The sequence below is a fragment of the Ischnura elegans genome, chromosome 6 (assembly GCF_921293095.1).
Source record: "Ischnura elegans chromosome 6, ioIscEleg1.1, whole genome shotgun sequence".
Taxonomy (NCBI): domain Eukaryota; kingdom Metazoa; phylum Arthropoda; class Insecta; order Odonata; family Coenagrionidae; genus Ischnura; species Ischnura elegans.
In genome coordinates, this window is record NC_060251.1 from 38630944 (window position 1) to 38703032 (window position 72089).

Sequence of the window (72089 nt, forward strand, 5' to 3'; positions counted from 1 at the left end):
TTTATTTTACAAGTGTTTATGCTGGTGATTTGGCAGGACTTTCATATTTTTAATAGGTTGATACATTTACTGCAGTTACCTAGGGACTTTTACTCATACCAAATAATTTTTCAAATACTTTAGCGCCTGATATGGGTAAGTTTTAGTAGCTGAGACTGAACTATACGTTAATTTTTGCTTGCATTTTGATGAATTCGATCATACTAATAGCAGATGTGTCAGCAATCCTGTTTCATCGGCAATTTTTATTTAAAAATCTTATTTCGTCAGGCTTTAGGGTAAGCTTTTTAATGCTCGTGGGCTATGTGATGTCTTATTTAGTGTCAAAATTAATAAGAATTTACTCTCATTAACATCTCAAGGTTTCCAAGTAAGTACGAGCCACTTAACAATGCTGGATGCTGGTGGTGCGTGAATTAGCCGTGAGAATCTCATTTTTCGCAGAGTTATTTAAGTGGCCGAGTAAGTTTTGTAAGTTCTCAATGGGTAAATAATACTATATCATGAATTCTAATTACCATGAAAAACTCACAACCGACAAAAACTTTGTCGGTCGTGAGTCTTTCATGGTAATTAGAATTCATGATATGGTGTTATTTACCTATTGAGAACTTACAATTCATTCGTATCAAGGTTCTCGCTACGGTCGGTAGTTATCGATTGTGTTGCGTTCGATACATTTTTCGATCGTGCGAGTTACGATATAACTAATTTCGACCTAATCGATTGAGATTAGCCTGAGTGCCGTGTTCCTGCGCGCTATGTATCCAATCGTACGTGCTTAGTAGCGGACATTCACATGCTGCGTACGCGCTTCGTCGACAGGCCGCGAATGGTATGTATCCATTGACGAAAAGCGACGGAGCGGCACAGTATCCCCTTAGTCAATGGGTACTATGTACATACGAATTAGATACGGAGGGTTCTGTGCCGTCTGGGAAAGCTTTGAATTATGATGGTTTGATTATAAATATGTATAAAAAATGATTGCCCCTTATCAATTCTTTTACCACTTCAAACTTACTTAATTATTGTAATATAAACTCGGAATTAGAACTATTCCCTCAAAAAAAATATTTTGTCTAATTTTACAATTTTCTATAAGTTTATTTGTTCCTATTGAGGAGAGCTCATTCCTTGGAATTGGACAATGTAGCAGGAATAGCAGCGCCACAAATCACCGATGACTTTAAAGAGTGATTCACCTCGGTGATCGCAATCACAGTTAAGAATCACCGTTACTGATGAGTAGCAGTCACAGGTCACTCGGTGATCCGAAAATCACAGTTCCGCTCATCACTACCTAGCACCCACAGTGTTGCCGTTTTTCCCAACACCGCGTAGCAGACGACACAATTTGTTGTCTGTTCGGCCCGCGCGCGCTCTTCTCCATACGCGCGGGTCTTTAAACTGGCATCGCAGTTGGACCGCTGGCCGCCCGTCGCCCAAGTTACTCCGCCGTGGTCAGCCGCGGAAGTAAAGTGGCGATCTTCCTTAAGACTGCCCTCAGAGAGGACCAATCTCTTCGCTGCAGTCCTGCGGCATGCCTGTAAACTTCCAATTTATCTCCCTCTCCTCTCAACATTCATGCTCCACAAACACATAAAAGAAAACAAAGAAAACACATTAACACACATCACACACGTAACGTAAGTGGCTATCTGGCCTCAATGCTCCCCCCTTTTGGGACACGCGAGACGATACCGAAGAACAAAAGAAACAAGTGTAATGATTAATTACATAATGAAAGTAAAGTGGATTGAAGTCCCAAAAAGAACATACATATTCATAGTTTCAATTAATAAATATATATATATATATTTACATTAACTTCTCCCACCTGCTCTTCGACCTCCAACCTTCCCGGACGCACTTTACGCATTACAAATCCCCCCCTTACTTAACAAAAAAAAATTATGTGTTAGGGCTCAGGTATGGCTTCAAATCTTTCACATGCCATTTTCCAATACTTCGACGTTGATCTGTCTCCAATTCATACACATTGCGAGAGATTGATCGTAAAATGCGATAGGGTCCCACAAACTTAGGCGACAATTTAGACGAAAAGTTTTGTGCGGCTGAAGACAAAACGAAGTTTCGCTTCAGTACTAAATCACCAGGGAAATATTCGCGATCTCTACGGCGTAAATTATAATATTTACCCTGCCGACAGTAGGCCTCCGTTAGATTACACTGCACCAAATCGTGCAACTCCTTTAAATTCCTTAAACGCCCAACCCACTCTTTAACTGGACGTACTACAACAGCATCCGTTACTTCTCGGGTACTCCTTTCCGACCTGCAAATGTGCAATTCTCGCCCAAAATTTAATAATGCGGGGGAATATCCTGTGGAAGAATGAACCGCCGAATTCATTGCATAACAAAAATCATTCAAATGTATATCCCACTTCTTGTGATTTTCTTTAACAAAAGACGATATCATCGTTTTTAAAACTCTATTAACCCGCTCAACGGGGTTGGCTTGCGGGTGATATGGGGGAGTAAATGATAATAAAATGCCATGATCTTCCGCCAGCTGCGACATAATACGATTAACATATTGCGGACCATTGTCCGAAACTAAAAATTTGGGTGCTCCCCAACGCAAAATCACTAACTCTCGAAACGCAGCCTTGACTGTTTCAGCCGTAGCATGCCTAACTGCCCTTAACTCCACCCACTTAGTAAATAAATCCTGAAAAACGATAATATACTGATTTCCCTTTGACGAACGAACTAAAGGCCCCATAATATCTGTAGCTACCACTAGCCAAGGTTCCTGAACCTCTCTGGTTCCCATCTTACCCGCGGGTCTTCGTTGTTCCACCTTGCATCTTTGACATATGTCACACCTACGGACATAACGAGCAACATCCAACACCAACCCGGGCCAGTAATAAAGTTGTTTAATCCGTGAACAAGTCTTTTCTACCCCTTGATGACCTGCTTGCGTTGTATCGTGATTTTCTTTCAATACTCCTCCGACTCTCTCTTTTGGAATACACAATTTCCACGGACAACTACTTCCCTCTAACAAATGATCTATAGCCTGTGCACGGTGGACATATAACTCCCCGTTTTCAATTTTCCAGTCGGGATAATTGGCTGGATTATTCTGCACTTGCCTAAAACGCTTATTATACCATGGGTCCGCACTAAGTGACTCCACAGCCCCTGAATTAACTAAATCGATACACTCCGGTATGCGCGATAACGCATCCGGTACCACATGCTCAGATCCTTTTCTATGTCGGACCTCAAAGTCATACCCCTGAAGAGATAATGACCAGCGCGCAAGACGGCCATTGGGATTATTCAACTTATGTAGCCACCTTAAGCTACTATGATCCGTTATAACCACAAAATGATAGCCTTCCAGATACACACGAAATTTTTCTATGCTCCATAGAACGCTTAAACATTCTTTCTCTGTCACCGAATATTTCTGCTCTTGCGCTGACAATGAGCGACTCGCGTATGCGATAACCCGCTCGGCTCCATCTAAAAATTGGGTTAACACAGCCCCTAAACCAACAGAGCTGGCATCTGTTTGCAAATAAAAGGTTTCTTTAAAGTCTGGACTCGCCAAAACAGGCGTGGTAGTCAGGTACTCTTTTATTTTCTCAAATGAACGCTGCTGTTCCTGACCCCACCTCCACTTCACTCCCTTCTTCAGTAATTGACGCAATGGCGCGATTATCGAAGAAAAGTTACCCACAAAGCGCCGATACCATGAAGCCATTCCTAAAAATCTGCGCAACTGTTTTATATTTCGCGGGACGGGATAATTTACCACCGGACCCACCTTTTCCGGATCAACGGACAAACCATGTTCATTGATGATGAAGCCTAAATATCTAATTTGTGGACAGCACCATTCGCATTTGTCCCTATTTATCTGCAATCCCGCGCTCCTCAATTTCTGAAAAACTTCGCTTAACAACCTAAGGTGATGTTCGAAAGTTTCCGTGACTAATATTATGTCATCTAAATATGCAAAACAATGGGGTTCCATCTCCGGACCTATTAGTCTGTCTAATAATCTTTGAAAGGTTGCCGGTGCACCCGTAAGACCAAAAGGCATCCGTTTAAATTGGAACAACCCTCTTCCCGGAACGGTAAACGCTGTAATCTCTTTACTTGCCTCATCCAAGGGAATTTGAAAGTAAGCCTGATGCAAATCAATTTTCGTGAGATATTTCGCACTTCGCAATTTATCTAGAATAGCTGACATATAAGGTAAGGGATAGGCATCTTTTTTTGAAACCGCATTCACTTTTCTAAAACCAAGGCAAAAACGATACTTCCCGTCTCCCTTGCGTACTACTACTACGGGACTAGACCAAGAACTTTGCGAAGGCTCAATAATGTCTTCCCTCAACAATCGGTCAACCTCCTGATTTATTACTTCCTGCATTCGGGGATTAACGGGATAATACCTTTGCTTTATCGGAATATTAGTGCCAACATCAATATGATGTGATACCAAATTAGTGCAACCCGAAATTGGATCAAACGACTTGAATTCCTTATCCAAAAATTGTTTTAACATTTCCTTTTCCCATTCATTCAATGCAAATACCCCCTGAATTCGCTCCGTCATTTTACTCTCCCTTTCAAAGGTATAACGCACGCCAGGATCTGAACTAAAACTCCACGCGTTATCTCTCGTATCTATCAGAAGAGCAAATCGCGTAAGAAAATCCTTGCCAGCTATGCACGGCACCGATAAACATGGCAAAATATAGACTTTCATCACCTTCGTCTTTCCTTTTAAATTAATAGCCAAGTCCACTGACCCTAGAACACTCGCTGTAGTGCCATTCGCTACCGTTACCTTCGTATCATGCACCAAGTTGATTGATAACCCCAAATTTTTCACTAGGCTCAAACCTCCAAGACCCAAATACGTTTTTCCGGAACCCGTATCTACCAAGGCCCTTAACCTATTGGATCCAATAACTAAATCCAGATACCATCTACCATCACTCGAAACAGACGAATTGGAAAATTGACGAGCCTTGCGAAAGTCGGTATTAATTATTTTTTTTCTTTGTGATGACGCGAAGGGACACCACGGGTTGGAGCTCCTAATTCCCTTCCTATCGAAACTCCTTTCCCGTTTCCCGACTGACAATCTCTACAAGAAGCTTTCGTCACGTCGCGACGACCGCAACCAAAACAGAAACGATTGAGAGGTAAAGAACACCGAGAAAATCTATGACCAACTCGACCGTAGTTCCAACATAGCAGCCGGTTAGACTCTAATGTGGCCGAAGACGTCGAGCCTCCCAACCCCTCCGTGGAGTTAGCCCTCACTAGCGATCGCTGCCTGGTCAAATCCTGATTCACGGCCGGACTTGCCCTATTCAAAGCGACTGCCTCAATAGCATGGTTATCATGCTTACTCTGAAAGGTTTTCTCGACCTCTCGCACCGACGAAGCACTTTTTCTCACAGTGGGAGGTTTATAAGCGGCCTCCGGAACCACAGACTGAGAAGCATTCGGTGGGGAACGAAAAGTGCTTTTCAACTCCTGAATGTATTCATATTCCTTCCCCAAACAAGATAGCTCCTCTAGTGTATTGAAGTCACCCCGCCTTATGAATAGCTTATACTCGGGTGTCATACAGGGTGTGTCCTGAAAGTAGTAGGACTGAGTCGAGAACAAAAAATGTATTTCTCATATAGGTACATCGCTTCAAAAATCTTCAAAGTAGCCCCCTTGTGCATCGATACAACGCTGCCAGCGAGTTTTCCACGCAGCATACGCTTCCTGGAAGGATGACTTCGGGATGTTCTTTACAGCACGCGTCACGGCCTTTTGGAGAGCTTCCACCGACCCGTGGTGACGCCCTTTCAGAGGGGTCTTGAGCTTGGGGAAGAGAAAGAAGTCCGGGGGGGCGATATCCGGGCTGTAGGGTGGGCTGCCACTCCATGTTTCGCCAGGTAGTCAATGACAATGAACGTGGTGTGGGCCGGCGCATTGTCATGATGAAGGATCCACGAAGCGGCGATGGCTGGTCGGACGCGGAAGATGCGTTTTCGCAGTCTTTCCAGTACTTGCACGTAAAAAGCTGCATTAACGGTTTGCCCTGGTGGCACAAACTCACTGTGGATGACACCTTTCGAATCGAAGAAGCACATGAGCATGGATTTTTGCTTCGATTTGGACATGCGAGCTTTTTTGGGTTTCGGCGATGTCGCTGTGTGCCATTCTGCACTTTGCCTCTTCGTTTCTGGGTCGTATTCAAACGTTGAGCGATTGATCTGCTCATGGCACTATCCCCGTAAGCTGCCTTGATGAGTTCATGGGTCTCCTTGCAGCTTTTCTCGAGTTTAACGCAGAATTTCACTGCGTAACGCTGCTCCACTAAACGTTCCATGACACACCGTGACGAGGTCACTTGACAGAGGTCTGGAAGAAATGCGATTCACACTCCGCAAGAGCTCAGAGCCGACTGCCGAATGTTCGCAGGGCTTTATTAGAGTCCCTTCCACCACCTGCAACCCAGAAAACTCCCGTCCGACCGTCCGCGTGTGTGGGAAAAAATCAGTCCTACTACTTTCAGGACACACCCTGTATTACGATACGCCCACCTCAACTGCTCCGCCTCGCTGGGCGTGTGCTCCAACCTATTTAACAGTGTACAAAGCCCTGTCAAATAATCTGCTAATGCTTCACTTGGCCCCTGAGTCCTTTCCCTTATCTCGCGTTCTAACTGCTCTTGGAAATCATAATCGGTAAACCGATCTTTCAACGCGAACTCAAATTCGGACCAGGAAGTGAATTTGGATCTATTCAAACGAAACCAATAAAGAGCCGTATCTTTCAAAAGTTCTGGTAAACCCCTCAATAACTGATCCTGCGATACTCCATAACCTTCCCGCAATTCTTGCACTCTGATAAGAAAGTTTCCAACACTATCCCCTTTTACCCCAGAAAACTTCACATTCCAGCGCCTAACAATATCCATAACGTGTCGGTTCTGACTCACGATTTCATTTGAGGGACTATTTGCTCCATACGATCTTACTTCACCCTCAGTCTCACCCAACTCTCCCCTCACATGAGCAATAAGACAAGCCCTCAATTCTGGCACATTTCCGGTTGTAACTAAATTCCTTTCCAACAATTCCGCTACTAACCCACTTTTACGCAGGTGATATACCCAACTAACTTGAGGAATTGGGCCTACTTGGGCCGACGCACACCCTTCTAAATCAATCAACTCCTCAACGCCACCCTCCGACATTACGCCAACAATTCGTAGCACGCAGAAATATAACAACTCCAAACGACGAAACAATAGCAAAGCTCCACTCTACAAAAAAAAAATCAAATTCGAGACCCTCGGGCCCCTAAGGACCCCTGAGGCTCCACACGTTGGGCGCCATATGTAACGCCATAATGTAACCCTCTTACAACTACCAATGCTAAATCTCAGAACCCAAAAGACGAGGGTAGTACCGCGTTGCATAAATTTGCTCGCGACTAGCTAACAGTGGAGAAATCGTTTAATTAAAACTAAAAGAACCACGAGGATTCGTCCGGACAACCTCACGCAAGGGATCAATAAACCAAAAGAAAAGAGAATCACTTCTATAAAACAAATCGTACCACAACTTGGGCATTTATTTAACAATTGCACCTTTTGAGTTTTCTACAAAATGACAGTTCCATTAAACAAAATAAGATTTTCCCTGATCCACACTAACGACTCCAATCCACTGACATATCCTCTTTGGGATTTTGGGAGACTTCTATTTTCACCCACTCATCATTGCACTTCCTCATTACTTAGGCTCGTTTCATGCCTATATGGTTCCATGTGGCAAACTGCATTTTTTATTCTGCATTTTCAGTGGTTGTCAAAAACTATTTAATATTTCCATATGTAAATGGTTAATATCATGTTTATAGTGACTATGACTGGGTTGTTAACTTAAAGTGTTAATTCTTATTATTTATTTAAAAATACAGTGATGGCTTGAAAGGAATTATGCGCTAAAATACCATGCTGGTCAGCATTTTAATTCCATATTCTTATACGTATTTCAATAGCCATGGCTGTCGAATAACTATCCATTGTGACTGAGACAAATTAAAAATATGATGCAGTAGTATAAAATTTCGTTTGATCAAAACATGATTGTTCATTTATAATAATGTTTTGATTGATCAAAGTATTGTGGCTTATTTGTCATTAGAATGTGAGAAAGTGATGTTTATCAAAAGTCCTCAATTGTATTTTTTTTAGGTGTTTACTGCCATTTACCTAATGTGGATGTGAATATCCTTTCAAACTCAATAGTGATAGTCACAATTGAAGAAATTTCAATTTATTACTTACTATAACTTACTGTGTGGATGGTGGAATGGCACTTCATAATAGGCTGGTTTCCTATTATTTTTTTATTGCCTAAATCGAAAGATTATTACTCCTGGAGTACGTATTTCATGCTTTTAGATTTTTAAATGACGATATCTTTTGTTTTGAAAACGCAACGGCTAAGTATGAATGCTGGGAAAACTCTGTGTACTGTCGTTCTGGTTCCGGCTGCTGCAAGTGGGGTGACCTTGGTACGAGGCTTTGAGCACTGATATGACGCAGGATGCTAGCAGGTAGCAGCTAGTACCCTGCTAGCTGGTAGCACTTGGCGTAATCAAGGATTATTAATATCTTATCAAACGAGGAAAACTTTCCGACCTTAGCCAGTTTTAATAAGTGATTATTAAGACATGTTTCCCTGAGCTCTGTGCTTCATGCATGCAGTGGTAATCTCAGACGATGTAAAGCTCCTATCTACTCGTATAGAAACTAGGTCCCTGTGACATCACGTGGAGTGGCATCGCATGGGCGCCAATCTGGCCTTTTTCAAATGAGGATAAAAATTGACCATTGTCATTCGTCTAAACCGGTATTTCTAAAACAAAATAATTTGTATATTATGAATACACTAATGGTGGATAACGAATCGCAATCAATGCCTTTTGTTTTCTTTGATGAAGGAAACTACCCTATTGGTGATAACATTCAAAGGGATGAATGAATACTAATTTTTTATTTGGTTGTAAGGGATGGATGCTGGGATAAATTAATCAGTCAAATGCTGAACAAGATGTTCATATCATACTGCCTCTGGTTTATTGTAAATACTTCACAACAATCCATGATATAAATTACAGATGATGTGTTGTGTAGCTGGATTGCTCCCATGATTCTGGATACACCACAGCCTCTCAGCCTTCAGTTGCTTGTTTTTTAACAATATTATTCACATTTTTAAGTTTTTCCTACTAAGGATGTGCAAAGAAGATCCTCTGTCGACAAGTTTTAGGTACATTTTCTATGTATTCAGAACCATTGTACATAGTTAGTTCCTTTGTAAGTGGTTTGTTCAATATTCAAGGCTCTTCATTGGATGAGAGTATTAAATAAGAGCTTTTGTGCAGACTTATGTCCAAACTTAAATTTAAGTAATAACTGGCTATATTGATGGTTTAAAATAATATATTGATGCAAAAAAGTCAACTAGTGATAAATGCTTTGCAATATTTTTATTTAGGTACCACTTGTTGCCTGTCATTAGGCAGAGTATGTACCTAGTGAGTCATTTGTCTGAACATAGTCACTTTTTTCATATGGAATTCGCCTGTATAGTGAAGTTATCACCAAAGAACTGTGAAAGTAGTTTTTTATGGTGCAGTTTAGTCTTTCATGCATCACATATACATAAAGAAGTCGAACTATCACATGTAATTGTGCTTGCATTTAGACAAATCTCATTCTTTTTAATATCGTAATGTATTAATAATGCAGTTAAGAGTAAATGGAAGGATACTTGTTAACACTGAACTTTGAATAAAAAGACTGAAATTAATTAATGTATATATGTACGTATTTATGTGAAAATTTCAGGGAAGGTGATTGGCTAAAGAATTCAGCTTACAGATTATTGCTCCAAATATTTCACTAGATATGTGTTTGAAATGCGATATGGGTTCTTTCAAATACAAGTTCTCACAATTTGCATATGAAAAAATTGTAGAAAATACCTTAATTGAGCTTGATATGATTGCATACTTGATATATAGTAAAGATAAAGCTCCACCCTCACCTATCTCCAGCTGGCAGTAGAAGATAAAAATAATATTGCATCACCTGCCGTACACCTTAGAATGTCATTTTGCTCTTTTGCTACTCTGTGATTTTGCTTTTCTGTCTTCTATGGGTGAATATATCATTCCTCTTAGTTTAGACTGGGTAATATACCTTTGAGACGATCTCTTGAGCTAAACTCAATGTTCCTCAAAGAATTCTTTCATTTTCAATATTTAACAAGTGGCTAATTTTTCTTGACATTATCCACACAGCGTTTAAAGATTCATCTCTCAGAGATCACTTGGGGATGTTAAGCCTGCTGGATCAAATGTCAATAGCTGGTAGGAGATGTACCACCACCAAAAAGGGTGCCTACCAATTTTTTTCCTTATTATTTTATTTTACTAGCTAAATACCATGAGCAGTCTTGTCTTCTCTCGACCTTGAATGCCACAATGATACCTGGTGCGAAGATGATGGCAATTATAATATTTGGAATATAATCCTTAAACTGCCATTATGGCAATTAACATAGTGTTATTTGTACTTTAAGGCTTTCTCAATTGTGGTTTCTGTTTCACTGATGGCCACTTTGCAGAAAATTGAAGGTGTTCCTCGCTGTGAAGAAGTATGGAGCATTTCTTGTTGGGCAGTGAAATGTGCTCAGCAGATTATGCTCCAGTGGCGTCGACTTGTTTCCAATTGGCTCCAGCATGTTGTTCCAGAGTGCGTTAGCCACTGAAAGAATGAACACATTTCCAATGAGAGGTACCTACTGTTATGCTTATTTTATTGGTTTGTTTTCCAACCCTCTGGTGTACATATTCTTGTTTGAGTTTGTGGAAGTATTGCATTAGGAAATAAATTATTGAGTCATTGCTTTTAATTTACCTAAGTGGTAATTGCATTTCATCATACTTATAAGTTAGTGAAGTACTTTACCTAATAATAAAAATAATTTATTTATTTTTCTGATTAATAAATCTGCACCTAAAAGGTAAGGGTCACTATGTTCATTTTTCTAATTTATCAGGAGAGCATGCAGTGTTTAAATTTAAAAAAAGCTGGAGAGAATTTTTTTTATTTAAACAGTAATTACTAGAAGGTTAGGTTATTATACAAATGACATTGTGGTATAAAAATGTTGTAAACTTGTTACCTTACCTTCTAGTAATCACTGGTTAAATTATTTAAAAAAATCTTAAAACTGCTCTCCTGAGGAAAACAGTCATACTGTCCTGTAACTATAAGATACAGAAGTATTAATAGAAAGGAATTGGTTGTAATTAGTGATACTCATCAAAACCACAAACAAAATTTTCAAAATATAAATGAGTGTATTGAATTACATTATGAATGATAATATAAATTTAATGTTCATTGGAATTCATGCACAGAGTGTATGACATATGTTGGCCTACATGGTTTTTAGGGGATTATTCTTCATTTTAACGATTACTCCTGATTTTTAGATCTTTAATCAAATCTTAACCATAAGTTTAAGTATAACTAATTTAGACTACAACCAGGCCACGGTGTTTCCTAAAACTTTGTGTGTGGCAGCTTGCTTTTTCAACTGAATCTGAGTTGAAGAGATGGTAGATTTCTGTTGTCTATGTATATCATGAATTCAATTTTGCTTTAAATGCCTTTGCTCAAGTAGGTAGGTAGATATATTCATGTAATATCAGCCTGTTGTTTTCTGGATTCTATCTTTCTCTTGTATTGTTTTTTCTAGCATTTAGGATGTAGGTTTTTGTAACTAATTTGTATTCCTTTTAGTACATAGTGTGTTGGTCACCACCACCCTCTTTATCTCATCTCTCCTTGGAATAAATTTCTTTTCATGATCGATTGCCTCTCTGTCTACTCTCTTCCTCATAATATGTGCTGTATGTTATCATTATGCCTTTTTAATTGAAGAACTCATTCCCATCTGTAGGTGCTGGTCTCTATTTAGGTATTTATTATTTTTTATTTTAATTAATATTTAAGTGTTTGTTGCTCAGTTATTATTCCATTTTTTTTGGGCTTCTTTGATCAATATTGCATCTAATAATGCCTTTGAAATAGAACAGCCTTTAACCTTAACTTATTCAGCCAGCGTTGGTACTTATGCTTTGCGTAAACTGTGCAGTCAATATGCATTAGTTGTTTTTAATATTCAAATGCCTATTTTTCCTCTATGCAGGAATGTTAGATTATCTTAAGATGCATTTTGGAGCATTGTCCATTTAATGATAGCTGCATGCTGAAATGAAGGATTTTGTCCTGCCTATTTTATTGTAAGTACAAGCATGTTTCCTTTACATTACTTTACTAATGTATGCTAAGTGTTCCTTTTTTGGCTAGCTTGTGGTGCTGGTACTATACAGTGAAAATTGACAGCATGTTGCATAATCATTAGGTGACATTTTTTATGCTTGACGGCAGAGCTACATGGGATAGTGAGGCATGAGCTGTAAATGTTGTTTCTGATGCATGGACTTTGCTTCATGAATGCTTTTAAATATTGATCATTTAATTTGAGCATCTGTTTGAGCATCAGGCATGAATTTTATCATTTTATTGCATTGCATTCCGAAATTTCAGTTTTTTTGCATGAAAATCTGGGAGGAGTTACTTTTCAATGCAATTACATTTTTTTAAAATATTTTAAAATCATTTCAATGTTTCAAAATTTTATCAAAAAAAATTTCAAAATTTGATGTTAAATTTATCCTGACCACTTTTAAAAATCGATATTTAAAATATTTTGATTATCATTAAAGTTTTACTTATTGTTTCACCTATTTTATTGACATCATCCAAACTTGGTAATTTTTTTCTGGTTAAGTTTATTTTAGTTAAACTGCTTTCTGGTCACACGTTAACCTGGCACTTAACTTTGTATAGTTTCATTTATACGGGTATATGAAATATTTCTTACATTCCAATAAGATTTTTCCGATAAGAAGTAACATTTATTTGGTGAATTGGTTAGGGTAATTGGTACAGCCATCGGGTGAAAATAAAATTTTCCTGATAAATGGCTTTTTTGTAGGTACGTTGGTATATTAAATGACTCACACGTATAAGCTAGCATTTGATCATCCTAATCTATGTCGGAATGAAAATCCAATCTATTTTCCCAAATTTTGACACTTTTCAGCTGCATCATCAGAGCCAAGGATACTTAGTACTAATTAGAGGCTCCAGTCCTCACGTAGAAGGTTGATTTATATGGTCACTTTGGGTGCATTTAAATCGGCTTTCAAAAATGTCTGCAGTGTGGGGATTGATGCATTGCAGATCGATTCATTTATTCACAATATTTAGAATAGATTATTATTTAAATAAGTAGCAAAGAACAGTGTTGAAAAGTTATAAATTTGATAGATCATATCATAATGGATATTAATGTCGGTTAACAACCTAAATTCAGTTTACTTTATTTCCCTAAAAAAAATTGGAATTGTTAGCAACGCGAGTGGCAAGTGGAAACCACATTTAAAAGCACAATGGGTGGCAACAAGAAAGAAAGTAGTTTAAAAAAGAGAAGAAATGTTAAAGATTTCATGTACTTATTATAGCCATTATAAATATTGGTGAATGCCAGTTTTGTTTTAGAATATGTATTTTTATGCTTCAAATGTTCATTTGTGACCCAAGTCTTTATTGTATTTAAACTATGTAAAACAGAATTATGCCAAAAAGTCGCGACTACTTAGAATGCGTGAGAAATATAATAAATATTGTGGTGACCTTGATCTATTTAAAGAAAGAAACAAATTTTTCAAAGCTCTGATGTAATTGATGGATTATAATGACTAAATCAGATGCAATTGATACATTATGATAACTGGGGCTGTATATTCACGTGTTCCTATGATCAAGGGCGAATCCAGGATTTTTTCTGGGGGGTAGGGGGAAGAAGGGTCTGATATGCAGACGGTCTTCTCTCATATTTGAGAATAAAAACAATATACAAAAATTACTTTATGAAATATTCTCCTTATTATAATATGGAAGTTAATTATATGAGATTAAATGATTGAGGCTCCATAATTATCGAATAAATATGTAATAATTCATACACAGAATAAACCTGACATAATGATACCCATATTAAAAATCTTCTCTAAATTTTAAAACGCCTTGGGGCACGTGCCCCCTTAATCCGCGTCTGCCTATATTTTAATAATGTACATTTATGCATATATTGTATGAGTTGAAGTTTCCCTTTAATAATGTTGTTGGGAAAACTATAAAATAAATAAATAAAACATATCAAGTGAGCGACTGATGAATCCTCTATTGTATCATTCGTGGTCGGAGGATTGCGCGATCTTTTCAAATTCCGTGCGCTATCCATCGCCCGTCGAGTAGTCATCACTTTCTCGCTTGGAGTGGGAAATCTGAGATGATGAGAGGGAGAAATCTTTTGGAGCGTGCAGTGAGTGTGTAGTAGTAGGTAGGTAAGTACTCACTGTGAGCGTTCCCCTTCTGACTGAAGTGGAAGCAGTCGGGGGCGAAGTAGGAGAGGTCCGGGGAGATGCCGAAGCGCGTCTCTACGAGAGGGGGCGGTCGGAGGCCGTCGAAGAACGGCTGCAGCACCACCGCGAACTCGTCCGTCTCGTACTTGGGCAGCGAAGCCTGGGGCGAATCGCCGTCGGTAGGGCAGGGAGAGAAATGGAAGGGAAGACGTGTGAGATCACTTAAGAGAACTGCTTCCGCGATCTTAACCTTGAGGTGGAAATGCCAGTTTTGGGAAGCGAGGAAGAAGGTTAGGTTCTATTCAAGGGGACTGTTTAGAGGAGGCCCAATTCCATCCCATATAAGACCTAATTCTGTTGCCACTTCGGTCCCATTTTAATCTTTTTAAAAAAATGTCCGCGGCGCGGTGATGAATGAAATGCGATCCACTTTTTCCCAATATTTTGTATTGTAATGTTTGTAATTGCGAGGATTAGCATTGAAAAGTTATGAATTTGATAGATCAAATCATCATGTATATACATTTCTGTTAACACTCCTAATTATATTTTATTTCCCCGTGATACTCGGATCACTTAGTCCGTCAGCGACGCGAGTGGCGACTTTTGTAAACCCATTTAAATTCGCGGTGAGTGACAACACATTTAGAGGCCGACTTGAGGATCTTCTCTTGTAATATTCGTGGTTCTATTCTTCTTATTCCAGAAAAACTCCTCTCGTAAGGTTTTATATTCAGGCGGTTGCGAAGCCAAAATATTGTGAGTGGGTATTGTAGTCTATTGACCCCTCAAGAACTATACGTGCCTACACTTGATGAGGAGGTGTATGAAATAATTCGCGTATAATTACGTAAATGCGCTAATTACCTATTCTATAAAACCATTGCACCATCAGCGATTCTTTCTCGCATTTTTGAATTGGCCTCTATTAATTTCCACGTCCTGTGTCGCCCTACCTGAGCGATAATTACTTTATCTCGTATTTATAAATAGCTCATAAATTTCCTTAAAAATACTTTACATCGCAATCATTTAAAACATATTTTTATGCTATAGGTAAAAAGAAAGTTTGATTTTTGAGTGAAATATTGAGTGCTTTCCTATATGTGGATTCAAATTCTTCTCAATTCCGTCATAATATGCTAAAGTTAGTCGGGTGCTTTTTTGTGTGATTTTTATCTCGCTCTCACTCGCTCGGCTTATTTGTAATTCGCTCTTCTAGAATGAGTATATTTTTCAGGAATTCGTAACTTTTAACTTTCTGATACTTGGATCGGCCACGTTTTATAGTATAAGCATGTAATCTAGCGTGGTATAGCCATTCTGTGGGTTAGCAATTATTCTTCATTATTATTATTATATTGTACAAGTTACAAGTTGGCTATTTGCCAGGTGGTAACAGTTTATACAAAATAAAAAGAAAAACAAAAATATTGCAAATGAGAAATACATTACCAAAATGAAACTAGAAATTGAATATTTAAAATTCAGTGACATTATTTTCCAATATTAATCCTCTACACCTCTTCTTGAAAATCCTTACGTTGTTAGGGTAGGTCTTAAACAGTTCTGCAGGGAGTCTATTCCATTCCGTAATCGTCCTGTTGAGGTACGAGAATTTCTTTACGTTAGTCCTTTGCGGCCGGCATTTCATCTTGTATTGGTGATCATGCCTACCAATATATCTTCTTCCGTAGTTCCCCCCATGCCTTTTCCCCTTTCAGTGTGCGGAAGAGTGCGCAAAGCCTATTTATTTTTCTTCTCCGTTCTAGTGTGTCCCATCCCAGTACTTTCAGCATTTTACCGACACTTTCGGTCTTTTTGTGTTTCCCCATGACATTCCTTTATATATGATAACATGAATTTGTAATCCGGAAAGTTTGTGTTGCTTTGAATAGCGATGCTTGTAAATTACGCATAAATTATTCTGTTCAAACCGAAAAGCTTTAATATTCCATGTTTGGGCTTAAAATTGTAAAAGTCGTGGATTTTGGTTTTGAAGTTGCCATCCCGTAGCGATTCATACAAGTTTCACAAAAAGAGCATGAGCACTATGTAATCTCGAAAAGATAGTTGATAATCAGCGTCCTTCGAAGACCACGTCCTTTTAATTATCTCCTCCTGGTAATTAAAACTTCTAGCATATTTAAAAGAAGGAATCAATATTCTACGCCTCTGATAAGGTGTTGGCTATCATATGAGAACTCTTTCAAATCCATATTTTTAATCCATTCCTAAAATATCCCGTATTTTTATGTTTTATCATGCTCAGAAATTTAAATATGCTCATTTATCTGTTTCGTTCGTCTTTCTTTTGACAGTGAATCACCCATCCTGTCCCCAGAAAACGCTAATAAATAGTCATCTTTTCTGTAAAAAAGGATGATTAAGGAACTCAGCTCCATTCTGCTAAGTAATTTGATATCACGACAATTTTTTAGTACCCCGTATGAAATCTATAATTATTACGTTACCTGGATATTCTAGATGCTTCGCGAAACCGAGGTTGGAAGAATAGAGATTAGTCAAAACCTTACATTAGTTCATTAGTTTCTATCATAAGTATGAGTTTACCTGTGGTTAGTTTTAATAATTTACCACTTTTCTCTCTGTTTCCCAGTAGCCTTCCGTCATCTTTTCCACAGAATCTGCTTTTCCTTTGTCAGATCCTCCGAATAGGCAGGAACAGAATATCATTCTCCTAATGTGGCATCGCAAAGGAATATTTTTCATGAACCGAAGATGAACGATATCTGAAAAAATTACAATATAAAAGTGATAGATGTTTTAATTCATTCTTTCGTTACCGGGGTAAATTAATTTTCATTTACTGAGATTCTCAGTGAGTAAATGCCTTCTAAATCATATTCGTAGGACTTAGAAGGCGTTTACACAATACCTTTTGAAAATTTGATTGTTATTAATGCTTATTATTATTGTGAATTCCATTAAACATCATGTGCAGCAAATAAGGTAGTATTTTCCTAATTGAGTAACGCCAATAGTGGGATTTACGGGTTAAATTTCCATTTATACATAGCGATTATTGTAGAATTATAAGTCATGATGTAATAAAAACATTAAAATTTTGAATTCATTAAAATAAACTTAAAAATAAATGTCTTACAATTAAAGCAACTTTTTCTGTTCTTATTGCGGAATGAGGCTGGCCTGAATTACCGTAACCACTGCTTCTCGCTTCTGGCGAATTTACCTCAAAGGAAACGACCAGCTGGGGTCACAAAAAGCTCAACCTGATATCGCGGTATGACCAGAAAAGATCGCCTTTATCACAACTATGGCACAGCGAAGAATTAAGACTGTGTGACAGTGTAAACTCAGGTCGGGAAAATTAAAATCCTGTCGATGTTACTTTGTGAATTCATGGACTTATATGAGTTTCGCGATGTTATGCCTATCACCAGTCTATAAAAATTATCTTTGGAGTTGGTACGTACATGATCCCATTTGACGACCGTGCCTTGCTTGATAAGATGTGATATCGATCCAACGCCGTTTGAAACAAGACCGAAACCACGATATGCAGATTGAAGAAATGCGCTTTCTCGCGAATTGGAAGTCATCTTCGGGGCTAACCGACCATTAAGGGGCCAATCGAAGATCAAACGAGTATTTTAAATATCCCTGTAATAAATTACGATAATTCAAAGTTTTAAAACACAGAAATTGGTTTTTGAAAGGCTTATTTAGCGGGGTATATTTATTAATTTTATGCCCACAGTTTTAATTATGATTCCCATTTAAAAATTTAACAAATTCGCTGTTCTTTCAAGTTCAGAGATATAAATAAATTAAGAAATATGTGCCAATGTGTCGTTATGCACGCTGAGTTTATTAAGAGTTTTTGGAGCGGTAGAGCAAGGAAGTAAAAATGAGAAACTAGTTGTCCGTAAGAAAGAAAACCAGCTATTTTCGTCGAAGTTAAGTACCCCCGCGTAAAAAGAGTCGGAAATGCTATTGCCTCGTGTAAATGGAAGAAACAGTCTATATCACCTACCGCTAAATGTCTAATGAGCCATAAATAGTGCTGAATTTCTGTGAGCTAAAGAAACAAAGGACATTATGCTAGAGGTAGTTCTCTCGTGGTAGGATCCAGTGATGTCTTATTATGCCGGACATTGTCGTCGCAGGACTTGTAAATCGCTGTAGTTTCCATTAAGAGCGTGGGTTCATTTACCTCGAACTTTGGATGATGAATAGTGCCGTTCTCAAAGCTACTTTTTGGGGCTTATACTGGTTTACATAATTTTTCTCTAAAAATAATTAAATCCCATAGTGAGCGCGAGTCTTACTTAAGCATGCGATATACTAAATAAATTAAATGGCAGTATTCGAGCCCATATTCATGTAGCTTAGGCAGTTTTAGTGAATATTAGGCTCCAAGGTACGTGGGCCGCATGGGTCCAATTTCAATGTGTCCCGCGAGCATGAAAATTTGCCTTAGAATGTAATATTCGCGCCGTATTAAAAGCAGATATTTAAAAAAAATGAAGATGTAAAAATGGGATTTCGTAATTTTCTACCAAATGCATCGTACTCAACTAGGCACGTGGATTAGGTTTATGAACGTCCTTGGGAGGTTAGCCTTGAGGAAGTCAAGCGTCGTCTCCAGCTGTCGCCTGTGTCCTTCTGGTGAATCCTTGTCGCTGTCCACGAAGCAGTACTCGTTGCAGATGTCGTTTCCACCAATGAGGATGTTCACTAACTGCAATGCAAGCACAATGGATCAGGTATTTCGTGGCAACTACATGAAAATGTTGATCTCTGACAACACGATGTTGAATGTACTTCTTAAATATTTCTGCATTGATTAATCGATATTATTGAAGTATACCATTGAAAATTATGTAATGAATGAGAGAGAGCCATTGAGGGGGTGAGAAGATAAGGGATACAAGTGATAATTTTCCAAACAGGGTTTGGTAAGAAATTGGGTAATGAAAACAAACAAATTCAACTAGATATTTCGTGGTGCATTTGATTTTTCACTCGATTCAGCACAGAACAGAGACTCACTCGTATCCCTTGGCTACCGAATTTATTTTATACTTCTTCTATTAATTAAATAACTCCGTTTTAAAAAAATGTACGCCTTGACATCTCACCCCCTCAATGATTATGTGGATTTAATTGGCAATGGCTTCTTTCGTCAATCAAAGTCCTTTGTAGTAGGCGCGATTCTTGTCGGTAATTGTTGTTTTAGACTTCAAAGTCTTAAGGCAATTAAAAAAATCATTTGAAATTTATCGTAATTGAGCTTCACTTTTTTCTTTTGAGTTATTTTTCTAGTCGAATCACTTGAAAATTCTACTTCTAATTCTTTGGGGGCTAATGTGTGACACCTGGAATTAATCTTGAAATTTCCGTGACTCACCGAATTTTCCTCCTATGTTATTACTGAAATCCAGGGAAGATCCCATTTCACCATATATTTGATTTTGTATTCCCCTTTAAACATTTTTTTGTTTGATCGAGATGGTGAAAACTTGATAGGGTGGGCCAAGTTATCTCAAAATTAAATCTGCGAGTGAGTCCTCTTTAGCCTGTTGCGTCATTAGTCTCACTTGGGGACCGCGAGGTCCTTTGGCTGAAAGCAGACGTGCAAACCGAATTCGTGCGATGCTTCCGCGTCGTTGCCATGTCTCTGTGGATATGATTTCCTAAAATAAAATGTATGAACGACATAGGTGTCTATTCCATCTTTTACTATGTGAATCGAATCCTTTTATGAATCGCGCTATCACCTACAAACATGCACAATCGTTTTCGTTTACCAGCATTTTAATATTAGACTTTGATAAAGTATCCATTAATAATACTGCTGAAAAATCATAAAAAAACAGATCGTGATTCAAGTAGCTGCCTTAGTTTTATCCGCTAATTTTTCTGTCACAAGCGGGAAGAGATAGAGCGGCAAAATTATGGCAACATAGCGATCGGTTTTAGTCACTTTGTCTTTTCGTGATTTTACGTGCAGGTTTTAGGGAAAGACCTTTGAAAACTCCTTAATGGCGTGGTTTGATCGTTCCTACCAGTTTTTTTTGTGTAAAAAGTTTTGGCTTGATGTGGGATAGCATTCTTTCCGTACCTTTTTTTCATGTAACTCGTATTCCTCGTGAAATATGACCTAAGGCTCTGATTAGTAAAGTGCGACTGTGGCGAGTATAAATTTGCCTTTCTTAAACGATTAGCTATGTATATCTCACCGCACAATGAGTATTAAATAATGTAAGTATTAGAAGGGTAAAATTTTAATGGTCAAATGTTAAAATCTCAAGTGAATCATTAATGATACAGTGCAATTTTCAGAGTTGACCTTCCGTTGGAGGGTTTCATTGACACTCCTAAATTTACCTTTTAGACTGTTGGAAACACCATCAAATTACTAGATATGCGAAATTAGTGTTAACATGCCGTCATTTTATAGTAGAACATACTTTTTAATCTGGCGATTGATATCACATAGATTCTTAGAAATTCATTGGATTATTGAGGAAGACATATATCTAAATTCAAGGTTTTTCAATCGATTGAGTCAGTTTTGGTGATATCGGATGTGCCGCCATCTGTATATTTCGTCTGACTGCTTTTCTGGCACGCGTTCTACTCATGCCCCGATAAATGCCCTCGCTTTTCCTGAGGACGGATTACTTCTCTCCCATGCTTTCCCATCGTCCTTGCTTCATCACAATTTCCATCACTTCCAGGCGCTTTCCCTCGAATAAACTTCTCCACCCACATACCTAATTTTACCTCTGGTAGTTCTAGAGACATACCCCGCGGTTCAATTAACATGGTAATTTTTTCTTGTGTACATTAATGTGAATTTTATCGCTATTCACGCGGAAGGTTGCGATTGTACCGTCTATCTACGAGGTGTGTTCAAAAAATATCGCGACTTTTGTTTTTTTTTTCAAAAATTATTTATTTATTCATGAATATCTATGAGTTCTTGCCACAGGGTAGAACGGTCAATAAGGAATATTACCTGCAAGTTATGCGCAATTTGCGCGAAGCAATCCGCCAGAAACGCCCGGATTTGTGGAAGAACAAAAATTGGCTTTTGCACCACGATAACGCCCCTGCTCACACATCGTTGCTTGTGCGCGACTTTTTGGCCAAAAACAACAAACTAATGATGCCGCAGCCACCGTATTCCCCAGATCTGGCCCCCTGTGACTTTTTCTTGTTCCCTAAACTGAAGAGACCCATGAAAGGACGACGTTACGCTACGATTGACGAGATAAAAACGGCATCGAAGGAGGAGCTGAACAAGATAAAATGATTTTTTGAAGTGCTTCGAAGATTGGAAAAACCGTTGGCACAAGTGTATAATATCTCATGGGGATTACTTTGAAGGGGACAAAATAGATATTCATGAATAAATAAATAATTTTTGAAAAAACACAAAAGTCGCGATATTTTTTGAACACACCTCGTATCTACATTAGTCTGCCATCGTCGTTCTGACTATCGATTCTTGTACTTTCCTCCTTCATTAATTTGAAGATTTGAGGGAAATGTGTCGCTATGCCGTGTTGGCAATATGAGATCAAATGTAGGTATACATGAGCGCTCGAAGAGTTTGCTCACTACACAAAATCTGAGACCATCTTTGAAACCTCCAACTTCGGTATCATATAGAGAAATGTTAGCCAATGAAATACTTTTGAATAAATCCTGTGAAAATCCAAATACTTGTCACTCTAACTGAAGAAATTCTTCTCGGGTTCTTCTCCTGGTCTTATTTTATCCAAGGTCGAAGTTTCGATACTCGACCCGTTCATAGTCGTCAAGGCGTATGGGTCGAGAATTCAGATGTAGATTTGAGTCGAGCATTCAGGTGAATGATTTGGTGTTTGCTCTGTTGCCGGATACTTCGGACGACTCATTACTTTAAATGCTTTACCTACATTTCCCGTTACCTTTGTTTGAAGCAAGGTTTTTCAACTCGCGGCCCCAGGGCTGCATGCGACCCGCCAGCTAATATTTTGCGGCCCCTTGAGGCTAAAGGAAATATTTTATCGCGCCACACAATATAAAATATATATCGACTCACTTTTCAAAAATTAACAATGCCAGAAATAGCACTGATTGATTGAAATTTTGAACCATTAAAAATTATTGATCTTTGAAGTGATTTTTTTTTTAATTTAATTGATGTGGTGACGTGGGTAACGTGAAGTGGATTATTTTGGCCCTCCGGACGATGTGAAATCTAGTTTTTGCCCTTGCATGAAAAAATGTTGAAGCCTCTGGTCTAAAGCATCCGACTACAGGGCAAACTCGAGACCAATCGGAGCGCTTGGCACAATCTTTCTGTGGTTAAAAAATGGTGCGTTTTCAGCCTAAACATCATTATTAATTTTGATTCTTATTGGCATCGGGATTAAAATTTCTCGTCACAATTTTCTCTACCCTATATTTACCCTGGGTTATAAGCGCTGGGAATATATAAAAAGATCTACCTTCCAGTCTTTCCTGAAGTCGACGCTGGGGTCTGACTTAATCTTCCGCACGAGCAGCTTGGCTTGGAGAAACAAATCCTCGTCCAAAGCTCCGTTCTGAGCAAGGTTGAGGTTAGCACCTGGATCCAAAGCGGTCTTGACGGTTTTCGTGGCGTATCCTGTGAGCTGCGGGTTGAAAACTTTGAGGATGTTCGGAAGGGTCAGGAATTGCCGCCATGTACCCTGACCGCCTGGAAGGAGACAAATGAAAGCTTATGCAGGGTTTACATTGGTACGAAAATCATTTGACAGTGTTCTTGTGATATTAGTTATGTTTTGTAGTTAGAATGAAGTGAAAATACGGGAACAAATTTTTATCGGCCGATCTTTAACTATTAAGATCGTTGAGAGATGTTTGCGATCCATAGGCCCATCCTGAATATGTGGTATCATAGGTCTGTGACTTAGTCTGGGGTGAGCTCAAACTTACATATCCAAACCAACATTATGGTTTGGTCACCGAGTGAGTGGAATGCAAATTTTGGTCCGAATATGTGCTGTGTATTTATTGATGGCCTCAAGTCGTCCGTGATATTTCATCTACGAGTACCATCTCGTATTAATTTTGAGCTTGTCTTCAAGGAGTATAGATGCATATTTCTGGATCAGGGAATAGTTTAAATAGGTACATGAATCTAGTGAATGTCAAAATAAAAATTGGGATGTAATACAGGTATTTTTGTAGGATATTACTTCGTTTGGAGTGATGACATATGGTTTGGTTATTTGCTATCTATCTTCTATATTATTTCTACTGTATAGATGCCTTTTTCTCAACTTATACGCAACCAAACTCTACAAACGAGGTACCAAAATGCATAGAATTTATCAGAGAACATGCGACGGCATATCTTCCTAATTTTGCTATTGTTTCCTAAAATTGGTTTTTAAATAATAATTAAAAAAAACAAAAAAAACGGTAAATATTCCTGACGTTAACGGCGCACAAACTGATGCATTTGTCAATTTGCAACAATATCTCTAATTCTTTAAATAACTTTTATCAAAATGCAGCTGATTCCACATTCAAGTCTCCTGTTATGTAACTTAAGTATGAGTCATCATGTGCGTTTAACAGAGGATAAAGTAATTACTTCCAATGTTGTGTTTAAAGAGGTCCTCTGACCTCAATTTGTACATGAACATTCCAATTAAATTTGTGCATAAAACCCTGCCTTTTTTTCTACATTTTAAAATTAGAAACGCGCCTATCCCTCTGTGGACCTGCATTAAAAAGGCGGGGGAAGCCCGCTGGGAGCGGGCGCAGCACGCTCGTTTTATGAAATTCCTAGGATTTTGTGGTGTTAGAGAATCTTATGATAGGAGAAAATTGTTAGAAACGCAATTATCTTCTTTCACCTGGATTTGAAATAGGACTTTGCGCTGAGTATTTTAAGAAATTAAGATGCCAACTCGTCAGTTAAAACAACGTTCTGACATATTTCTCTTTTATCCCCTTCTCGAAAATACTATGTTTTTATGTAAATATGATGTATTTCTACGTTTGGGGAATCTAATTGTATTTCAAATGAATACAATGTATTCTTAGTCAGTTATGGTACTCGTACTTATGGTGGCTACTCAAGACGTAGGTATTGGGTATTATGTGGGTTAATGATTCCGTCATTAGAGAGTGCTTCTCGTTCACATTATTCCAATTCACGATACCTTAGCTTTTGTTTATTCATTGCCGTTTGTGTACCTTTATTTGTGCTATTAATTATCGCCTTGGGCCGCTTTCTGTCGAACACGGATTATTACGCTGCTGCATTGTGAAAACGATGATCACGCAGCCTTTTCTTGTTTAATCGAACAAAGGGAAGCTGTGAAAGTGTGACGAAGGGAAACCATCACGTATTCTCAATTCCAGCTGCAGCTCCGCAGCTGTGCTATCGTATTCATTGGGTTAATCCATATCGAAAATGAGATCTTGCGTTATTGTTTCTTATGGTGGGAACTTAAATTTAACTATTTACGTTCTTTGTGCTATGAGATACGGGATGTACTTATTTTTAAAGGTTAATTGGTGAAACAAGTATAGTAAAACAAACTTGGAATAAGTAGTTACTGAGTAGTTTGAGTGGCGAGTATTGTGATGGGTAATGCGATTCTCACGTTATTACCGGGGAATATGTAATCGCTCAAATTTATCGTAGTTACTTGTACCATAATGGTACAATCATGTACCATATTAATATTCATACAATGACTTTTTGAATGAATGAATTTTTTTCAAGCCCGCCGGTATCCATATCAACAAGTGAACGTCATCTTAGTGGTAGAATGATTGTTGCCAAGGTTTGAATGAATATGTGTTTAATGTATAACTTTTATAGAAAATTTAAATAATTCAGTGATAATTGAGATATTTTATGCCGTTTCTTGAATTTTTTCTCTGTGATTCATGCGATTATCAGTTCGGGATGGCTCACCAAAAAGTTGATTAAAAAATACTTCGTACCTTCAGAAGGTAAATTCAGAGGATGGAAGCCGTTGGTGCGTGTAAATAAATAAATATTTATTAGGAATATAATATTATTACAAGAAGGTATCCTGATATTTAAAAGTGAAATTACTGTGTAAAAGCTTCTTCGGTAGTCATTTAGTATAGAATCGATGAAGTTCAAAAGTGGTTTATACTTATTATTATGTCGTTTACCAGTAAAAAATTACTTATTTGGATTCATTGGCAATATTGCCAAAAGTGGGACTCTTTTCTCTCACTAATTTGTGTGAATTATGAGGCACTAAATAAGCATTCAAGATTTGGGCAAACCATCAGATATATTTTATGCGGATCGTTTTATGTCCCTCATTTTCCACCTTCAACTACCTGAACAGTTGTAGTTAAAGTAGTTAAAGTTTATCTCCATAAATTGTAATGTCATTCATTTGCAAATAAAAAATAGAATGTGCCGTAAAAATTTTGGACGCCCTTCTAAAACTGTAAATTTTTTCCCCTGCTATTACGTGTATATGTTTTCTTATGAGGTTTTGAGGTTTTTTCCCAATACCACCGAATACTGCACATATTGGTCATTTTACACCGGAGCGTTCAACTACTACACATGTACGAATAACCATGCTCTGGATAGGGGAAATCTACTTAGGCGGACTCAAACCCGCGACCTCTTGCAGGCGAAGACCTCACCCTGTCACCACCGGATGACAAGGAAAGCAGCAGTTTTCACTTCGGTCGATATGTTACTTTCCAATACTGTGTAGTACTTAATAATTTGACAATAGGGGGATATGTAGTTAACCCTATCGCCGAAATACCTTTCGTCAAAATCAAGGTCTTTGTTCTGTCGAGTTTTAAGTATTTGTTAATTATCCGCTTCATATATTTTTGCGAAGGTAGTTTCGTATTCATTTGAATCGTGCTCTAAGATCGTGACCCATCACAAACAATGCAGTTACGTAATTCTTTTATCCGAAGTGCGTGGTTTGAGAGACGCTGGCAAGACTTGAAAAAAAATTTATCTTTTTTTTTTTAATAGATGCTGCTCAACAGACCGGAAACAATCTGTGTGTCGGAAAAAGTGTGTTTAGCTTGGATTATGTCATTGGTAGCGCGCGAATTTCTAATTTTTGTGGTCTGGATTGTTCAGCTTAGCTGCTGGTGCATGGCTTGGTTCTTATTGATAGTTTGTGGTATCTTCATTATTATGGGCTTTATTGATTTCCCCTGTGTTCATTTGAAAATCTAATGGATCGCCTGAGTCAAACGTGTGGAATGAATGACCGGAAACTTTTAAGTAAAATATGAGATTCATTATTTCACTAAGCATTTTATAGCATTCCTTTTTGCCTCTCTGGCGGGAACTCAATATGGATTATATTTCTATGCTTTCATTAATTGATTAAGTTTATTTTGAAACTCAAGGCTCTACTTTTCATAACTTCGTTTTAATAAGGCATTAGGAAATGCTGTCATCTAGCCATAAAACCAAGGTACGATGCTAATAATTCTTAATTTGTAGCTCTGTGATGTGAGTGGTAGCATTACATCTTCTCTGCATTATGGTATATGTTTTTCAAATATGTGTACGAATTACTTTCCAAGCACTGATTGGAACTGGTAGCAGATGGTATGTTTTCCCTCTTTTTTCCTAAGTTTTAACTCCAGGAAATTTCACTTGCTGATTTCAATATACGAGCCTAATTTGCAATTACTCAATGAATTTGAATTATGTACCTCATTATAAAACGTTTTATTTTAATGTTGTCCAATAAATATTACCTTTTCCTCGGAAAGTTGGTGTATACGCTGGTATTTTAAATGCTGTATAATTCAATTAATTATTTTACTATGAACTATTCTGTATCTGCTGTATGTATAACTTCTTTGTTATTTTACTCTTATTATACTACTTTTGCAATTTCTTGCGTATTGTCTACTTGTTAGATTTGTACATAAATATTAATGATGCGAAAATTAATCAATTTAGATCGGTGGACCCCTCAGTGACCCTGGGGATAATTAAGTCTTCTTGTCGCAATTCATGGACAGCTTCTGTGATTGATATATTATTCCTGATTTTATATAATTATTTCAGTGGAATACTTTGTCAAGGCCGAGGTTTTGTAATAATTATGTCCAGAAATTGATTTTTTGTGCGTGAGGATTATGTGGTTAATATCGGTGAAGTAGACTGCTATTTCATACATTGCCTTGTTGTCATTCACCTTAATCATCTACGCACCCATTTACTTCAATGTTGGTAAAATTGCCTTAGTTCTTGATTTTGATACATAGCTTGGAGAAATATTGCATACTGGCTTAATCCGTCACTTATGAATGTATGAAAACAACACATTTTTAATGCATTTCATTTAAATTTCTCGTGTTCATTATTGCATATATGTTTTACTTTTTGTATTAAAGTCATTGCTGTAATACAAATAATACTTTTTCTGCAAGTAAAACAGCATTTGTTCACACATCTGCTCATTTTTAGAGGTAACTTGTCTCTGTTCAGTGTATTTTTTGCCGATGACTTTCCTTTATTTCACCTTGATCTATCCGTGAAAAGACTAGGTAATGGAATTTGTTGATATCTTGATCCTCTAGTTGGCACGAGTTTACCCTCATTTGCTGGCTAGCGGATGGTCCGTGGTACGTCTGGTGGACACTCCCGTGTAAAAAAGGCTATAAAATAATATATAGCGGATTCGATTGGCAAATGGAATACGTGTTGCCGCGTTTACTTCTAGGAGCTTGTTAACTTTTTTCTTTCGTATGCATCGAGTCCATCTTATTTTTAAATAAGTGCATCAAAATCGATTACCCACGGTAATTTTGCTTGCTGAGGAATGCGTAATAGGCTGATTATCTCGGGTCCCTATTGACATATTACTAATCAACCTCCTTTTTGGTTTGAAGTGACTGAGAAGTTCATTGTTACTCGTGTAGGATAATTGAATAGGGGAAAATGTTTGTTTTGTAAATTATAATTTAATTGTACCATTCACTCTATTACGGGCGGGTAGTTGAGGGTGGTATTCCACCTTGACTAGGGCGCAGGTCTGTGTATTTCACTCATTCAGGGCAATTGGATCTTCACCTGAGCCACGTAGCACCGTGAGAATGTTTTGTAATGAATGTCCAAGTTCAACCGGAATGGGAACCCTGTACCCTTCTGTCAATAGACAGTCGCTGTACCCACTCGGACCCGTATGCATCTATATTTGTTTCGCAACTTTTATGGGATGATATTTGTGACATTATTATATATTTAGCCGCCAGTCATATAAGGAATAAAAAATCCCGTGAATATGTAGTATTTTTATGAATCGATTCGCAGTTTTTGCGAGATTAATCTAACTTTTCACTCAACAATTCACTTATTCATATTTTTAAAAATCTTAATTAATTTTTTATACAAGGTATTCATCGCGTTAAAAACATAGTTCCTCCATCAGTGTTTTTCACTTATCAATCTCAATTACCTGAGTGAGGTTTTTAAATGAAGTCTTATTTGATGTGAGTTACTGATGAAGAAACTTATTTCATTTCGTCCTCCTACACAGTTGATAGATTTTTGGACCTTTTCGGAAAAATTATAATTTTTCAAAAGTTCGTCAAACATGCTTAGATCTCAAGGGCGCGAGTTCCGCAATTCTGGTTTCATCTACATCTACATAATACCCCGCAAGCCGCCTAAAAGATGTTTGGCAGGGGGTGTTAAGACACCAGCCGTTTTTACTTATGGTTTATGGAAGTCTTTTTTTTATTGTTAGATAGAAAGATAGATGTCTTTATTCGGGTGAGGTTGAAGTCCGCCCTTCCACCTAATCTTAATCGTTAGCGTAATTTCTTTCATGTATGTAAAGCTAATTTATCAATTACAATAGAAAAATGTACAATTATAATAGTAACTATTAGTGAAATTTCAAGCCAGGTAAACGAGGTATTATTTACGGATAGTAAACCAGATAAACAAGATTGTATGTGCCTTTGGAAAGTGTCCATTTATTTTGCCCGCGTCTTTTCTTCCCACACTTACCTCCGGTCGCGGAGACTCCCCTGAAGTTGACGCCGAGGCCGTCCTCGGAGGTGGCCATGGCGCCGTTGGCCGTCGAGATGCTGTCCCCGATGGCTGCGATCACTCGGATGTCCCCGGGCCGCAGCCGGTGCACGCTCGTCGGGTTCGTGGGCGACTTCGCTCCCGATTCCAGCGGGCACGGGAATCGCCTGGACGCTGGGATCTCCTCCTGCGTCCTCTATCATCGATAAGGGAAAAGATGACGTTAATTTTTAAGCCTCATGCGTAAGTTCTATCGTGTCAGGCGTAACATGATGGAATCCTTCATAATGTATCTGAAAGGAAAGACAATGGCAGGTTCCACAATTTATTAAATACTGCGACAGGTTTCAATGCATAGTATCATCATCAGGCACTTGTAATAGAATTATTTCCACATATATAGTAGTGAAGAGGAATGAAGGGGTGGAAGAAAGGAAATAATTCTATTATAAGTGGCTGATGATGATTATGCATTGAAATCGGTCGCAGTATTTAATAAATTGCGGAACCTGCCATTGTCTTTCCTTTCTGACATTTATGCGTAAGGACCAGTCATTGCATGGCGATCTAAATAAACGATTAATCAAATTGGATCTAAGGTTTCCGCGAAGTTTCACCGCATTGTTTATGGCTTTCGGGCGTACCTCTGCGTAGTGTTGACTCGAGTCGTCGACAGTTTCTTTAGCCATCCTGCTGGCAGCTTTGACCTCAACACGCCAGCAGGATGGCTGCAGAAACCGTCACCTGTATGCAACACTGCGCGGAGGAACGCCCGAAAGACGTTGCTAATGTGAAACCATTGATCAATTTGAATGGAGGCATGCAATATTTGCTTCCACGGAATTTCCATCAGGATCTATGATTCGAACTGCCACGAGGATTTGAAATGGAGGTTACGCAACTTCACAGGGCACAGAAATTATAGGAAAAGGTTACCGCTATATTCTCAGTAGTTTAAGTGTTAACGCAAAGTGATGGTAGAAGGTACCTATGGTAAATGTATTTTCTGCTGGTCGCTACATTCGAGTGCATTGTGATTATATATTCTCTTGTACTATGTGACTGAACGCAGGTGAAGCCATTGGACGCGGATTGTCCTCTCTGTGCTGGGCGGTCCGGGAAAAGGACACACGGACCCATCCCACCACCCTGAATTGGTGGAATACACTGGCGTGGGACTTAGTCTGGCGTGAGCTCTACCCTCACATATACAAACAGTCCCATAAATTGTGTGTTATTTTTTATCTCTAATTTTAGTCACTCCCCTCAAATTCTATTCATCAAAATTCAAAACCACTCACGTGTACCTTGTCGGCAGTGGCGGATCTACGGGGGGGGGGGGGGGGGGGGGGTGTGGGGGGTTTAAGCCCCCCTTGGGTATCCAATTTATCCAATTATCTGGATAGAAAGGTTATTTTTTCCGACCCCCTCTACTGCTGGTATTTTAAACCCCACTTAGCCCCCCCATGTCCCTGTCCTGGATCCGCCACTGCCTGTCGGTAGACCTTTAAATATCATTGGCCTCCGAGGCCGGCTGTATGATTTCATTGCGATAATTCTACGCTTTTCAGTTCCCTAGGCTTTTTAGAGTTGTCAAGATTTGCAGAAGCCTTCGCCTGATATTCTGAAGGTCCTAAACGAACCTTTTTCTCTCTCGTATTTTATCGCATTTTGTGCGAACCAGAAACATGATCGCTAAGACAGTGTCAACGTCGTTGATGACGTTTCTTAGCTTCTCTTCTGATAAGCTAACTACATCACTTCGACGTAACCTCTCCGTAAGGCGAACCCTTAACTGTCGGTTGGAAATGTCACTGGTTACACACCATAAAGCTACTATTCGGTCATAGCGAATTCCGGTTAAGGGATTTTTTTTTCAGGGCGGATTTCATCCTTTGAATGCTAGACTTGCCCTGGCCCAGTGACCTTTTCCTATCCCATTTCTATGCCCAGCCAGGATTAAGCTTAACCCCAGTTTATGGCTACAGTCCGTTTCGGCGCATTTTTCGCCATTTCGAGGTAGTACGTGTTTATTCATAGGTGCATTTCGGAAAGTGATCGAATCGTGCATCTGCAGCTCGTTTATAACCGTAATTGTATTCTGCGTAGATCTTTTGATCTCAGTAGTGCTGTCACGAGATTGCAATTACGTCTAGGGCGAAGGAAAGTATGCGCGGAGCGTAGAGAAATTGGAGAAATTAACCTATTCCTACAATTTCTGTGCCCTATGAAATTACGTAACCGCCATTCCTAATCCACGCGTTAGTTTGAATCGTAGATCCCGATGGAAATTTCGTGGAAGCAAATAGTGCATTTTTCCATAAACGTGTTTCAGGCGATTAATAGTTTATTTAGGTCACCGTGCAACGACCTGGTACTTTCTCACGTTCAGCGAGTATCGCTGATGTGTTCACAACTTGAATAGTTGATGCTCGTTTAAGGTTTTGGTGTAGCTAATGTATTTTCTTCCTAGGTCATAGCATTTAAGGTAATTTTAGTGAAGTTTATATTTATTCGCTAAACTCGCCTTTTCATCATTTACAAACCTGTTTTTGCCGTTCTCGAAGATTGTTGTCGACGTCATAAAGCTCTTTGTTGTTTTTCTTCAGATGTATCTGTCTATGGTTTGTATTACTGCAGTCAAACAATAGGGTGGTTTCTTATTATTTTTTTATTGCCTAAATCGAAAGATTATTACTCCTGGAGTACGCATTTAATGCTTTCAGATTTTTAAATGACGATCTCTATTTTTCGTGATTAAATGAAAAGTGAAAATTTTCAAGCCCCCGGAAACACGACGGCTAATTGCTGGTATGAATTCTGGGAAAAGCCTATGTGATGTCATTCTGGCTCCGGCTGCCACCATGTGAGGTCACCTTGATGCAAGGCTATGAGCGCCGATACGATGCAGGCTGATAGCATGTAGCGCTTGGCTTAGATAAGGATTATTAATACCTGATCAAACGAAGAAAACTTTCCGACCTTACCCAGTTTTAATAGGTGATTATTAACACATGTCTCCCTGAGATTTGTGCCTCATGCATGAATTGGTAACCTCAGACGATGTAAAACTCCTATCTACTCGTATAGAAACTAGGTCCCTATGACGTCACGTGGAGTGGCATCGCATGGGCGCCAATCTGGCCTTTTTCAAATGCGGTTAAAATTGACCATTACCATTCGTCTGAACTGGGATTTCTAACAAGAATTGCCATGAGAAAAAATTTGGAGAGAGAATGGGATTGAATGGGAATGAGAGAGAAATGGGATTTCTAAAACCAAATAATTTGTATATTTTGAAAACACTAATGGTGGGTAACGAATCGCAATCAATGCCTTTCGTTTTCTTTGATGAAGGAATCTACCCTATTGGTAATATTGTAGCGGAATCATCCCTTTTGACTTTTAGCTGGATCTCGAGTCTTAGAGTTTATTGGTCTTTTGCACTGTCCTTTACGCTGCCAAGACTTCTTCCTCACTATGTTCTTAATATAAGTATTCGTTATAAATTGATATAAAATTATCTGTGGCTATATAATCACTACGGGACTTCATTTTAGGGAAGCGGATGTACTCTTTTACTACAAGCACAGCCATTGACCTTTCATTCGATTCCAATATTTTTTTCCTCATAACATATTCTGCTCCTGACTGGCCGTTATTTTCAAGCCAATTTTAGGTAAGTATGTTTCGTTCATGTAAATACTCGTCTTATGCATGAAATTACCAAGGATATGATTAAGAATACATTATGATCGTAGAGTTACTCTAACATTGGTGGAATATCTTTCACTACTCGCTCAAGTCCAGATCTCGCGCCGTATTTTTTTCTCAAGCACATCGTTCAGGTGGAAGAGAAGAACGGAAGAGGAAGATCTCGGATTGGACACATAAAGCATGTGATGAAGAATCTAAAGGCCTGGTTACACGGTACATTAACACGTACAAGTTAATGTACGTTAGCGTGAATGATTTTGGTTGACCGGAACGGAACGAATGTACGAATGCATGAACCGAATTACAGAACAGGTTCTTTTTTCAGTACATACATTCGCACAAGCTGGGTGGTTGCACGGTGCATTTTGGCGTTCATTCTCGCATTCATAGATTTAGACATTAACCCGTACGTGTTAATCTATCGTGTAACCTGGCCTTAAAACAGAAGAATGATATTATTGTTATTTAAAAGGTTAACTGATTGGAGAGATTAATGGAGAGACGCATCCAACAATTCTTCGGATTCCTTACTGATGATGGTGATGTTATTCGGAAGAAGGTTTCTGGCAATTGCTTCTGGCTGACGTATCTGCTTATGAGCAATTAAATCAGTGATGAACATTTAGGAATTTTTCCTTGACATATTTAATTAGCCACAAAGGTGCTTGTAAAAAGATCAGCCATTGTATTTTTTTCGAGACATGTAAACCGATAAAATCGCAGGTCGATACCGGCCGCTGAAGTGTAAAAGTGGGTGGATGAAGTTGGAAAAATTTTATGAATTATATCTGAATGCATTTTATTCAAGCAGCTTGCTTACATAAAATTCTATAGGAATGGGTATTCACGTCTTTTCCGTGTAACACTCGTTTAAAATTCTCGTCGTGTTCCTTAACATTACCAAAAATCTTTTTTTGCGTGTTTAGCGGCGCACAACGAAATTTCGTTGCGTTTCAATATTTCGCCATCCGCGTATCTCTCCATAAGTTCAAGGAGGTGGAAAAATCAGAAAGCAAGACACGTCCTTTGAGAGATGAAGCAGCAGGAGTGTCTTGATTTGTCTCCAGAGTATTTGTGTCGGGCGATAATACGTGCTTCCTTCCCAGATGTCACTCACAGTGCCCTAAAAGGATAATTCTTTTGTAGCGTAGGCTACGCGGAATGAAAAATTTCCTCGTTGAGGGTGGACGCTTTTTTGTGTATTCTTTTTATAGACTGCCGTGAATGGCAAAAGAAGTCGCTTTTATACATGCGTGGAATCGTCGAAATATCCCCGCCAGAACTCCAGCTATTATTATATAGGGTGTCCCATTTATCTTGGCCACACAAAATAACTATTTGTCCAGATGCAAATTCAAAAATGTGTCAAGCAAATGTTCATTAGCCGTCAGGGGGACATTAATCAGCGTAATTGCCTTCCTTGTAGCTTTGTTATTTACAAAGATATGACCAGCGGTATGTCTTTTTTAAATGGCATCCTACATTTTTTATTCGGCAATTCATTTCATCTCCTAAAGACTTATTAAAAAATGTAGCACAGTGGACCAATGACATAAACACAACGTTATGAAAACATAAGAAACTCGTCCACTTCCCGGAGTTAGCTGTAAACAAATGACAAGCAAGTCAATGTAGAACACAAAAGTCACTTTCAGCCCGGGACCACAACCGCGTCCACTTACTGGAGTTAGCAGTAAACAAATGACAACCAAGTCAAAACATGGTCCACTGTGAAAAATTTTGAATGAGTCTTTTAGAGATGACATGAATTGCCGAATAAAAAATGTAGGATGCCATTTGAAAAAGACATACCGCTGTTCATATCTTTGTAAATAATAAACGTACAAGGAAGGCAATCATGCTGATTAATGTCTCCCTGACGGCTAATGAACATTTGCTTGACACATTTTTGAATTAACATCTGGACAAAAAGTTATTTCAGGTGGTCAAGATAAATGGAACACCCTGTATATGCTGCAGAAAATTATCTTGCTAGAAAATTATTCCTTAGGCTCGAGCACGGGTTGCCAAAAAAGCGCGGATCCGATGGACCAACGCCGCAGGTGTGGTGGTGTATTTCTACGTAACTAAGGATGAGTCCATTTGCTAAAAGGTTTACCAAAACTGTCTGGTTTGTACTGGAATGACTTATCCGGGTGGTCCTTAGTATTTTTTTTCGTATCGTTACATTTTGTGGGTTGTTTTCTCCAAAGATAATCGTCGTTGTGAATAGAGAATGACGTATCAACGCAGAATGCCAAGACTGAGTAGTTGATAAAATTTGTTCATCAGTTTTCTTCAACGTTTATGCAATTTATTAGATTATATTTATCTCGATTTGCAACTGTATTTGATTCGACTAATGTAATGGATCCTTGAATATTGACGCGATGTAATGCAAGTAGGTGGAGAGGCATGGAAGAGGCCCCTAGAACATTGACTCATTCACTCGAACTCTCTGTTAAAGTGTTTACACTAATTGTAAGTAATGGTAGAAGTTGAGTGTCTGTGGGTGCATAAAGTAAATGTAATACATTTACTTCTGGTAGCTGCATTAGAATGCATTGCAGTTCAATATTGTACAGTATACCTGATTTTGACGATTCAACTGGCGGAGGTCTTATTTTTCGGAACGTCGTGTACGGTGATTATTTTAGTGGGATCGTCAGTGATAGCAATTTATTTCTGTAAGCAACGACTATATACGAATTTAGAAATAAGTGTTCGTGTTATGGATGTGCGATCCTCGAAATTTAGGCAAAAAAAGTAATCACGCTTAATCTTCCGTAGTATTAATATAGGAAATTGGAATAAACGTAAGAATTTGAATGCTCGTGTCCTAGCGAAGTAATTGGTCATTTATGGTTTCATACTTACTTACGTGATAGAAAATGTATCTATTGCCATTCTCGGTGTTTGATAAAATTTCCGTCGTACGTTTTCTTACTCCTCGCTGGGATCATCTCAACCTCTCGTTGGCTATAACCTCGTCCTTGATCAATAAATTTATATTTCAGGGTACTCGCTGCATGTAAAGAATAGTCTCGGCAAAGGAATGAGAATGCGTTTGCGTCCCACGTACCATACAGGAAAGTTAACCTCGTTAAATTTTGAGAGGCATATTATTTTGGTTTAATATTGAGTGCCTCTCTCGAGCTTAAGCACAGTGTATGTGGTTATCTAGTCGATGGGGTTGAATTTTTTTCCGATATCCACTCAGTAGATGAAATGGAATATTCATTAAATGCAGTCTTTGATTGATCGCGAATATTTGGGAAATTCGCGCATGGGTGACGCGGTCACGAGCATTTGTTTGCAGAGTTACGCTATCCTTGGGGTATGACGTTTTCCTGACCGCGTGAAGTGAAGCAAATATTTGTCGTTCCGTAGAAATTTTTTTAGTCGTGTTTTTTTCCTCAAGGCAAAATGCTCTTTGGTTAGGAGCCGTTGTTCTCTTCTTTTTTTGGGGGGCATTTTCCTTCCGCAGTCCAATGTTCGAGGTAAAGTGAGGAAGCCCTTTTCTACGAACAACCGCTTGTCCCGGTGACAGTCAATTGTTTGGTCAGATATTTTATACGTTGGGTTCCCTTTTGAGGATTTTATGAGTCCGCAATTTGGGACAAGGATGAAAATATTTAGAAACTTGGACGTCTTGACTTCTCTAGTACGCGTCATCCTCATTCAATTTCAGTCGAATTCCACGTATTTCCAAGGTCGAGAGGCGGTGACTACACCTCGTATGTACTTGGAGCGGAATTCCTTAAATTGAATCTTCGAGTTTTTGCTCGCATTTGTAGAATAAGAGTTGCCGCCAACCCACGAGGAGTGATTATTATTATTAATATTATATTGTACAAGTTACAAGTTGGCTATTTGCCAGGTGGTAACAGTTTATACAAAAATTAAAAAGAAAAACAAAAATATTGCAAATGAGAAATACATTACAAAAATGAAACTAGAAAGTGAATATTTAAAATTCAGTGATATTAATTTTCCAATATTAATCCTCTACACCTCTTCTTGAAAATCCTTACGTTGTTAGGGTAGGGCTTAAACAGTTCTGCAGGGAGTCTATTCCATTCCGTAATCGTCCTGTTGAGGTACGAGAATTTCTTTACGTCAGTCCTTTGCGGCCGGCATTTCATCTTGTATTGGTGATCATGCCTACCAATATAGCTGGGGTATTCAATCTTCTTCCGTAGTTCCCCCCATGCCTTTTCCCCTTTCAGTATGCGGAAGAGTGCGCAAAGCCTATTTATTTTTCTTCTCCGTTCTAGAAAGAGGTGTTTTGAAGTGTTTTAATATTATTTTCATTTCTTTCTTTGTATAATTTCCATTTTTAAACACATTTTATCTATTTTGTATGTGTCTGCTTTGTATATTTTGTTTTCTTACTCTTGGAGTTGAGTGAAAGTTAAAAAAAAAGTTTGCGGCACGAGCCGAATTAAAATATGATATTTTGGATTTATTTGTAAATGTTTTATTCGTTGACCCTTAGGGAGGCGAAAATCTCAAAGGGTGTCAAACACCAAATATTTTTTCATACATATTTCATGTATTTTTTGTATTATGAGGGATTGAAATTATTATTTATTTCTCTACTATTGCGTTGAAGGAATATGATGTTGGGGAACGATGCATAAATAGCAATACCTATTATCAGCGTCGGGGGTCGGTAAATCGACGACCCTATGCGACCCCCTATACAATTTGATACGACTCTTTAATCTAATTGCTTTTAATTAGTTTGGCTGTAAAAATAGTGGGAGTACTTGTGGAGAGAAAATATTTTGCTTACATTGAGAGTAGAACTACATTTAAACCTCGTTTATCCGGATTTATTGGGACTGGACAATAACCGGATAAACCGGAAGCAATAGTAATAAAAAAAATAAGCACTGTAGTGAAATATAAAAAGTAAGCATATATTTATTGTGCGATATTGACCATAAGCACACCTCTCTACACAATAAACTACGTACAAAGAAATCGTCTGTCTTCCATTGTTTTCATTTTGTGTGACGTTTAACCACTGTCTGATCACATAATCGCTTGATTACGTAAAGGTCACCCCGTGCCGTGTCAGGTCTAATCAGGGCCGGATTAAGATGAAAGGAGGCCGTGGGCTATTCAACTTATGTGGCACTTTTACCTCCTATTTTTAAATTTATAAAATACATGAGAGGTAATATAATACATCAATACGTTGGTGTATATAAATATGTTAAATGAAACATGTTGTGATAGATATTCAACTTTGCAAAAAAATTGTGTTCACTGCCTTAAGAATAGTGAAATTGTAATATTTCTAACAATATGAATGTAGGCTTCTCTTGATCTTAAGGCTCTAGGCTGAATCCTAGTTAGCCTAAAGCAGTACCTACTTAATTTCAGCCGGAACGTACCGGAATGACGTTCCGGCACCTCTTAGGTGAAAATTGGATTAATCAAAAATGGCCAGATGTTTTTACATTTGGTAAAACATGATTCCTATTATTACATTTATTAAAAGTTTATAAAATCGGAAGTTGTATGGGGAGGGGATTTTTTTAGTAATTAAACACTGGCCAATAGAAAAATCCGGCCTTGGGTGTAGCCTTAAGGTAGTTACAGAGACATCGGCTGAAGACAAGTGATGTACTCGGGCTACCTATTATTACCGCAAAAGAGTCGCCGAAAAACTTTAAACAGAAGAAAACATAGATGGGAATAGATTGTGAGTGCAATTTCGCACCTCCGCACATTGCAAGCGTCAAAAATTATTCTTTGAAAGGTATTTACAGGAGTCAACTTGACTAGTTTCAACACTTTCGAAACTTTGCACACTGAACTGTTGGGGACACACCATGACTAAATATTCACAATCTGAGTATTAAATCCGAAATAAATATATATTTATTTAAAAACAAAAGAAATGCAATACGCATGTAAAATCCGGGAAACTAAATTTATTTGCGTAATTTAGGCGAAGTCGGTATAGTGGTTTTCGTTTTGTGGTATTGGTACGAGAGATTCCCTGCCGCCTTGGCAGTTTCAGGCAGTTTTTCGCAAATATCTTTCTTATTTCATCATGAATGCATACTTTCCCGTGCATATTAAGATTCGTCATAAAATTTTGCTTCTAATGAGTGCAGTCTTACCAACGTCTTGTTACAAACAGGTTCGCTAGCTCGAAAAAACCGTATTTCTCCATACCCTTGCCCATGTTAAATTATCCTAATTTTACCGTCTAATATCTCAAAAACGACATATGCGAATACCTTTTTTTTGATCATTTTAAGCGCATCTTTCAAAGAATATTTGACCAAAGTTTCATCAAAGTCTTGTACCTTCACCGAGGCGCTTGAACTACCTTAAACGATACTTATCACCCAAATAAACGATACTTATCGATAAATAAACGATAATTATCACGTAATCACCCAAATCTCCGCTCCGGATAAACCGGAGAGTCGGATTATTGAGGCCCGGATAAGCGAGGTTCTACTGTATTGTGATTTATATCCCATACTGATGGCTGATGTTGAAGACCTACCTTGAGACCCGGGAAATATCCAAGGAGGAGTGGCAGTTGTCTTATTTGTTCTGGCACTCCGCTCAGCGCCTCTCGCATCACAGCCATGACTTTCTGGGCTCGAACCCGGACCATTCCGCCGATGGTGCCGTATCCGTCTCTGCCTTCCGGTGTCGTCTCGTTGCCCGACTCGTCCTCTGCGTCGTGGCAATCGACGCTCGAGCTGTCGGGTGTCGGAAATGCAGGGGGCAGCGACCCGTCTCTCGAACCACCTGTCCTGACATCCCTGAGGTCGTAAATAGGAGAGGATGAGAGGACATTCAACTTGGAATTCACCGCTCGCAGCTATTTGAATTTTATGTTAAAATGTTATGCAACAGACTGGAATAACTTTGGGACACATAAATGGATAATCTCGACGACCGGTTTTTGGATTTCCCATGCCGTTGCATTGTCCACCGGCATTGGGATCATCAGGAGAGCGTCTGGAACCCGGGGCTTGTAATTCATTCATTCTTTTCTGAAATTCACATTGCATTCAAGCAACCTTACATGCGTTTTGCCGTGTGTGCATCATGAATCACCCCTCGTATTGGGACGTAGAAATGTCAGTCAAAATCGATTTTCCAGCAATCGATTTTTGATCGAAATAAAATACTCGACTTTTCAACAAAAATTGAAATTTGATTTCCCTCGCCGTTGCGTTGTCCACCGGCATTCGGCTGCTCAAGGGAGCATCTGGAATCAGGATCTTGTAATGAATTCATGCTTTTCTGAAATTCACGTTGCATTCAAGAAACCTAACGTAAATTTTGCCGTTTGTGCATCATGAATCACACTTCATACTGTGTCGGGAAAATCTCAATAAAAATCGATTTCCAAGCAATCGGCAGCTTCTATAAGTGACAATGAAAGAGAAAATGATTAATTTTGTTAAGTTGTACAAAAAATATTTAAGATGGGCTCAAAGTGTATCGGCTTAATTAATTGGTACTGAACTGAACGAAGTGGTAACATCCTCAAATGGAATTCACGAAATTTAGAAGTAGTTGAGCTTGAGGATGTTTCATTATAGTTAAGGAATGATGTTGGAAATGAAGAATATTGCTGAAGTGGAAACCATGTTATTGGTACCAGCTTAGGATTTCCATAACCATTCTTGAAGGGTCAAATCATAAATTTTATCGTTTCTGAATCTTTTCTCCTCATTTCGAGGTTGCCACTGTCGGATAGCATTATCTACCGATTCGATCGATAGATTTTTCTTCCTCATAGGAAAATCTACTAGGATTGGTAGAATATTAATTGCGTGTGCTTGGTTTCGCTTATAGTAGGGCCCGCCCGCCTCTGTGACGGTGCGGGATTCCTCGTCCTCTCCCTTCCTTCCCCGTCCTTCCCCTGGAGGCGTCGTCGGGCTCTCATCGCGGCGATGCCTCCCTTCCTTTTTCCTTCCTCTGTCCTCCCCCTCTCGAGAGGCACGGGCGTATAAGTCTCAGACTTGGTTCCCGGTCCTCGAGTTGTATCCTCGCGGGGCCCGCCCTGGGACTCCCGAACCCACTGTCGGATAGCATAACTGCAGCCTAACAGGGATGGAAAAATTGTTTATACCAAAGTTATAATATTGGTTTTATTCAAGAGAGACCCACCTTTGAACGTTATAAGAAACATTTTGGAATATAAAATTTGGCCCGATGGCATTCTATCGAGATAGATATCAGAAAAGCGTTTAACTTTAGTCTATATACGTTAAAATTGTCTCTACAATTATGATATTTTTGACACTCATCGTAAATATTTTTGGCAGTTTATTATCCTAGCTACATTATTTATAATGATAAAAAGGCTCACTCAAGAAGGCATCTGAAAAAGCTAAATGAGCTGAATAGAATGCTCCTGGGTCTTCCACCGGGTAAGTTGCCCCATAAGTCCATTAGGTAATTGCCCTGGTGGAAGCGCCGAGAGTATTTCATTCAGTAGACACGCTGGGAAAGCACCTGATAATTGTTTAGTTGAGTGATCGTTTTTGCGTGGGTTTTCTTCCATTTTGACTTTGGTTAATATAGTCCTGTTAAAACTTTTGTGTCCGTATAAATGTTCCGATACTGATATATTGGACGATCAATTATTATTTGTATTAAAGAATGCGGTCAGAATATTTTACTTTTGATTTTAGACCGTTGTTGGTGGAGCAAAATGATCTGGCCAGAATAGCGGGATGCATCAAGGTGGAGACATGAGGCAGGTTGGTCCGCTAGCCAAGGTGTTCAATAGGGTAGTTTCCTTCATCAAAAAAAAAAAACGAAAGGCATTGATTGCGATTCGTTAACCACCATTAGTGTTTTCATAATATACAAATTATTTGGTTTTAGAAATCCCAGTTTAGACGAATGGCAATGGTTAATTTTAACCGCATTTGAAAAAGGGCAGATTGGCGCCCATGCGATGCGATCCACGTGACGTCACAGGGACCTAGTTTCTATACGAGTAGATAGGAGTTTTACATCGTCTGAGATGACCAATTCATGCATGAGGCACAGATCTCAGGGAAACATGTCTTAATAATCAATCACCTATTAAAACTGGCTAAGGTCGGAAAGTTTTCTTGGTTTGATAAGATATTAATAATCCTTATTGAAGCCAAGCGCTATCTGCTAGCGGGGTACTATGCTACTTGCTAGCAGCCTGCGTCGTATCAGCGCTCAAATCCTCGCCCCAAGGTCACCTCACACGGCAACAGCGGGAACCAGAATGACGTCACTCGGGCTTTTCCCAGCATTCATACTTAGCCGTCGCGTTTTCGCGCTTGAAAATTTTCACTTTTTATTTAATCGCGAAAAATAGATATCGTCATTAAAAAATCTAAAAGCGTGAAATACGTACTCCAGGAGTAATAATCTTTTGACTTAGGCAATAAAAAAATAATAGGAAACCACCCTATTGCTCAATATGCTCCGAAGTGCTTCAATCAAGGTCTTCGTCGCTTCGGATGATGTAGAGGTAAGCTCCTCTATTTCTTACCCCAAAATAATCTTCTTGACCAACTACCCAAAACTAATATTTAAGAAGTTTTATATTTTCAGCACCTAACTTATGAGTTCCTTCCATTGCAAATTTGTTGAATATACCCTTTTTTATTCGCCATTGCTTGAGCATTTTCGCAAGTGACAAAAATGTATTTTTAATAGTCATCATAATCAGTAAGGTTTAAATTCAATACTCATCAGTTTTTATTCTTTTAATCATTATGTAGATAAGTAAAATCTGATGCTTTCCCGGCGAATATGTTCAAAAAAGGCTATTCGGGCTTCCAGCCGGGTGGTCTCCCTCCATTCTGCCGACGTTTCGGAACACGAGTCGGGTTCCATCCTCAGGGCTAATGGTGAGTGGATGAAGTTTGCCAGCTTGTTTTTTTTTTTTTTTTTGAAACGTCGGCAGAATGGAGGGAGACCACCCGGCTGGAAGCCCGAATAGCCTTTTTTGAACATTATGTAGATAGGTTGCGTTGGGTGACTAATTATCCTACATTTCCATCATGCTTGTAGAATACTGTAAAATTTGGCGTTCATCCATTCTTCCTGTAATCGTTGGGAAGTGGTTATTTAATTGCAGTGGAAAGTTCGTCAGTGAGGTGCATAAGTATTTTCATTGTTTTAGAATATGCGTGGATCTAGAGAATAACGCCCTCTTGATGCGGGGTGAATTTAATATGAATAATAGAGATGAATATGCGCTGGGCATGCACAATTTCTCCCATTTGTCGTGCATTGCACAAAGGAGAAAGTAATTGATATTTAGGTCGGTATTGTTTTCCATTAATTAGATTCAATAGCCTTGCAGTAATGTGGTGCGTACTTATTAACATTCGGCTGAGGAGCGTCATGGTTTATTTAAAGTGACTAGTGGGAATTATCTGTCACATGTGCACGTGGGAGGTTGCATAGCAGAATCTCCGGCCGACCATTTCACTTTTGTTGGTTTGGATTTCTCTGGGATGAAACTAGGACTCTCTTCTTTATGCATACATTTGATTTAATTCAGCAAGCAGATCACATAGCCGTATTCGGTTTTGATTTTATATATAACCTTTATTTTATTCATAAATTAAGACTGAAAATAAAAAAAATATGTGTCTAGCATGCTCAATGGTGTTAATGTTTCGTTTTTCGATATTCCATGGTCCCTTGGTTATTTAGCCGATATCAATAGAAGAATGTATCTTCAGCTCACCTTTATGTACTTCAATTCGAATTTGTGTCTGAGATGCAGCGTTACAAGTCAATTTACATCAGAATCGTTTTCAACGCCATCGTATTTTGCTAATATATGTGTACTAATTGACAGAAATAATATTTTACTAAAAATTATTTCGTCCTAGCCACGAAAACTGGATATTTCTTCTGTATTCGGGCGCTCGAGGTGTTTCTATAATACCTTTGGTATTTAGCAGAACTGAAGTCTCTAGTTTGGTCTCCTCAAGAAATGAGTGTGCAATGCTACGTTATCAGAAAAGTGTTTTTTGTGAAAGTTGTTAGATTTTGGTTGGATTGTTTGGATAGGAGGTGGAATGTTTGCGAAAATGAAAGATATGACGACGAACCGTCGGGTTTATGAGGACGTGTTACTTATTGACCGTCCTTTTTTCCTGATGCATCACTTATTTGAAATATATGCCATTATCCATAAAAAGTGAGGGTTTGTAGTGGGAGGGTAAAGTAGCCCCTCATAAGCATTCAACGAAAATTTTACCTCGGTAATTTGTCCGAGAAAAACTTTTTTACTCGTAAAACTGTTGAATATTCAAGAGGAGTTGGCTCTAATCACCTGGCTACATTAAGATGATAATATAAATTTCTAACAAATGCTCATCATCATCATCATTAGTCAACAATCCTAAGATTGGTTTGACGCAGCTCTCCATTTCTCTCTCCTATCCGCTAATCTCTTCATAGCTACATATTTATTCTCTTTTACATCCTTTATAACCTGTCCTATATAACTCATTCGGGACCGCCCTTGCCCTTTTTTCCTTCCACTTGTCCTTCAACGATTGTCTTCGTCAGACCATCGTGCCTCAAACGTTAGAGAAAAAGTCAAAATACGACTTTAGGAGTGACGCGTCCGCTAAGCAAGCTACGTTCGTTAAGCAACGCGAGGTCCCAATAGAAGGTGACAGCTGGAAGGTGGAATACTAATCGAGATAAGGGTATTGATAGACTTTGTCAAATGAATGGTTTATCAGATGCCTGCCGTGGCCGTTATTGAACCACCTACCACCTTAAATACCTATTTTACCTGTAAAACTTTATAACTAAATTATGCCCGGAATTATTTTTACCCCAAATTCTTGTTTTCTTATTTTATTGAAGCCATTCGTCTTTATGCCGTAGGCTTGGGCCCCTTATAAGTCTAAGTTCAGGAGTTCGCATGTTGATTTTTATAGATTGCAGTACAAACTACCCTCTGACAGAAGCATAGAAAAATTGACCTTGAGAATTTTTTCCTTGAAATGGATAGGAAAATCTATGTGCGCATTTCTCTTCCACAGTTTGATCAAGTGGGTAGAGCGTTTGGCTGTTAGTCGGAGGGTCCAAATCCAGGATGAAACCTTTGGGCACTAAAAACGAGACCCTAGAAGTTTGAGGTGACCCAGTGAAAGGAATTGATTCCCCTACCTTGTGTGTTTGTAATGAAACGCCTATTAATTAGTCATGGGTGACCTCTACCCTCACCTCTCCAAACCAACCATCGGGTTGAATCAGTGGGTGAGTTAGGTTGGCCCAATTTATCCCTTATGTCGCAAAAGATAAAAATCTCAATACGCCTTCATCGAGAATAAAAAGTTTTTCATCTTCTGTTTTGTCCTTTTCCATTTGTTCTATACCCTGTCTGCCTTCTACAGTGCTAAGCTGTGAGGAAGAAGCTGTTAAGAATCGACGTTGCGGTCAGGACTGTTAGGTTCTTCATCATTCTGTCCACTGAGCATCAGTTATCCGGCGTTAAGGTCACTTTTCCTCACCGCAAATAAGTGAGGAACCTTGGCCTTAAGTGCGAGAGGCAGTGGCGGTGAGATCCACTTTCGCACGCCATCGCCCAGGGGGGCGGGCGGTGGAGTTGATGAAACTTACCCCAAAAACGATACCTGTTTTACGTGACGAAACCCGTCGTCCTTGCCCTCCCTCCTATCCTTCCCTCGCGTGGGAACCGGCTGACGGCCGCATAAATACAGAAGGAATAAACAACGTATTTTCACCTACAAAGCAATGCGATACTTATTTATGCAGGCTTTTTCTTAGCGTGCTTCTTCTGTTTGTCTGTATCATCGATGGAATCTAATAATTGATTTTCAATCCACCTTCAATTGTCGGTTCGGATTGAAATTTGGCGCTCTTGCTTGCTTCCGATGACAATACAATATTCAATGATGAGACATTCGAAATTTTGTTCCATTTCGTTTTAATTTATAAAGTAAATTTCATCATCATCAGCGGTCAACATTCCAAAGATTGATTTGACTCAGCTCTCCACTCAATTCACCTGCCAGCTAACTTGACTTGCGTATGGAAATGTAGTTTTAAATTTTATCAATAGATGGCGTTTGTTAGAAAATTGTTTTCAAAAAGAAAGAAAAAAAAGAAAAAATCCTTGATATGGTTAACCATCTAAAAAGTAGAAAAAAATAAAGAACACCCTTTTTACAAAAAAAGTAAAGTGTGCACGAACAGGTAAAAAATAAGCTTTTCATCACTCAGAAATCAAAGCGTAAGCATGGATTATGTTTTGATATTTATATTACATACGCATCTTCACTAACTTATCGGGTTCTTCACTAACAGCGGAAAGGTTACACTGATCCCTATACTCTTGTGTTGCCATTCTTTCCCTGCGTGCTCATAATGTGCGCAATTCTCGCCGCTGAAGAGGTGGTACGAATGCTCATCGACAGGTGGCTCCTTATCAGCTATGTGCTGGGCCAAATTTTGTCGTGGACGGATGGGAACTTATCAGGCTCTATCAAGACTAGTAACTTTTAACCCAATTCAGCAGCAGCTTATTCTCTGAGGGGTGTAAAGCTTATATAACACCAAAATTACATTTTATGCATTCTATGGCTAAAGCCTGTTTATTAAATCTTTTTTATGGTATCTTATTGCGTCTTTAATTTGAGTCCGCACGTACCTACTGTGTTCGTTTATTGGGAAGTATTTAAAAATATGTTGATTCGTCGATAGGTCGTTCTTCCTTAAAGAACGGGCTCCAAATGGTTCTATGATTGTTTAGCCTTTCTTATTTCTTCTACACCCCGCCTGTCTTCTACAGTGTCCCTATATTTATTTTGAGTTGTAGAAATTCTTAGTAATTGTCGTGCAACAACTTGCGTTCCTGAGTTCAAGTGATCAATTACGAATCTTTACTTCGTTTACTGCCGAGCTTACTCTTTGCTTGTAATATTTTTGCGGTGTTACTTTTAAAGCGATCTCTCTTGATATATTTAATTGAAAAATTCTCTAGGTATGTAAAGTTTAAAAGATGGTAAATATGTTTTCATTATTCCATCTTATACCCCCTTCGTCCCCTCCTTGGCGTGTTTTCGACCAGCTATAGTTTGAGATCTTACGAAACCCTTAAGTTGTTTGAGAAATTAATGGGGCCACATCTCACGAAAAGATTTTACTCACTATGGTTTCAACAACAGAAAATAATGTGTACCGGTTTTCTCTGGCTTTTTAGACGTGGAAGAGAAGATTCACTTTAATTCCTTGATCCCATTTTCCCAGTTGTGTTAAAAAGTTTAACAGTAAGACTTTAAATGCTTTCCTGTGGATATAATTAAAATGATAATCCTCATACCCAGGGCAAATTGACGCATGCCACCGAATAATCGGTATTCGAATTATAATACTTCATAGATATGTAGCAAAATATATAGAAATGGTGTTTGAAAACTTTTTGAGCTATGTCGCCACGACAATGTTCGGTCGGCCCCAACGTTTCCCAGCCGATACTGGTCTCTTTGTCAAAGGAGTGAATCTTGGAGCCACCAGAACATTGACGTGGTGACATAGAGCAAAAAGTTTTTAACTACCATGACGAGCACCCGTGAAAGTTTTAACAAAGAATATAGAAATGTATCTGCCGAGAGTAGTGTAAGCAGTGTTTTAGCCTACGCATTGTCGTGGAGGTCCGAAAGATCCGTTTTTTTGCCATGTAAATATGAATATTTATGGTGGATATAGGTGTTCTATCTCCAAAGCGTGCTTATTATTTTTCTTCGTGTAAATTGGTGAATTGCAATGAAGCATGCGATAAGGCATGGATACGTGATGGCAAAATAGGCCTTTCTAATTCCGAGCTCGCATTCTCGCAGTTTCGACAAATTGTTTCAGTGCTAACCTGCGTAATGACGCGTCGTGTGTAAAACGGCCTTATGAATCATTTCTTTCGTCTTTCTGTTTATTTGGTATGGACAATTTTGTTTTTTTTTTGTGAACTTCCATCCGGCTAATGCATTTGTCTTCCCCTCGCTTATCATTCTCTCCTCCTAGGGGACTGCATGCAGGAGGCCAAATTCTATCCCACAGAAGGATGATTTCTGTTGCCTCTTCGGTCTTATTTTAATCGGCTCTCAAAAATGTCCATGTCACGGTGATGGGACTCTTTTCCAATATTTTGCAGTATTATGTTCATAATTGCTAGGAATAAATTTCTGCTAAAACAGTACATTATACATCATATCCTCGTGAAAATTGGACTAATTTGTCCGTCAGCGACACGAGTGGCGAACTTAGTTAACTCGCTGTGGATGACAAGTTATCTAGGGACCGACTTGAGGGTCCTCTTTCGTAATATTCGTGCTCTCATCCGTTGCGTCTATCGTCGTCCCGTCGACCTCGAATCTCCCACCTTCTCTGCTCCGTTCTCCTTTATTTATTTATCCTACCCGAGTTCCTCCAGCTGTTCCCTTTTCCTAGCCTCCAACACCAATCACTTCCGTATTTTTCTTCCTTCCTGATCGTCGCTCTACTTCCCTTTGTATTCGCGTGCGAAATCCTTTTCTGTAGTAGAACGCATCCCTTCTGCTTTAGTGTTCTTTTTGTGACCTATCACTCGCTGGAAACTTACGCTATCATCTTGACATTTGCGGGGCACGTTTGTAAACGAAATCCTGGTCAATATTTTCTTGTATGTTAAAATTGGAAATTTTGCCTTGGTATTTACTCCGGGGTAATTTTTTACATTTGAGGTACATGAAATTATTTGAAAATGAATTAGGCTTTGTGCAGTAAAATTTTGAAGATGATACTGTAATTTTTAAGTGAATAATATATCATGAAAAAGTTTTACTCGTAATACTTTACTCTTTACTCTGTACCCGTTTTTTATAATTTCTGGGTATAATTCGGTTTGCACATAGTTCAAGCATTTTATAGTTTGTGGCATAATTTTTCGTGCTATCGTAAAAATTGAATGAGGGCGCTTTTCTGTGAACCTTATTGTTTGATATTTTTCGATTGTGTCAAAAAATTTGGTTGAAAAATATCTTTCAAATTCTTTCCAATTATTTCAATTATCGATATTTCGAATCATCAGTTTGGTGGAGCGCTGCAGAATTTATATTTTGCCTTTTCAACTACCGTTATTGATCTACCCAATGACCCTGGCTAGAATTTACTAATTTACATAGAAGCATAGCTATGTATATATGTATGATTTAACACTTTCCCGGCGAACAACTTTTGAAAAATATGTATATATGGTCACCCGCCAAGGTGTCCGCAGGTTTAGTGAGCATCTGCCATCTCCTATTGAGATTTTTTTCTCTACGAATTGCGAAAGATGTCTCTCTTTCCATTTTCAGAATACCCTTAAAACGTAACTGACCTGGAAATCGATTTACTATATTTGCAGCTTTAGAGAGTACAAACTGTACGTATTCTATGATTCTCACCGTTGCAGGGGCATTATGGCGAATATATATATGTAACTAATGGTTAGTTTTATTGAGAAATAGATATTTTATAATTAGGGATAGCAAAGTCTGATAATATCTGTAGTTGATGAGTGAGTACAAAACGCTTCTAAAGGTCCAAAAATGTCATCAGAATCTTTCTGGAACAATTGATATTCAGACGAAAAAGATTCTGCGAGTATGGGCGTTTCAGAAAAAATGGTGCGTTATCTTAATGAAGCTCTCGTTTTCGTTCTGTGACAGCGTCGTGGCTTTGTTTTTCGTTTTGATTTGGGGGTTTCAAATAATTAAGTTTTCGCTGAGTTATACATTCGTAGTGTTAATGGAAGTCCTACAGTACATGCGTTTTTACTGATATTTTTTGGTATGAAGATTTCCGTGGAGCTAATATTGAATGTTAATTCTGATTCACGAGATTTTTACCGCGTTCATGCTTGTCTGGGGCAATGTTTGGGTGAAAATTTCCACTGACCTCCTGAAACCCAATGCGTAGGTCTGAAAGAGCGTGCTATTCAGAAAACTCCTAAAACTATAGAGTCGTCCTGAGTACCTTATATGCAGAGATATGCATTCTATTCTTTAGAACACTTAGTTTGAACTCGTATCCTGCCCTCTTTCTTGTGGGATGGGTCTATAATTTCTAGTATGTGAGGAGGGAGATCAGTTTCAATTTTAAGTTATCTCAGAGTATTCATAGGACACATTTCCTAATTGTCTAAGTATGAAACGTCAGTGTATTTGATAAACCTAAGATCCGGCTAGTGTTTATAATATTTTCTATAGTCATACCTATGTATTATTTATATTTTGTTAATCAGAATTACATCTCACGAGTAGATATTTTTGCAAGAAGAAGACGTTTTTTGGAGCATTTCGCTACTTTATTGATACGAAAATAATTTATTTTCCTATGAATAAGTCCTATAAGTTTACAGTTAATAGAAATTGTAAGCAAATTACAAGCCTAATTACGGTAGAAATTCTTTTTGTGCCATCGTCTTCAAGTAGGTAGTCATGATGTTTAACCAAAAATTATTATGCAGAGATAAAATCGCATTTATTTGCATACGATTCATAAAGAGACAGTATGAAGGCAATTTTAAATGGCTTACGTCGGTAGCTAGAAAATATTCTTTTTAACTTCTGATATATTGTGGGCAAACAGGGGCTAACGCTATAAGAAGGTGTTAATTATTTTATAACTTCAGGTAATGGTTAGTTTAGCTTGTTTGTTATGATCAAATATACTCATTGAAATACCTTTAGGAAATACAAATATTGTATCTCTCTTCTCTGTTAAAAAATGTAGGGCACAGGTATGAAAATGTCACCGACCCTTCAATGCGGTATATCCTATCGAATGCTTGAGAAATAGTTGTTTGGAACGGTAAACGGCTAGTTACTTTTCCGCTCCTACGTCTGTATTCCACAAAGTACGTTCGCCTTTGACTTGATTGCGTGCCTAGTTTTGAATCTGGATCACAGTGGATGGTGTTTTTCACTTGGAGTGCCCGGAGACTGAAATCCATGTACGGGCGTATAAGTGGAAAATAAACGATCTGGCTACAAATGTTCCGACTCATTTGGTTGCGAAAGGGCGCTGCCGGTGGAAACGGCCGATCTGCGCGCAGAACCTGCATTCCAAACGAGGCTGTAGCAGATGGTTTGACCAAATGCAGGAATTAGCTCTTGGCCTTGGAGAGGTGAAAGAGGATCCGAGTTTTTTCTATGCATAGCTGTCAGGGAGATTAGAATTTAGGGAGAGGCTGTAAGCTTTTGGAAACTTTAAAGAGGGTACATATACGCAAAAGAGAATCCTCAAGTCTGCCTAAAAATATGTTGTAACTCACCGCGCATTTAAATGGGTTTACAGAAGTCGCCACTTGCGTCGCTGACGGACAAATTGATCCGAGTTTCACGGGGATATAAGGTATATTTATGTGTATTAACCGAAATTTCTTCACATGGTTATGTGGTCTATCAAATTCATAACTTTTCAGTGCTACTTCTCGCAATTACAAGCATTATACTGCAAAATACTGGAAAAAAAAGTGAATCGCATTGCACTCATCAAAGCGCCACGGACATTTTTGAAAGCCGATTAAAATGCGATCGAAGCGGCAGCAGAAATCTATGGGATGGACTTGAACCTCCTATAATCAGTCCGCTTGGGTGCATAACTCCTGCTTCACTGTTTTTTTTCTTCATGGCGTATTATTTGTTTGAAACTTGGTAGCATTCATTACTCGTTGAGGAAGAAGCTGCCTTGGGTTTTGAAGTGTTTTGAACATCCTTTCCGGACTTCTTGTGACCCGTGTTAGATTCGGTCTACGGAAATGATTTTTCCTCCGCAGAGTTTTTTCGCTTCAAACCATTATGTACTAATGTTGTTTCTAAATAATATCTTATGTGTATACGTTTTCAGCTCTATTCTGGAAAAATTTATGCTTCGCGTTCTCTTGTGTTGTAAAGTTTAATGGTGGAATGGGTAGCTGCCATAATAGTTATGATTGAGTCGCAAATTGTCACAATTTTTAGAATGAGAGGTCTTGAAATTTAGTGTCCCTCATAATCAACTCTAGGATAGAAAAGGTTAAAGTGTACTTGCAGTTGAAAATGCGTAGGTTCTCCGCTGGTTTGTCTGCGGCTATCTCCTAAGTTGTGTTATTTTGCAATTTTCAGGGTATAATACATGCAGCCAGTAACTATAAAAGGGTTTATCACTCCTGCTTGTTCGGTCCTGATATTTCTCTTTTTCGACCATTTTAAAAGGAGTTTTTATGCCAAGCTCAAGATTTGCTGAGATGACTTCCCTTTATTGCATTGGAATTTATGGTAGAATTCATTTGGGCAGAAACTTTGGAGCTTATGTTGCGTTGGGCGTTAGGTGATAGAATGGATGAAAATTGTCGTAGAAAAATTGAAAAATGCCCTCAAGTATTCATTAACTGTGCTTTGTTTTAGGTGATCCACGTAAAGATTTTGGAGAAGACTTTTAGAAGAGCAACAACAGAGCATGCTTGTTTGTTTGTAATTTTTGACTTAAGCTTATAATTTATTCTCTTGAGGATCATCTCATTTTTATGATGTGATAATTTTAAGAAAGTATTTATTTTATTACCTTCATGGATATCGAAACTGTGGTGCATGAATTTGAGACCCAATATGATTCCCACCGTGACATTTACCAAAAAAATATGAGGAAATCTTGCGGGTACAGGGAGAGCAAAAAGATGCTGTTGGCCAATAAAATGAGGAAAATCTAGTGGAAGTGTTTTAGGCGAGTAGGAAAAACTAATCTCTTCCATTTATCGAGGAGAACTTTGCCATCGAAAATCTTTCGTTATTTTAATGTATATTGCCTTTGGCAACATAAATTAAAATGACAATATTATTAGGTTATAAAAATATTTATTTATAAATTAGTCTTGCCTACTTCTTTATTTGTAGACATTGAAACTGTAATATGCATTACTATGTAAAACTTTTCGGATAATGCTATTTTTGAGGAATGTACCATTAAAATTCACTTTTTCCTTGAGTTCTAATTTTTTGGTGTCGTGGTCATTTCGTTAGTCATTCGCTACCGAGATTGTATCACTTTTTCACTATTATATTTCACCTGTAGTATAGCCGGGATCCTGGTAATGGTATGTCGACTTGGTTCTGGTGACAGTCGGATGTAATGGTCCCTCACCTTGTTGCATAAGCTTCCGTCAGATTCATCTGCATTGAGGCTAATAGTATCTACCTAATGTATGCTTTGAGGGAATATGTAGGCTACGGCATTTACCAACGGTGTCTGACTTAGCAAGTAGGTGATGAACGGGTCATCACGATCGAATTTCAAGGCTGTGGGGATACTTGACGGCTGTCTTTTTCTTGGGTGTCTGTTCTTCAAAGTCCTCCCCATGATTTTAAGGCAGAAATAATTGTTGATTCTCGTGAGTGCGTAACTATTTATTTAGACTCATCTTCATCTGGAAATTTGTTTGTGACCTTTTAATAAAGTTATTGAGGCGCTCATTAATTTTAACTTAAATTTCGTTATCAATAAGACGTAATTATTGTGTAGCATTGCTCCTATTTTTAAATAAAAATAACCGCTGGACTGCTTTGAAGTATTGTATTATAAGTTAAATCCTAGAATTGAATTTTTTCTCACTGTCGCCTGTACTAAATATTGACCTAATTTTTTGCCAAAAATTTAAAATGATTCTCATACGCACATCCATTTGAAATTTTTAACTAGATAGCAGCCTCTGTTTTCTGGTCATTTTTAATCGATTGATCTTTTTTGATAAGTAAAGTAGGCGTTAATAATTGGATACGATGTAATTTATGGTGAGAAACAACAAGTTTGCTTTCATCAGACTTTTATTTTCACCCGTATCATATCTCTTCAGTGTTTATTTTACATGAGGTCTATTGCAATGAAAATGTGCCAAACATTCGGACTAAATGGGAAACAGTCGTTAGTGGTATCTCTGGCTAAAATGTGTCAGTTATCTTGTCGCAACCGGCGTTATTTTTATATGCGTGATGAATGAATATTTATCCTTACATCAACTCTTGTTTTGAAATAACTTACTGTAAAAAAGGTAGATATCTAACAATATTGTTTTGTTATTATATTCAAATTTCATTATTTTAATCGCATCGAAATATCTGGTCCTGTGCCACACTGATGCATAGTATGTTAAAAAAATAAATTCAGATATTGGTTTGTTTAGGGTAGAGCTCACCTCATAGTAAGCCGTTGGAACGCGAATATCTCGCATTTAGGGTAAGGGGCCAACTCCTCTCCCTGGGGCACAGCTTTGTTTGAGGTGTCTGAAAACCCCAAGTGGGAATTAAACGACGGACCCTTAGGTTGGTAGCCGTTTGCTCTATTTACTTGTCCACAACTTCCTTCTATGGCGTGTTTAGCTGTCGTAAAATTAGCAATGAACCGTTTACTATTCTAGTCGACATTTGACCCCTGCTGGTGTAATTTTATTACTTAAATAATGGCAGCAATTTAGTGCGCACTAATATATCAAATCTTATGTAGGTACTACTTGTCATAATGAATCACGCCGTATGACTGACTAAACAGTTGTAATTGGTCAGTACTGCATTTTATCAGTGGTATAGTTTTTATTTCGATTTGAACAGTTGATCCAGACGGAAGACGCTAGCTAATATAAGGCGTGTCGTCATATTTTACTTAGTTTTGGGTGATTGCGGTAGCAAACCTTGGAAATCGTTCGTTAGATGCGCAATTTTTAATTCACGTAATAGCCTCAGAATTTTTGTGTCACTGCTGGCATGAAATCACTTCCTTGGTTACTTTCTCCTGGAAAAAATCGGTGGTCGAGAAAACAATGAAACCTAGTCAGTGAGAGTGATCTTTTTTGTGTTGGACTCGCGCCCAGCGTAAGTTAGCAAAAATTTCAGGAAGGAATAAATTTTGACGGTCGAAACATCGATAGCAAATCTTAAATATAAGTGAGTTTATTGTATAGCTACAGAGATGTCTCCATTGCGGGTTGAGCAGATTTCTTAATGCATGCTTGCACGTATTCAATCTTAAGCGGGGCTCAATATCACGAGAATAATTAATAATTTATTCTAAGTACCTACACCTGTGTTTGTACTTGAAGCAGTGGCGTAACTAGGACTATGCTTTGGGGGGGGGGGAGTGGGATAGGCGGCGATCCCCCACCCCTGTTGGGGAAAAGTTTTGAAAAATAACATGCCTGGAAATACATTTCAAGTCATTTTCGCACTAAAACTTTAAGCAGACGCAGTTATTAAATGTCAAAACTAGACAATAGTTTTAATTTTTTTTTAATTTCTCTGAGGCTTTTGGGAGGGATCTATCCCCCCCGTAGTTACGCCACTGACTTGAGGAGTTCTCGATGGGACTGAGGTAATGACCGTTTTTCGGAGGCTAGAGTCAAAATTTGTCCTCATTTCTGTCGATATTACCTCCGCCCCATATCAATAAGTGGCCATTTTCTTAGCCTCTCAGTTATTGTTTTCTCTCTAATAATAGCTAAAAACATGTGTATTCTACAAATAGACTTACCAGTGGAGTCCATTTGTAGTGTCATTCATAAAAAGTGGGATCTTCTTATACCAAGGTGTTTTTTGCTTCCTTTACTCGATGAGTGAGTGAATACTTAGGCGTTAAGCAATACTTGGAAGTAGTATCCTTAGTCAGTGATAACACGAAGACCTTTTTTGTTGATGAGCTATTTTGCTACTTTTATTGCTACTTGTACTGGCGTTATGCGAAAATATTGAAAGTTAACAGCGACCAGGTATGTTTTTGCTAATTTGCTTTATTTAGATTGATGAGCTTGATTCTCTTGACATTATTTTGGATCGTTTCCTGTAGCAACTTAAAAATAAAATTGTAGAATATTTGTATCAATTTTGATGCGTTAATATGAATCTTCGAAAGTAAGTATGTCAATCATTCGCAGGATGAAGTATTTGAGCTCCTCGGAGAAAAATATATGTTCTACCGAAGCAATCTTGGTTGTCCAAACGCCGATTTAGGACTCAACTGTTTATCTACTGTATTGAAAATTGCGATGAGTACACGCGTTTCTTTGAGCGGATGTTTGGGAAGCCAAGCCGACTGCTACATTTGCTCCACTTCGATCACATGATCGCACTGTGAGGGTTGTTTTTGTGGCGGAGGAAGAGTGGATAGGTATCCGTTCTAGAATGCCGTTGGAGGAAACTTCGAAAAGAGATTCGGGTCTTCTCCCAAGAAAGGATTGCCCTGGATGCGGTCAAGTGACTGCCAAGTAAGGGTATGTTGGTGTGGGCCTAGTTTTAAGGGTTTGAAATGAGTTTTTTAGAGAAAGCTAGAGTCAGTATGGGTCTGTTGTGGCGAAAGTCTGAAACATTTCCACATTGGAATAAGGGATTGAAGATTGCTCAGCTATAGGAGATTTTAGCGTTACTTAGCGATTTTAGAGGATGAAAAATTATTAAGTTTCTTTCATATTTGATACTACTTTAAAAAAATAGGAAAACCATGCATATTATGTATCGAAATAAGTATTTTACTCGTTACATGAGTTCAAGCATTTATTTTTCAATGTGCACTAAACAAGTTGACTTCGATTGGTACTTACTTTCTGATTAATCGAAGAATAATTGTTAGGCGTATTTTTATTGCTATTGATGCTACGTTTTGAAGCACCGTGTATCAGTTATTTTCGAACGGCATTTGTATTCTAGCTGGAATTTATTTCTAACGCAATTTTCGCTCAAACATCACCTTGAAATTTACTTAAATGAAGTTTTCTTTAAAAGATATAGAATGGAAAAAAAAAACTATTTCTCAAAACATTAGTCGGTGGAACACTTAACAATGAATATATTCGGAAATTTTACGAAGATGACATTGACTCCGTCCTGCAGAAACCACAAAAATTCCGTACGGGAAAAGCATTCTTTTTAAATTTTGTGTGCTCTTGCGGTTGCCTCCGTATAGGCACGCCACTTTGGTAGGTAGCCTGCGATCATTGCCCGCTGAATATCCTTGAAATTAATTTCTAGCTAGCACTTGAGTTAAAGAGTTAATAGTAAAATAAATATGCCTTAATTGCTGTTGGAATGGGTATTTAGACCCTCGGAATGTTTACAGCATATTCATAAGTCAACCTATTCCTTCGTAATTTTTAGAATCGCCGTCCTCTGCTTGTTTTTACTCCCTATTGCTTTAGTAGTGGACGCTGTTGGAATAAAATCACTGGTCACACTCGCACCGTCGGTAATGTTGTACAATCAGTCCGTTCTCTCTCTTTGGTGTAATTTACATTCGGTAGTGTGTTATAGTTTTCCCTAAGATCCGATAGCCATAGATATCTAGGGTAGGTAGGATTTTATCGCTATTCAATGGTTTTTCTGCCTATCCAAGAGCTTGGATTCATTCAATATTAATTACGGAAGTAGCTCGATGCTTCAGGCATTTTAAAAATTTATAATTGAACTGCATTTTGAGGCATTTCGTATGATTCCTGTACACATACAAATGGAGCTCGATATAAATGACCAATTTTTTTCCTGAGCTGTCTAATGATTTCTGACCCCGAAGTTCTTTATTGACATCCCATTGTCGGAGGACGCGTGATCGTGTTGGATTGTAAAATTTATGCCTTAGTACTTTTTTTAAAATTTTGTGCTGAAAAAGTTTTTCGTAAAACATGCCCTTCCATTAATATTGATCGATTCTAATTTTAGAAATCGCCGTAATGTTTATTCTATTGCGAATTCTTTGCGCTCAAATCTGGAATTCCATCTCACAAAAATTGGTTGTTTCTTTTGACGATAACTAATGTTCATTTAATTAAATTTTGTCTCGATACACTGCTGTGTTTATAATTCTAGTGGACACCGGTGAGTACACATTTTTTTGAAGTACACTTATGGTTTTTGAAACTTATTGTTACAATACCAAAGATTAACAAGTGGAACTTACTTAATTCACTTTTATTTCTCTTCTGGAAAAGTTATGGAAAAAAATCCATAGTTCTTGCCACCAAAAATCAGCCGAAGCAATATTGATTAATTTTTTGACATCCAATGGTAATTTATTGTTCGATCGAAAAATTTTCACAGTATAAAAAAATAAGTGCTCTAGGAAACGTTTGTTTACGTTCCTAAAAATGAGAGGTATACTTATCAATCTTTCATAAATGAAGGTATTAGAAGCGAAGGAGTATAAATGCAATCTCTATAATTTTGGGTACACATATATTTATCAAATGTACATATATACGTGTACAAATGTACATTTCATACGTGCATATATTTATTGTAACGTAAGACGATTAATTTTCATAACCTTTTTTATTTACTTCAATTCTCTCCACAATACTCCACAAAAACCCTCCTTTTTCACATCTCTCTCAACAATCCCCTCTTCCAAACAAACCCTTCACAACCAAAATAACAACTTCAAAAAAATCAGACGTTACATTATCAATGATTCACTTGTATCCCAGATGATGCAGATAATGGCTGCTGGGGTACACAATATTGTAGTGGCAATGGTATTTAAGTGAATCGTTGATAAATATTGGTATGTAGATCCAGTGATTCATTTGTTTCATATTTTACGTAAAACATCCCCTTCCTTTTATATTCATTCATTATAATAGTAGTTATCGCCTACATATATACTTAAATATTCAAATGTATACTTATCAGTTATTCACTTTCATGCCTTTAACACAACAATATTGTGTACTCCCACCCACCAATATCTGCATCTACCTACAAAATCATTAGAATAGCACATATACCTACCCGTTGGCTTCTAGGATTCTCAATTATAAATAATATTCATTTTTTTGTAATCAACGCAGTTCGGTCGCGAAAATATTTTCCCACTAATTTATTTGTCAACAGTTAGGTCAAGGGTAGTTGAGATTTTTATCTCGCAGTTGGTCGTAAATCACTTTGAGAGACCCTTTTAGGCGTTCGGTATTCACCTCATTTAAATATATATTGGGATTAGCCACGGTGATAACTTTTACGGAGTCACCCGCAATGCACAAATTGTGCGAAAATTCCACAGAGAAAAAAAATCATACGCCTAAAACAGGATTCGAACCCGGATCCCCCGGTCTCCCACAGAGGGGAAAGACGCCTCGGTAGCTTAACTGGCTGTAGCACTCGAACTGAACTTGGGGGATCCGGGTTCGAATCTTGGTGGAGGCGAACGATTTTTTTTCCTCCATGAAATTTTCGGTATTCACCTGTTGCTGAATAATCCTTTAGCATCACCGGGGCATCTGCAGAATCCCACGGTGGGCAGCAGGAGAAATACCATCAACACCATCTTCGCCAGTCCCGGCTTCCTATTCCGTCTTCCCTCCACTGTATCCATGTCGAGGGGATGTGCGCTTCCTATTTCGATGGAACGAGCCGGTCGGGAGCGGGAATGGATGACTAGAAGACGGGGAGTCAAGACTTGGGAGATCCCTCGGGCCCGCTTCGATCTTCCCGGGCCGTTGTAGAGGACTTGGCGAGGAACGGTCGAGCTCTGGCCCGCCTTGACGCCGGCCCGCGGGAGTAGTCACTTTCCTCGCCTTAGAAATCGAGGTCACACTCCCCCTCCCCTCTTTCAGTCTCCTCCCCCTCCTCCCCTTCCTCCTTATCCTTTCGTTTTCTCCACCCCACCTGTCTCTGCCACACCGCCAATTGTCTTCCTTGGTTCGAGACGGCGGGCGATCACCGGTGTCCCTCAAAAATTGTTATCCTCGAACCAGAGGCTACCTGGAGCTCCTTACGCTTCTTCTTAGCTTACAGTGGTGTGGTCGAAGGTGTGGAACATGCTCTCATACCAAGGATGTTTTTATTTTTGCCGCGTGTATTTAGTGGGAGAACTGGTCCCACTACTACCCTGAATGTGTGAAAATTCACAATCGTGTAGCTTACTATGGTATTTGGAGTAGGCGACCGGCAGTTAAGGTCATTTTATTACTCATTGCACCATGAGGGAGGGCCTGAGAAGGGAGGGTGGAGAGAAACCCGGCGTCGGCATTAGGGTGGAGTGCTGCACTTGAAAAACTCTACACAAAAACTCAAGTAGGAATCGGGCAGCCTCTGAAAAATATTTGCCGCCGCCGGGATTTGAACCCGGACCACCTGGAATGGGAAGATGGCACTCTATCCAGCCAAGCGGCCCGATCCCCCCGTGTGCTTTGGTGAGCTTTATCTTCATTTATCCAAACCAGTCTTCGGATTGAATCACTGAGGGAGGGATTTGGTGGCATCTGGATGGCCCAGTGGGTAATTGCTTGAATAGTTCTAAGTTAACTTGTGTGAGAAGGCATTGAATACCGCCAGCAAAGAAAAATCCGGTAGCGAAGTGGTCCAGGGAAAGAAACGCCCCCTCCCCCATGCTCGTAATATGAAATTTTGAAACGTGCAGAGAAGCTGTGAAATAGGTTTATGACTGACAAATTTTATAGAGTATGGACCGCAGTAGTGTAAGGTTATTCCCCTGTTTGGAGGTTAATTAATATTTTCGTGAGGTCCATCCTGGTGGCTTTTTCACCAGCTAACCTATTTCTCGTATTTCGTGATTAAAGCTTTCGCGGCTCATGGTTATAGAAGAGAGACATATGGGTGTATGCCGCGTGATGTATCGCAATTGCCCTGACGTTTCATGATCGACTGCTGGCTACTTCTTCAAAGGAATGGTGCTGGAGTTTTGTTCTGCTGCTTTTTTTTATTTCCTGGCATATTTTTTTATGAATAAAACTCCAGTACCATTCCCTTGAAGAATTGGCCAGCAGTCGGTCACGAAACGTCGGGAAAATTCCGATACATCACGCGGCATACACCTGTATGCTTCTCTTTATTTCTCGTATGTTTTGATCCTGGACCGCAGCGAATCCTCTACGCTGCTAGGTTACAAGATAATTGATATTTTTTCTCCGCGGATAGCATCGTTAACGTAAGCTTCAAGTAGCATCTCGGCATTTGTTTTCGTGGTCATTTCAAGAAGCATCTTCTGCAATCGATGGCATTGGTAACTAATTTTCCTCATAATGCGTGCATCGCCGCTGCTCCAGAAAGGTTATCACAACAAATTATCTCCACGGCCTGATTATCAATTCGATGCTTGGCATCGAATCCATTACTCCAAGGTCATAGATATAGCAAATTAAGCTTAATCGCTGCTTCAGTCATTGCAATGGAATTATTGAATAATGAAGTCATTTGTGAATGCCAGTATTTAACAGCAACTGAAAGTTTAATGCTTCAATGTTTTGGAAAGGAATGCTCTTGTGCGTGGATTTATGTGCCCAGGGTGTTCTATACTTGAGCACTTCATGCGAAAAAAATTTTTGTCGCCATACTAAGCATAATGTATTTCGTAACTATGAAAAATTCTCGTTGAACGTGCTAACTGTTGGTAAATTCCACTTTTAAATTCTTCTAGTCTTATTATTGCTGTGTCGGTGTCAACTGAATTGTTAATGAAACATGATAGACAACTTGTTTTAAGTTTTTATGATGGATAATTACATTTTTCATCCATGGAAAATGGAATTTTTAAATGTCTTTTTTATGTATTCCAGCTTATTATTTATTTTTTAAATTGGGTTTAAGATTATAGTTGCATGCAGGATTGTGCTGGCAAATACTATGAATATGGAGCGTAGCGTTTTAAGGAGAAGAAACTTGGATGGGGGTCATAGATGTGAGTATTTAGCAGGGTACGTTGAGTACTCAACTGATGATTAGGGAACGGAACGAGGTTATGCTAGGCGTTTTAGGTGAAGATGAGAAGTTATTAAATGTGGTAGAGGAGGCAAATGGGTTTATTCACCTTATTAAATGAAATCCATTTTGGATGGATCATTGGACCATATCCTGAGAGGTATGGGTACTTGTATCGGTAGCGTAACTATGGGGGGGGGGGGGTGAGGAAATAGATCCCCCCCAAAGCCTCATAGAAATTTAAAAAAAAATTAATGCTATTGTGTAGTTCTGACATGTGTTACCAGCACCTTCTTAGAGTTAAATCTTTAGTGCCTGAATGATGTAAATTTTATTTCGAGGTATGCCAATTTTCAAAAATTTTCCTGGACTGGATGCCTGGGGGGGTGGCCAACCCATCCCCGCCCGATGGCATATTCCCAGTTACGCCACTGAGTTGTGTGGCAATATAATGTCAAAGTGGGCAATGGAAATGCATTGCTAAATGTAATTTTAGGGGATGCATTCTCGTATCGTAAAATTAGAAAAAAAATAAGTGCGTGGTTTTAGTGTCTGAGTTTATTTTTTGGAACTGGATACGTAAAAAAATTATAAAAACTTTTGTAAAATATGTACTGATGCCCATGGCCTGTACAAAGTCTTGATAGGACTAAAATTTCGGTGGCAAGCCCCATAGGCTGATGTTACTTGTTACATTTCTTCACTCAGGTTGTGTTATTTTTTTACTTTCATTAATTTGGAGCCAATGCGACAATCAGTAGTATCATCCGTGATGCAGAAAAGTCGATGACTCAGAATGGACAAACTAGCCTCATCGTAAGAAATTGGTGTTGAAGTTTTCTCCAATTCAAAGTTTGAAAAGCTATGATGGTTGAGGCTTTCTTAATGTTTGACTTGGGAGCTAAGGAATCCCTCCACCCTTTTAGCAATTATGATAACGCGGTGGATCTAAAGATAGCTGCGAAGTACACCCTTACGAAACGATCCCAAGTCTAACAAATACGCATCGTAAGCCGTAGCAAAATTTAAATTGACAATGTTTTATTTTGTGCGTGCCACTAGCAATTGATAATATCTGCAGCTCAACTGTTTTAGTTGGAAATTTCTGAGTTATTGCTATTTCTCTCCCCTGAGTAATGATTTTTTAATGTGAACTAAATGTACCTATTTGACGAAGTAATGGAATAGGCTCGCTTTTTAATCGAAATCTTATCAAGAATGATGATTCTTTGTCCCGAAAGTACTTTTAGGAATTATTGTTATTAGAAAAACACATATTTTGGTTTTACGGTTTCGTTACTTCATCAATACTTAAATTAGCGTGTTCATCTGAGTTTTCTTCCTTCATGTTACCGTTTTTACCATTGGGCTCATTCCGGTGTTTATACTACTGCCAAAAACAGAAATATATCTGCTGTTTGTGGTAGTGTTATTTTATATAAGCTGAAAATTCTCCTCCTCGTTGGCGGTGGTGATAAGTCCTCGCCTACCATACGGAGGGTCGCGGGTTCGAGTCCCGCCTGGATAGGTCGTCCCTTCCAGGACATGGGTGTGTGTGATCGTCTGCTGTTGATTGTGTAAAACTCCCGAGGTAAAGGCCACATTGTGCTGTTTACGGGGGTAATTGATATAAATAAAAAAACGGGGCAGTCGTGGGACTGGCCGATAGAAGTGAAAATTTTTATAATAATTATTATCCATTAATAATTATTATAGAAAAAAGAAAATAATTATTATCCATTTATTTTTTATATAGATTTAATATTATTAAAGAACTAATTTTTCCTGTATTACTCATTTTTCAACAAAAATTGAAATTATTTTTTTCAGCAAACTGTTTATTATTAAATATGTATTAAAAATACGATGTGTATGAATAGAAAGTAACATCATTTATATATTAAAATATAATATACTTTTATTTAATATGCTTTAAACCTATAATTGTTCACTATGCACGTAAAAGAAACTGCCTTAAATTGTACTGACTTGTATTTTTATAGCGTGTACACTCATCTGCACGTTCATGCATGAGCTCTTTATATTTAATGAAATTATACAATATAGATTTTAATTTTCAATTTTTAATATTTTTAAAACAAAAAAACTTTAACAGTCTATATATTAACAAAGTTTATTTACTATACCTAGTCAGCCTGCGTAGTTGAAACATCCATTGTAAAATTTTTTAAATTGTATGAGATTGAGAAAAATATCCTCCATGGCGGGGAATCGAACCCCGGTCTCCCGCGTGACAGGTGGGGATACTGACCACTACACTACCGAGAATGTGTTATTAAGAGACGAATTTTAAGACCGAAATCTAGATCTCGCTGTAGCGATCGCGGTGTCGGGTCGGTGACGCTGACGCGAATTCTATGCTTTTTCCCCATCCCGCAAAAGTGCTTAACGCCGCTCAAGAAGTTTTCACTTCAAAAATAAAAAGTGAGGTGGGATCGGGTTAGTGTGGTGGCCAGAGTGACTACTTTCCATCGAGATGGTCCAGGTTCGAATCCCAGCGGTGGCAGTGATTTTTCACAGGCTGCCCGATCCCTACTTGAATACTTTGTGGAGGACATTTCAAGCGCAACACTGCGTCCTTTGGATGGGACGTTTAGCAGTGGTAGGCGCCTTTCCTTAAGAGTGGGCTAATACCAACGCCGGGTTACTCTCCACCTATCCCTCCCTGCCCTTCCTGCATGGCACACATGACCATAGGGGGCTTCTATTAATTTCGTGAGGCGTTCAGGGGGGGATGTCAAGCCGATTCTCACCTCATCTCGCGAGGAGCAGAGGGGGTGTCTGCGAAATATCATGCTTTTTTTTCTGTGAGAAACACTGTAAAATGTGATTCTAGACTTTGATATTTGTAATCTTAAATAGTAGTGTGAACTTATCTTAAATAAAAGTAATCAATGAATTTTTTTGATAAATTCAACGCAATGAAGCATAGATTAACGTATTTACTCTGAAAATACGAATTATGAACAATATCACGTTAGACTAGAGTTATATCTCACGATATCTCACATAGGAGGCACACTGTGCCACTGTGCCTGGCACAGCCACAAATCGCCAAAATCATCTCACGGAATTAATGGGCGTTATATTATCCGACGGTCGACTCCTCCAAATGCCATAGCATATCTAATCTGTTAAACAATGCTTTATTTCCGCGAATGATCACAATAATATAAAATATATAACACTTTAACAAGATTACAAAAATTCGTGGAGCTTCTTAGGCAAGCACCTCTTCAGCATCACTGGGGTTCAACACTAGAACAGGAGAGGTATTGAGCCGATATTCGCCGCAAGGACGGCGGGAAAACCGTAGAACCACAGTCAGACCACCACGGTAAAAACAACTGTATAAAATATTAACATTACCATACCAGGGTGTCCAGCGACCGGTTAAATCGGGAATAGGGTGGTTTCCTATTATTTTTTTATTGCTGAAATCGAAAAATTATGACCCCTGGAGTACATATTTCAACCTAGTACCTGGAGTACATATTACCCAGTAAGTGTTGAGGTAACTTTGGATGTTTTAAAATTCTCATCTATCGCGGTAATCCCGTGAAGTTAACCTAGGAATTCGTTAAATTTCCCTGAAAAACCTAGAGTTGTTCATGAATTTTTACTCCGACCGGGAATTTTAAAATAGTTCATTTCAAAAGTGTTTCACGTAAAATTTTGCCAGGCATTTTCTGGCCTAAATCGTCGTAATTTTAGGTGCAGTTTCTTAGTGGAACTTGTATAGCCGCTTCGAAACGATGGATGTCAGACAAGGAAACAGCATAGAAATGTGTAGCACACTTGACTCAAGTAAGATTCAAAAACACGAAGAATAGAATGCCAGGTGACGTCAGCATCTAATTATGAAGTCGAAGCAGTGACTTGGCTGGCATTGAATACATTTATATTTTAAATACAATGCGTGCTAACTAGTCTATTCATTGTAAATAAATAAATGTAAAATTATTTAAAAGTATTGAATCAATTTTGGGTGTTTTCAATTCCTTATCTATTGCAGTAATCACGTATGGTTAAGCCGGAATTCCGTAAAATTTCCCGGGAAGAAAGGGAATTATTCACGAATTTTTCTGCTGTGATTGCCTTAAAACCTTACCTACTTAAGCAAGGTACCATTGGTTCAGTATGAATTTGTTGTTTTATGCGGAAAAATACCAGTTTCCTAATCCTACTCGAAGTGCGCGCGTTTTTCCTGCTCAAATTGTCTGCGTAGGCGTTTAATCTTTCTGTTTTTCAGTCATTTGTCAACCCCTTGTAAAGGGTGAAACAGATGGCTTTGTAGAGCTGTGAGAGTTCAATGGTGTCACAGCGGTCTTTTTTCTCACCCATTACTTGTATAATAACGCTCGAAAAAGCTTGCAAAACAGTTTTTCTTCTCGCGTTTCTTTCGTTTGGTGATGGCACCCAATTTTTGCCGAGGAGCGTGTCGGATCATCTTAAAAGTGGGCGCGAGGCGGATTCATTTTGTATCCACCTCACAGCTGTGAGGGAAACGGCCTTGGCCTGGTCGCGCTTTGGTAAGATGTCACATGTGTTACGACCGCGGCGAAAGTGTTTCTTCTGAAAAATAAAGAATATTGGCTTCAGTTTCCTTGCCCAAATAACAGTAGATAAGATCCTTGTAAAGCACACATCCGCGGTCTTTTTCCAAGGAACATAACCTGGTAGATCGGAGCACTAAAGAAAGCGACCTAGCCGTCGTCACTTTTACCTAGTTGAGGTTGAATTATTTCTCATGAATTCTTGAATGAAATTACTTTGCATACCTTGGATCTTTTATATTTGATTCTAGTCGCGCATTGGATTGTTATGAGGTTGATAATCAAGTTTTTACGTGTGTAAACTATTGGAACTGCAATAATATGAAATCCTCATTTTTCCATGGTATAATCGACCAAAACTCGAATGCCTCCAGGTTTTTCTCGTCCCCCTTTCTAAGTATCCATGTTTCCGCACCGTAAAACGCTACACTCCTGATTAGACTCTTCACTAGCCTTCTACTTGAGATAAGGAAGAAATAAGGTATGGATGGAGCGAGTACTTAGTGAGGAGGGGATGTTGAAAACAGTATTAGATGGTAGAATGTTGGGAAGAGGAAGGAAGAGAATAGGATATTTTTAGATAGAATGAAAGGGAGTAGGCCCTGTTGTGGATGGAAGAGGGAAGTTCATGAAAGTAGGGGAGACTGCCAGATTACTTTTTAAATAATCCTTCGTAACTTACCTTAATTGGTGGAATGCTTTAATTATACTTCATGGATAATTTTCGAATGCGTAGGAGAATGAGAAGGTGACCTGATTTCGGGCTAACTGCAGTAAAACTTATCGAATTCTTCGTGAACCCAAATTTTGGATTACTGTAAGGGTTATTTAATCTCAAATATGCCAAATTCCATGATAAATATTATTCACGGCTCCAATTTTCTGCGCCCGGAATCCTTTTTTTCCATCCAGCTGGTGTCGTCGAAGTTCCAGTACGTTAAAATACGAGCGTCATAGTAAAGGTCTTCGCTCTTTACGGTAAATTTGCGTCTGGAAGCCAATTATCTTGTCATGAAATGCGCATATCTTATATATATTCAGCTTCCGTGTAGAAATTATAATACGATAATAAGTATAGAAAAATATTATTTTCACGATATCTCCGTATTGCTCGAATTTTATAATGGCGCGTCGAATCCAAGATCAGATCTTTTATATGAATTTTCATTTGATCTGTCATTTATTTAGCAATGTATTTTCATGCCCCATGTACCGTATTTATTCACACAGTGAAACTTTGGGTTATCGTGCATTTTTAATTAAGGCATACTTGGCGTTAAGCCATCTAGAATGTGAGCGGTTGTCAAAATCTTAAGCGAAGAATTATTTTCTATACTTTTACACTCGATAAACAATTTTAATTCAATTTTTTAAACGAGGTTACTCTTAAATTAAGCGAAATTTTTCGACTTTTGCGGTAAGTCCTCTACGGTTTTATATCATAAAGGTAATAAAAGGATCCATGATAAAAACACAAATGGTAACTTTTCACACTATTTTATTTAACACTCAACGACCGACCATGGTTTCAACACTCTGTGTCTTTTTCAAGGAATGTGTGTGCCATTTACCATTTGTGTTTTTATCTTGGATATAGCGAACTTCCACAAAATCAAGCCTGCCACGGTTTTATACGTTCATGAAAGGATATTTGCATTTGAATTCCCAGTTTATGTGTACTTGGGAGATAGAAGAAGTAGAGTAGAAAATATACCCCGTTATGTATCTGTTTTGCCTATTATTTTCTTTGGGGATGACTATGCCCATTCAAAATCTCCTTTGGTGGGATTTTAATTTATCAGTAAAATTTCAAAATTAAGTTTACATTGTACAAAACCTAACAGTTAAAACTGTCAAAATGAGTGTGAAAATCATATTGAATAATCGTGAAATTGTTATCGCCTACAATTTTGATTCATATTGTAACGGTTAGCCACCAACCATTTTATTTTATGTTGTATGCTTTGTTTTGAACTCGCGGGCTATCGAATCGGATGATTCGATAGCATGGCTGGTTTTCGCACGCCGCCGTCCCTAGGGACAGCATAAAAAGGTGCGGCGGGCGAGGACGCAGGACAGAAAAAAGAGTGCAACGATGTTGTAGTGAGTGGTGAGTGAAATAATTGAAACCAAGGAAAGGAAGTTCGACACCGCGGAGCCATTCGGACGCAGTAACGTCAAGGACAGAACGTAAAGTATCTGCACTCCATTCCCCCCCCCCCCCAGTGAAGACCCCCCTCCTCGTATACGGTGAACACTGTTCGTGTGTGGGAAAAGGGATTTTTTTTAAATTTATCTTTGGGTTGTTATAAATTGGTCCTTTCATTGTTCAACGATTTTTTTTATTTCTCTTTGGTTGTTATAACTTGGTCCTTTCATTGTTCAACGATTTTTTTTGATGTTATAATAAATTGTTATTTCTGTATTGTAAGGTGGCTAACCGTCATTTCCACCCGAATCATCAGCGTATTTTACTCGTGGGCGAACCCCAACACCCATCTGGGATTTCAAAATTTTCCAATTTTTTTTATTTCTTGCAAATAACCACTTCCTTGGGACGTAGGCATCAGGGGAAGGGAGGACCCATTGAACGGGCTGGTTACAATATCTAGTGCGCTCCTATGAAATGATAAAGCGATATTTAGTTAATGGCCAGATAGGAGTTTGCTTAGTGCCTGTTTTGGATGCATTTGACGGGCTCAAGGCTTTGCCGACCCACGATGTGGTAGAGAGAGCGTTCCAAACTTTTCACGTCTCTCAACTGCTATGTGTGAGAACAGTTCAAATGGTGCTAATTGAACACATCCTTTTTCGACTTCTCAAAGTGTATTATGGCATCCTGATTTATGGAGTTTTCTTCAATGAAATGGAGCGTGAAGGAGACCTTACTGAGTCGCCACGAAAGGGTGAGAAATTTATACAATTTCGAGTCTTTCGTTGTCTGCAAGTGGGTCTGATCTCTTCACAGCTGAAAAAAAGTGGGCCTTATTAAGGGTGACCTCGTGTTTATTGTAATTTTGGGTTAAAGATTCCATTATATCATAGCATTTCTATGAAGTCAGACTTTGAAAAGATTGCTTTGGGAATTAGAATGAAAATGTAGTTATTTTAATGCTGCTTTCTCGTAATCTCCCAGCCAGGCATAACTTGATATCAAGGGGAAATTTGGTCACTACCGCTTCTTTATGTAACTGTATGATATATAAACCATTCTTACGGCCATTAGAGTTTATATGTTTTATTATTATACCTTAGAGATCACTCCATTCTAGAATTCTTCTCGGGCTATGCACCAGGTTAATTTAGTCGTATTGGCCGACGTTTCGGAAAAGCACTTTTCTTCTTTTCTCAAGGCGTGGTACTGTCCGAAAGAAGGGCTGTACTCCGCTCAAAAATTCTTTCTCGCTTCCTTTATTCGAAGTCGGTACCTCGGCCAGGGAAGCTGCAAATATATTCACTATTGCATAATTTGTCTAAAGAAAAAAATGTTTATTTTCTAAAGGCCGTTTTACATGGAGAAATTTCATTCGAATGATCTTGCGAATGAAATTAGGGCATATTTTAATATTCGTGAATTATTCCGCCAATGATATGAGCGCACGGCGTCCATCTTGCTACTGGGCCCATCTCGGGATTTAAAGATCATATATAAAACCATTGGAAGCATAGTAACTGCAATAGATCAAATAATTAATATGTACTTTGAGAGAACGTAAATTTACAAACGTCATTTATCTAAAGTGGGTAATTCGGAAATAACATTCGGGATATTTAATGAATAAAAATGTCGTTTTTCCTCAAAATCACAAAAATATTTTGTTTAATTTTCAATTATTTGAACTATATTTCATGATTTGATCGCAAAAGTTTGAGATGAGAGTCCCAATCGATGACAAAGTCTCTGTTTATTCGGTGAACACATTGGAACGAAAACGAGCGGTAAAATCATATTGGCTCACCTATGAAATCACAATATTGCCTATCTTCCATAGGTCAAGAAGCAAACCCGAATGATGATTCGAAATTTAGAGCATGTTTTAATTTGCGTGAATTATTCCGCCAATGATAGGAGCGCACGGCGTCCATCTTGTCACTGGCACCAGCTCGGAATTTTAAGGTCATACAGGATAACTTTGGAAGTATAGTAACCAATGCAATTGCTCAAATAATTAATATGTACTTAGAGAGAACGTAAGTCACCACCGAAAGTCGAAGCAATGCCAAATAATATTCCGTCGTCTGCAACTTCTAAAATAAATCATGTGGTCAGAAACGGTCGTAAATATCTTTAGAATCGACATGAATTATCAATAGATAGTCGCAACAGTGCGCATCGTTTCTGCGCAGAACATTCGCCGAAATCATTCACCGTGTAAAGCGGTCACGGCGAATGAATTTCATTCGAATGACCATTCAACGTGTAAAACGGCCTTAATAGTTGTACTTTTGTATTTTATTCAGTTTCTGAAACTTGCCTGTGCTAAAAAAGTAATCTTTTGTTCTTATTTATCTCCTCCTGTATCTTCATTTCTTCACATGGAATGTTTTTCCACGTGCCACATTCAATGGTATTTATTTATAATGTATAAAAAATGAATTTTAGGTGCGACCAGCATTGCATTAATTGTGAGGATGATAGCTTCCACACTGGTTTCTGAAGCACTGAAGCGACGTGAAGGTCCGAGCAAGTTCGACCGATAAACTAGTGATACTATGGGAGTTCGACGTATTGAAATTAAAGGCAGTTGCACATTTCCTCAATAATTTAATGCGTACGACACTTTTCGGTTCACAGAGCCATCATTCGCGGCAAGTCGAACCAGACCAGTCTTGTACCAGATGATGGCTGTGTGAGCCGAAACGAGTCGTGCTCTTTAAATTATTGTGGAAAATTGCAACTATCTTTTATTTCAATACTTGTAGTTCCTTAATTTTTTAGTTAAGTCATGTACTTTAGAAATTTGGAGTAGTAAATTTATTATTATTAAATAAAACCAACTTAAGTATCCGCACCTAGTGTTTTTTGAGTTCTCGCATTCTTCCGAGTATTTTTTTTTTCGTGTCGTCAAGTGGTATCCTCATTTTCACAAAAAAAGAAAGTCGTACGTGGAGTCGCGTCGTGGTACTATTATTTCGACTCCTTTTTCTTCTTTCATTTTTATTCGACTTGTCTCCCGCGCGTGAGATTTCCTTTATTTCGGCTGCAATAGTTGCGTAATGGATGGAAGAGCGGTGACTTGCCTTTCCATTGTTACGTGTCGTTTTTCCTCCACACTTGACGTCTTGGAGTCAGCAGACAGGACCGAAATCTATGCAGCGGTGGCGACTGCAGACTGGGCACTGAGATTTACCAACTTCGACATTTGCATCTTATTCCACTCTGCCTTACGTTTTACCTCAGTAATACTCGCTTTTTATTGTATTCCTTACT

General features: G+C 38.5%; 1 protein-coding gene and 1 long non-coding RNA gene across 2 annotated transcripts; one reads left to right on the forward strand and one right to left on the reverse strand.

Annotated features, from left to right (window-relative positions):
- Positions 1-9127: 9127 nt before the first annotated feature.
- On the reverse strand, positions 9128-59907 carry LOC124160461 (phospholipase B1, membrane-associated-like). The gene is made up of 8 exons (XM_046536313.1): positions 59606-59907; positions 39893-40157; positions 29620-29836; positions 23072-23301; positions 19146-19308; positions 17181-17335; positions 14577-14742; positions 9128-10845 (listed from the first exon to the last, which is right to left on the reverse strand). The coding sequence occupies exons 1-8, from the start codon at positions 59734-59736 to the stop codon at positions 10685-10687; spliced, it is 1488 nt and encodes a 495-aa protein (XP_046392269.1). The 5' UTR covers positions 59737-59907; the 3' UTR covers positions 9128-10684.
- LOC124160462 lies at positions 10792-13629 on the forward strand. Its single transcript, XR_006865164.1, has 3 exons — positions 10792-10875; positions 12299-12392; positions 13569-13629. It is a non-coding gene; the product is annotated as an uncharacterized LOC124160462 (long non-coding RNA).
- Positions 59908-72089: the final 12182 nt, after the last annotated feature.

Excerpts from the sequence above, each read along its gene's own strand:
- LOC124160461 (XM_046536313.1), bottom strand. The coding sequence starts at position 59,736 with ATGGATACAGTGGAGGGAAGACGGAATAGGAAGCCGGGACTGGCGAAG. Across the intron at positions 17,336-19,145 it reads AAACCTAATCCACGTGCCTA|ATATCGTTCATCTTCGGTTC; the intron begins GTTGAGTACGAT and ends TAATTTTTTCAG. Across the intron at positions 14,743-17,180 it reads GGGAAACAGAGAGAAAAGTG|GCTTCGCTGCCCAAGTACGA; the intron begins GTAAATTATTAA and ends GATTCGCCCCAG.